The sequence below is a fragment of the Eublepharis macularius genome, chromosome 1, assembly GCF_028583425.1.
Source record: "Eublepharis macularius isolate TG4126 chromosome 1, MPM_Emac_v1.0, whole genome shotgun sequence".
In the NCBI taxonomy this organism is placed as follows: domain Eukaryota; kingdom Metazoa; phylum Chordata; class Lepidosauria; order Squamata; family Eublepharidae; genus Eublepharis; species Eublepharis macularius.
In genome coordinates this window covers 115,876,745-115,948,833 of record NC_072790.1, presented here as the reverse complement: position 1 = coordinate 115,948,833, position 72,089 = coordinate 115,876,745, and the positions used below count along the sequence as shown (strand labels likewise).

The 72,089-nt window shown below is 45.2% G+C and overlaps 1 pseudogene; it reads right to left on the bottom strand.

Annotated features, from left to right (window-relative positions):
- Nucleotides 1–36,360: 36,360 nt before the first annotated feature.
- Nucleotides 36,361–64,704, bottom strand: LOC129324541 (uncharacterized protein K02A2.6-like; annotated as a pseudogene).
- Between the last annotated feature and the right edge of the window lie 7,385 nt (nucleotides 64,705–72,089).

Genomic DNA, 72,089 nt, shown 5'->3' with positions numbered 1-72,089 from the left:
CAAAATGGTGACTGGGTAATTGGCAAATGACTGGGTTCATTTCAGTCCCCACCCCCCACCCCACCTTTAGTTTGTTGTGGTTCTAATTGCCAGTAGTTCTCGAGATCTGGGATGTTCCTGCTATGCAGGGAAAACATTGCCTATTAGATCAGGCTGTTCTAAAACAGAACAAGTTCAATGCACTTACTTGAAAGCCAAACTGGACAAGGATATTTGAAATCCATGACTGAATTATTGGAAAATCTTTAAAGTTTGCAAAGCAGTGACTAGATTGTGCTGTTGGGTGAGAGAGGTCAAACCTACCATGGCGGGTGTTTTTTTGTTTTGTTTTTGTTTTGCTTCCAAGTGCCATTTTCTTTGGGAAGGAAAGCACTCTGAGGCACGTCTTGCAGCTTTTTAGCAAGGTTTAAAAGAAGAAGAGAGATTATAATGGATAATACTTCTTGTCTAGCTGGCCTTGAAATATAGTATTTAGGAGTGTGTACTTTGGGTTTCTGATTTGGGTTTTTAACCTGATTCGGGCCTGATTTGGATAGATTTGGTATTCAGCCCCAGCATTGCTAAGCCAATTTGGAAATATCAAAGCAAAGCTTTCCAAAGTGCTTTACACTTTGGAAAACTTTGTGTACAGCGGCAGCAGCCACAGCACTTTTCTTGCCATTTGCAAATGGCGAGAAAAGTTCTGCTTTCAAAGCTTCCTGCCGCCTTTTTTCACCTAGTGGGAGGGGGGAGGAGGAGGTTCCCTCCTCCCCTCTCCCATCCGGTGAAAGAAGGCGATGTGGGAAGCTTAAAGCAGTGCTTTTCTTGCTGTTTGCATGGCAAGAAAAGTGCTGCTTTCAAAGCTTCCTGCTGCCTTTTTTCACCCAGTGGGAGAGGGGAGGGAGGGAGTTCCTTTCTCCCAGGGCTCATTTGGAGCCGTAACACACAGGAACGGCGTTCCAGTACCTCTAAAAAGAGGTCACGTGGGTTTTGGCCCTGCCCACGTGATTACTTTTTCTCAGTGTGCAAGCCAAGTGGTGCTGGGCTCCAAAGGAAGGCAAGCTGATTGCATTCATTCTGCTCTGCTCTTTTACTTTTGTTTGTGACTTGGGGGGGGGGAGAAAATAAGTGAATGGCGAGTGGTGCTGGGCTCCAAAGGAAGGCAAGCTAATTGCATTCATTCTGCTCTGCTCTTTTACTTTCATTTGTGACTTGGGGCGGTGGCGGGGGGGAGAAAATAAGTGAATGCCAAGCGGTGCTGGGCTCCAAGGAAAAGCAAGCTGCTTGCATTTATTCTGCTCTGCTCCTTTCATTTGTGAGGCGGGGAGAGGGAGAAAATGAGTGAATGCCGAGTGGCGCTGAGCTCCAAAGGAACGCAGGGTGCTTGGAATTCATGCTGCTTTATTTTCATTTGTGACTTGAGTGAGTGGCTGCAAGCAGGGCTGGCTCTCTAGAGGAGGGTAAGATGCTTTGAGTTCATTTTCCTTTAAAGAAATACCTGGAGACTTTTGTGGAAAGGGGCCTGGGGGTGGTGGTGGTGGAGGTTGCCTTCTGACACACTTCCGGTGATGTCATGGGGTGTGGCATATGCTAATGAGTTATGCTAATGAGTTCCTGCAGTTCTTTTTCTAGGAAATGACCCCTACTTTCTCCTCTCTTCCATCCAGTGAAAGAAGGTGGAGCAGGAAGCTCAAAGCAGTGCTTTTCTTGCCATTTGCATGGATTTGGGTTATTCCAGATTGTTTTCCCATTTGGGGTTTACCTGAATCTTTTTTGGGTGCACATCCCTCATAGTATTCCCTATCTACTATAATCTGCTGTGACTGTTTGGGAGAGTAAGCATCAGCATATCATTTCTTCCATTGAAATTAATAGAAATAATGATTAAAGACTAGGAAGGTACTGTAAATTCATACATTTCCTCTTTTAGTCTCATGTGTGGATTCTCCATTATCTTCTCCAGTTTGCAGTATCCAGAGTTAAGTGTTACAACCAAACTGGAATTAATCAGGCTAGCTTCAGTACCATGATTAAGCCCCATGGCAATAAGTTGGTTGTGGACTGTACTTTTGAGCTATCCCATTAGCTCTCACTACAGTGAGCTCTGAAATGGCCTCAACACTGGTTTCAATAAACCATGGATAAGAGCAGGCAGTCTCTGTGCTAGTGGAGAATTTGAGAGAAGCACATGTTCCCAGTATCTAAGTCATAACCTTGTTCCACATACTCAAGGAAAGTTCAGCATTATATTTTTCTGCCTCTGAACAACAAACCACCTTTGCAAGTAAGAGGAGTTATAAAAATCTGTGATATTGTTTTGGTAAATCTGCTGCCCAGAGATTAAAAAAATCAAAACAATCCCACAGAGCATGCACAAGCCTTTGGACCAAAGTGTAAAGTAGCTCCTGGTTTTAAATTGTAGCAAGATCAGGACCACCATCTTTTCCCCTTCTCATTTTTCTGGTCCATAGTATCATAGCATCTTGTGCACTTAGAGTCTCTGTACACGAGACGCTGGGGTATGTCCATCAATTGTCAGGAGATGCAATATTAGCCGGGAAGCATCGTTTTGAAAGACAGAGCTGGCAGAGATTGCTCCAGAGAGGACAGATTCCTTCACAGCCCTTCACCACCTCTGGCATGCCTGACTTTCTCCCCTTCTGGAGCTTTTGCTGCTTAAAACTGAATTAACCAAACCTTGGCAGGGCAAAGGCTCTGGAAGGGGAGGTGGTGGAGGGCTGTGAGAGAATCTGTCCCCTCTGAAGCAGCCTCCGCTGGCTCTGTCATTTAAAACTATGCTTCCCAGCTAACATTGCTTCTCTTGACACATGAAGAGCACATATCAAAAGTATTGTGTAGAGAGACTCTAAGATTTCAGTCTGCACTAAGAAAGACATAAAATAAACAGTTGGGTTATGGGGACCATCTAAGATTGGCTGTGATTCAGCTTGATTCCCTTTCACCTTTTCTCACTCTGCATTGCCATTATGTTCCCATGGACTGACAATGGGTTCCCATTAGAGTGATGCATGTCAAAGGTCATTTCAGCTCCTGCTCCACTCCACATTTTACTTACTGTACTTCCATATGCTGGCTCAGCTTGTTTATGTGGTCTGAACCTCAATTGTCACTTGGCAGCAGTGTTCATAAGAAGTAGTTAAAACCCTTGAAAGTATGGTTGTGGTTCACCATGTTTGAAAAAAAAAATCTGCTTGAATTTTATTATCTTTATCCCTTTCTTAACTCTCAGCTTGTCTGGTGAAACTTCTCCTTTCCCAGCTTCTATCTTATCCCTATAATTTTTCTTTTAATCTGGGACATGTGGTGGACGTATTAATCCTGCACAAGCAGAGAAAGAGCACCCAACAGAATCTGTTTTATAGTAAATATGTAACTCCTCATAACATTGTTGATGGGGAGATGTTTTGCTTTTAGCACAGACATCATTGGGAGGCTTACAGACATCATTTGTATGTGGAAATGAAAGGTATTTATTTAGTGTCATCTCTGTGGGTTTTTAAAAATAAAATTTCCATTCAGCTAGACATATTTGTGGGGGACTTGTGGGGCAGACTAGGGTGGGAAGAGGGTCATATGGGAAACAGGATGATTGTCCAGACAGAACTTTTGCAATTTTTAAATGCATATATCTTGTGGAAGTAGCTTATATTGTTGAAGCTGATGCCTGTGGATGGTTCTCTTCCACTTGTACGTAAATCTTGGCAGTATCTTTCATAGAGAGCTATGCTTTATGCCTTTAGAGGGAGATAAATATGGGGAATTCACTTATTATAACTGACGGGTGTGGCTGTGATAAATTATATATTAATATATTATATTTTGACGTAGAGTCACTTCTGGAAAATGATCACCAACCACCTATATTCTGTATTTGTACTTCTGAAACTTCAGGGGACTGTGGGACATCAATACTTCATTTTAATTATAGCTGATATCCATTTAAAATGGACCTGTACACTCCAAAATGAAATATAACAGATCCTTTCCAGGGCTAATGGGAACCTTTTTAAACCCCTGTTTACTTATATAGATAGGTTTGGTAGGTTTCTCCAGGAATGGACCTAGGGCCGGCGCCAGGGTTTCCGATGCCTGAGGCCGGGGATAGCTTCAGGTCTGCTCCTGCCCTCTCTCTCGTGCACACACACAAAGCGCGTGTGTGCACCTGGACTGTGGGGCAGCGGGTGGCTGGGTGGGAGGGCTGCCCGCTCAGACTGCCCCACACTGCCACCACTGGCATACACTCCCAGCCGGGCAAGGCAGGTGGCTGGGGAGGCACGCATGCTTCCTCCCAGCCCTCCTGCTCCATTGCTCCATGTGCCAATCCAGATGCTGGCCATGCCCGGCCCATGGCTGTTGCTGCCGGCTGGGGGCACGTGCTGGCAGCGGCGGCAGCACAGGAGGGCTGGGAGGCTGCAGTAGCTGTGGGCCAGGCATGGCAGGTGGCCGGGGTGGCGCGTGGGCAGCTTCCCATCCCTCCTACTCAGCCGCCCGCGTGCTGCTGCTGCCAGCTTGGCAGCATGCGCCCTTGCCCCTGGTGCCCTCTCTGGCGCCTCAGCGCTGGAGGCAGTTGCCAGACCTGCCTCAATGGAGGTGGCAGCCCTGAATGGACCTCTTCTATTGTCATGCCAGTTTGTTAGAAAGAAGAGTGTACTGATCTAGCTAACTATAGGCTAATAAGCCTGTAGAATATTATAGGAAAGTTTTATGAAAGGCATCTCCTATTGAAGCTAGAGGCATGGGTAATTGAAAATAACTTGTTAGCACCAGAGCAAATTGGATTTAGACAGAGGCATTTGACCCTGGACCTATGCCTTCCATTACAACGTCTTATTAATAAATATTCAAAGGGACCATCTAGGCATCTATATGTGGCATTTATTGATCTCAAGGCCATATTCAATTCCATCTTAAGATATCTGTGGAGAAAATTAATTAACATGTATATAATAGGTTGCTAGAGCCTATTATAAAGGCTTTTGCACAGACACCAGCTTAAAGATCAGATTAGGTGTCTATGGCCAGCTGTCTAGGTCAGTGAAAACCTTAAAAGGGGTACATCAAAGTTGCATTTTTGCCCCATTACTTTTTAATTTATACATAAATGATATGGTGGAATATCTGGTGGATCCCAATTTTTTCCAGTAAAAGTAGGTGGGAAGGCTATTTCAATTTTGCTTTATGCAAATGACATAACACTAATATCCATACTCAAATTGATCTTAGAAGGTTGCTGAGACAGTTCAGCTTCTACTGTAAAACTAACTTACTTAGTGTAGATTATGCCGAACCAAGATTATGGTTTTTAGTAGAACAGAACATCAAAATCAACAATGAATGAGCAACCACTAGAACAGGTGTCTAGCTTTGAATAATTAGGGGCGTTGATGCATCAGTCGGGCTCTTGGACACCAAATATTGATTATGCTAAGCATAACCTCAGAAAAGCTATCCTTGGTATCCTTAGATTTTATAGGAAGAGAGGAGGTTGCCTGATTGCTCCATCATGGAAATTTATAAAATGAAATTCCTGCCCCACCCTCTATATAGAGCAGCAATTTGGGGCTCTGGAAATCTTCCATCTTTAGAAGTTGCTTAAAACAAATTTGCCTACCTGTTGTTAGCTGTTTCTCCTTCAACATGTTCACCTATGGTTAGAGTAGAATTATCTCTACCCTCAATAATAATCTTAGTCTATAATGCAGCCATTAGCTGTTGGCAAAAAATCATCTTCTGCACATCTCTGAGCCTTTTGGCTTTAGCATATGGTGAAATGAAGGATAACTCACGGCTTTACACTTCAAATGCCAGCAGTTACTCTGATTCAGACATTGTGGCCTGTTTTCAGAAAAAGCTTCTATGCATAGGCTGACTCACTCACTTTAAAGGAGTAGGCAGTATGGAAACTCGGAAGTTCCATATACATGCATGAGTTCCCTTGCATGCCACAGAATGCTAGACTGGTGTATAATATGTTGGATATACCATGTCTTGTCTACAAAAAAGGCAGAAGACACAGAATACCTGCAAGGGGCAGTAAATCTGACAGTTAGATAGATAGCAAAATAAGGCCCTTCTTTCTGCCTCTCTTCTGTCCTTCTTGCATGTCTCCAGTCCAGATTGGTATTCTTAGGCTACTTCCTGCTTCTTTCCAGAAGTCCATCTGTCCCAGTTTAGTAAGGTAGTTAGTATTTATTCTGTTTCTCTGCGTTCTATCAAAGTTGTAGTTCATGAAAAAAACTCTCTTCATTCCCTCCTTAATTAAATTCAAGATCATTCCTAAGATATACCATTCCCTACATGGTAGCAGAGGATGGTTTGTGGATTGATCTCTGATTAAAGGACTAAGACTCACTAGAGGCTCCCTTCATGAACTGTATGTGAGAGAGAACAAAGGGACAAAATGGCCACCTATAGCATTCAGCAAATTGCAGTGATAGAAAGGCTGAACAAAAGAAACTATATAATCTGGAAAGCCCACATGCAGCCCCATCTTATGGAACAAGGAGTTTGGGACGCAATTAAAGATCCAAGACCAGCAAATGAGGAACCTGTAAAGCAACGAAAATGGGACGAATATAGTGACAAAGCCAAAGGGATCTTGTTTCAAGGTTTGGAGGACCAAGACATTTTGCAGGTGATTCATATTGATAAAGCTAAAAATATCTGGGAAGAAGTTCAAAGGCTTTAGGTAGATACTTAAGAGTAGAATTCAGCTCACCCGGCAGCAGTGTAGCTGCTTAAGCCGGGAGCCAGCCTTTGCAGCTCCACCTAGAGGGAGAGACAGGCTCCCTTACCGGGCATATGGGGCTTTGTCTGGGGGCAGAACCAAGAGACTTTTGCAGGCAGCTCTGCTTTCTCTGGCCGCAGTTGCTTCGCACGCTCAAAGAAGAAGGAGCTTTTTTCCCTCTCTCCCCTCCCGGGTGGCAAAGGGGAGCGCTGACTGCATTGTGTCAGCGGTGGCACTTTGGGAGTGGCGCAGAGGCCCTTCTCTGGTGTAGGGGAGCACCGGCTGCATTGTGTCAAGGGTGGCGCTTAGGTAGTCAGAGAGAGTAAACAAAAACATACAACCAGAAGACTTTCCTATCTGGCAAGGACAGAAGTTGTGCCTGAACTCTCCACATGGGAAGACATAACAAAAATGCCTGCCAAAGAAGTGGAGAAGGGCTGCAGAGAAAGAGATTGAATCTCTCATCAAAAATCATACATGGACCCTTGAAGAATTCCCTCCAGGGAAGAGAACAGTTGGATACAAGTGGATTTTCAAGACCAAACACATTACATAAGGCAAAATGCAAAGATACAAGATGAGATTGGTTGCCAAAGGCTACACTCAGAAATATGGTGAAAACTATGATGAGACCCTCGCACCAGTGGTGAGGCACACTTCAATAAGGGTGCTCCTGAGTATAGCTGTAGTGCAAAAGATGCACATGAAGCATCTAGACATAAAAACAGTTTTTGTGCATGGTGAAATAAAATAGGAGGTTTACATGGAAGAGCCGCCAGGTTTTGAATAATCCCAGGAAAGGCATCTTGTGTGTAAACTACAAAAGAGCTTATTTGGGTTCAAACAAGCTGGAAGGTGTTGGAATGAAAAATTACACCAAATGTTGACCAAAGAAGTTTTTAAGCAAGGCAAAGCTGAACAATGCCTTTATTCAAAGAACCAAGATAATAGACTTACATTCTGGTTTACATCAATGATCTGATTTTGTGTTTTGAAAAGAAGGACTATGATGAAATAGTCCAACATCTGAGTCTAGGGGTTGAAGTGAAAGAGTTTGGAGTTATCACCTACTACCTAGAAGTCCAAGTAGAAAGAGAAGATGGGAGCTATCTTCTCAGTCAAAAACAGGAAGTCCTAGATATATTGTCGAAGGCTTTCACGGCCAGAGAACAATGGTTGTTGTGGATTTTCTGGGCTGTATAGTCGTGGCCTTGGCATTGTAGTTCCTGACGTTTTGCCAGCAGCTGTGGCTGGCATCTTCAGAGGTGTAGCACCAAAAGACAGAGATCTCGCAGTGTCACAGTGTGGAGAAGATGTTGGCAGGTCATTTATATCTACTCAGGAGGGGTGGGGTTGGGCTGAGATTCTGTAAGAGTTTCCCAGGGTGTGGAATGCTAATGGAGGGAGGCTTCACTGTATCCTGAGGAGGTTCTTTTGCATATGGATTGGTGCTTGATGTGCTAATCTTCTCTGCAAGGCTATTGTCGGGTATGGAGTGTTTTGTTAGCCTGGTGTTTTTCAGGAAACCATGCTCTATTCATTTTTAAAGTCTCTTCTTTCCTGTTGAAATTGTGCTTATGGTTATGAATTTCAATGGCTTCCCTGTGTAGTCTGACAAAATCAGAAATGAAATCAGAAGAGCGAGTAAACCAAGGATAAATCAAACAACTAAGGAAAAACAGTCTCCCACAGGAAAAGTGTTTTTGCCATATATCAAAGGAATCACTGATCAGATGGGAAAGCTTATGAAAAAGCACGGCTTACAAACAGTATTCAGACCCACCAGAAAAATACAACAGATGCTACGTTCAGCAAAAGACAGTAGAGACCCCCTCACCTCTGCAGGAGTATACTGTATACCCTGGACAAGTTTACATCGAGACCACAAAGCGTAGCATCCGGACAAGAATAAAAGAACATGAAAGACACTGCAGACTTGGCCATCCTGAAAAATCAGCAGTGGCTGAACATAGCCTAACTCAAAGAGGGCACAGTATCCTATTCCAGGACACTAAAATACTTGACAACACTTCCAACTACTTTGACAGACTGCACAGGGAAGCCATTGAAATTCATAAGCATAAGCACAATTTCAACAGGAAAGAAGAGACTTTAAGAATGAATAGAGCATGGTTTCCAGTCCTGAAAAACACCAGGCTAACAAAACACTCTATACCCGACAATAGCCCTGCAGAGAAGATGAGCACATCAAGCACCAATCTATATGCAAAAGAACCTCCTCAGGATACAGTGAAGCCTCCCTCCATTAGCATTCCACACCCTGGGAAACTCTTACAGGATGACTCAGCCCAACCCCACCCCTCCTGAGTAGATATAAATGACCTGCCAACACCTTTTCCACACTGTGATACTGAAAGATCTCTGACACTGAAATTGACAAAATTGGTTATTTAGTCCCAGTTCTAACAAGGGTTTTAGTATAAATGGAGAGAATCTAGATATATTTGGTAGAATCTTATGTCTCACTTGATCCCAAACCTTTAGTATAGCATTTTTAAAAGATATTTTTTAACTTTAGGAGGTCAGTTACTAGGTGTTCCCCAAATTATTTCATGTAGAGATCTTCGGGCTAATAAAAGTTGAAAAATAGATGCCCAAGATGGAAGAATCCTGTTTGACATTAACTGAATAATATTTATTAGTCTTTTAGAAGTTTGATATATGGTTAAATCTGGGTAATTAAACCCACCATTCGAAGATTTATGTCTAATGGTTTCAAAAACAACTCTCGGTTTCTTATCCTGCCATAAACATTTATTTAATATATTTTGTCATTGAGATAAGTATGTTTTTGGTATGTAGATGGGTACCGCTTTGAATATATATAACATGGATTGGCATAATAAGATTTGGGATCATTTTATTTCAGAAAAATTAAGTGATAAAATATACCAAGCCGAGCACTTCCCTAAAAGCACTAATTTTCAAGAAAAATAGTTTCCATTCTTTGAATATTTGGAAAACAATAATATCTGAGCTATGTTGAAATATCATAAACCTATTATTGACTTGTTATAACATGATTTTTAGAAGTTTAATTCTTATCTCTGTTACCATATATTTGTATATAGTACTGTTATTTGGTTCTTGATTGTGTATTATCTGTTTGTTATTTGTTAAACTAAGTTATCGTATAATTTGTAAATTATCTGTTTTTTATTAATAAAAAATTATTATTAAAAAAACATAATGCATATGCTAACTTCATATTTTAGCTTCAAGAGCACAATATTGAAGGCTGCCATTCTGTTGGGATTTAGCAAGTGTTTCCATTTCAGTCATGAAAGAGTTAAACTGTTTGTGTTACTTAATTAGTAAACTTATTTGCATGTAATCACTTAGGCCTCAAATAAGGATCCCCACCAAGGAAAGGGGAGTCTCTAAGCATAATGAAGTAGAATTAGGACTTTCTATCAGGTAGCCTGTTTATGGGGGTGGGGGGCAGCAATTAAGTGATGCTATATACTGAAGTTTTATTGCTCTTTGTCTCAGTCAGTCTTGTGCTCTAAGTCTTAGGACTATCTTTTACTAGCAAAGATGTAGTCAGCTAGCAATTTCTTATTTTCATCCAATGTAAACCTATTTTTATCCTTTATGTTGTAAAGTATTCTTACACAGTTATATTGGAGTGCAAGTCTTATTAATTCCAATGTGCAATCTCTGTCTTAAACTCTGCTAATTTCCTACACATTCCACAAATCTAAGAATCAATACACCACTTACATGATCATGTATTTTAAAAGAGAATTAACAAAATAGCAAGTATATTAGCTAGAAGAGTTTGGCTACTTAAGTTTCAAATATTTACCAATTTCTTTGAAAAAGTAAACTTTTTGTGTTTTGGAGCACTTAGAAATTTTTGGCAGCTTAATTCGGTAGAGTCATGCTGCTGTTGAATTTCTGACAGCTGGTCCACATGCCAAGGTTGATATAACCCAACTGTCTTTGAGTTGTTTGCATGTCATACATGACTAACAGTTACTCTAACAAAAGTGGGTTTGAGGAGGCAGTTTCAGGAAGAACAGTTCACTGGGAATCGCAGCTCGCATCAGCTCAGAACCATCTAGATAATGTAGCTATAATCACCAGTAGACATGGGCATGAATTGAAACATGAAGCAAATTTCTTCATGAAACGGGCCATTTCGTGTGTCATGAAACTGTGTTTTGTGGGGCCATGGTTATCACAAAATTCATGACTTTTTGGCCTGTTTTGTTCACTTCATGAATGATTCATAATTTCAGACAGGCTGGCACCGATCCGTCGATTCCCAAGGCAAGAATGGGCCCAGACCTTTTGTTGCCATTGGAAACCCCAATCATAGCCCACTTACCCTTGATTGGCAGCTCTCTGAGCCATCTGTAGAGCTTCCATTCTGCCCTATACAGCCAGGAGCAGGGGGTTAATCCCCTAGGCAAGCAAGGAGGTGGGCCTTCTGTAGCCATGGGCACACCAATCTCAGCCCTCCAAACCCAGTTAGACAGTTCTGTCAGCCAACCACAGACCTCCTGTTCTGCTCTATGTCAACGTTTTTTATAAAAGGCACCTCTCTCTGCCTCATGTTTCAGTCCCAGTAGACAGAGGCAGAGGGAAGAGGACCTGTTACTGGGATTAGAAAGAGTGTGAATTTGGAATTGTGCTTTTGGCTGCTGCATCTTTAAAGAGACTGAAAGAAGCCTCTTATTTCCAGCTCTTGGACTTGCTGTGGGAAGGTCTTTGGGTGAGGGTGCCTTTTTTCCTCCACCCCACCCTAGTCTCAGGCGTTAGCCTGGCTTTGGGGCCTAGGCCTCCTCTTTTTTATTTGCTTGTCTTTGTTTCTTCTCAATTCTTTCTCCACTCTTTTAAGGGCTCACACTCTTGCTGTTTCCTTTGGTTTTGGTTTAGGGCCTCTCCCTCCAAGCCTAGTCTCAGGGCCACTGCCTGGCTCTGGGGCCCAGCTTGATGTGGGTTCCAGAGGGCCTCACTCTCTTCTGTTTCCTTTCTCTCTTGTTGTGCAGTTGTCTGGTGCAGCTCACTCTTGTTTTGTGCATCCACTGTGTGCATCTCATTTTTATTTTGAGCACTTCTCCCACCTGGGCAGGTGTCTCTGTGGTGTTTAGGGGCTCTCCCCCCCAGCCCAGTCTCAGGGCCACTGCCTGGCTGCGGGGCACAGCTTTGCGTAGGTTCCTCTCCCAACTCTCTTCTGTTTGTTTTCTCTCTCTTGCTTGCTGTGCACCTGTTTGGTGCAGCTTTTGTGCACCCGCTGTGTGACCTCATTTTTATTTTGAGCACCTCTCCGACCTGGGCAGGTGTCTCTGTGGTGTTCAGGGGCTCTCCCCCCAAGCCAAGTCCCAGAGCCACTGCCTTTCTCTGGGGCACAGCTTTGTGTGGCTTCATCGCCTGAGGGTGGAAACTCCTCAAAGTTATCTTGTTTCTTTTACTTCCAACTTATTTTTGTATGCAGCACTATGAGGTGTGGAATGAAGGGCAAGGGGGGTTGTGAGGGGAGGAAGTACACAGTTTGTCCTGGTTTCCTATTGGAGTCCAGCAATACTGTAGGGGGAGGTCTCTGAGGCACCAGAGACTCCAACTGCGGTAGATCTCCCTGCAGGGGCTGTGGAGGAGGCAGAACAGGTCTCACTGCTGGTGGGAGTGGAATTGGATATCCTCAAAAAAAAATTTTTTTTTTAAAATTTTTTTAAACTTTATTAACAAGAAGTCATAACAACATCAACTGTAAGGATATATCATATAACAATACACAAAATGATTTTTACATTACAACTGCAACATAAGAAGAGGTTTCCAATATATATACCATAGGTGACATACTTTGCCTAGTCTGTGAACATACAGAAAGCGATATTTGTTGGGTTATATCGCATGGGCAAGATAACATAACTACTCCAGTACCACAATGGCTTCTTGACCACTCACATTTCCAGGTTTATGAGTGCTTGAAAGGGCTGCTGAGATGATAGGAACTCATTTTTAGCTAGATGGTCCAAGAAAGGGAACCACTTGGCAGCAAAGTCAGAGGGTTTCAAGGGGTTTGTAGAAAGTTGCAATCTGTCAGATATTCTTTCCATTATAAGGTGGTCCCACACCATCCTGTACCACATGTGTAAATCTGGGGGGACAGGTGACTTCCATTTGATTGCTATCGCATTCTTGGTCCTCAAAATTTTTGAGGAAGATGACGAGGGGAAATCTCAGGAGGAATGGCAGGGTTTTGGAGAGACATCCAGCTCCCCAAATCCCAAACTCTTGGGACTGTCCCTGCCTGCAGTTCACCCCTCACTGTCTTCCCTGCCCCGCGCCACACTGCGGCCAGTAATCCTTTGTCCTCTCCTGACTCACCAACTCCTGGTCACCATTTTGGTCAGGCACTGTGGCAGCACTTTAAGACCCTTCCCAACGACCCCTGTGCAGTGCAGTGCTGTTCCTGAGATGCCCTGGTGCGTAGGGGCTGTGACCCTAAACACTTGTCATCAACTGCTCTCCACGTGCATCTGTAGAGGCACCACATGAGCCTGCTGCCTCTGGAGCAACACAAGTCATCTGGCGAGTGGAAGAGGTGGGCTCCTGATCAGAAAGAAGGGGGAAGGTCATGGGAGTCCATGGGAGAAAGAAGCCTTGCCCCAAGGATGATGCAAGTGGGAGTGGGAAATCCAGGCAGGCTACCTTGCAGGAGGTTGTCCCCTCGGGGTCTGGGATGGTGCCTATCAAGAGTCAGGAGGAGGACTCAGGAGGCGAGCACTCGTGTGCTGGCAGAGACGATTACCCTGGAAGGACTCCCTTTGTCTATCATGGATGGTTTGAGCTTTTGGAGGCTGCTGCATCATTTCACCTGGTTCATAATGCTGTCGCGGCAGACCATTGGCTGGCAAGTAGAGATGGGCATGATCCGCATTACGATCGAAAAACCCCCACAATAATGGCGATCGTGCGATCGTTACCCGGCGGATCGTGATCGTCCACAGCCAATGATCCAGCGATCGGGAGAGGCCTGGATCGTTGCGTTCGGGCTCGGATCGGGGATCCAGACACTCAGGTGCCGGCAATCTATTCCCTGGCAATGGAGCCAGGGGAAAGCCTGAGCTCTGTTTGCCCTCCTTCTGTCGCACTGGAAACCCGAATGGAAGCCCAGCTTTCCTTGATCAGCAGGGCTTCCTTCCAACCATGGAGCAGCAAAGCAGTCACAAGTTGGGAGAAGACACCCAGGGGAGGGAGGGGGAAGGGGGTGTTCTGTAGCCATGGGCACTCCAATCTCATCCCTGCAAACCCTGATAGGCAGCTCTGACAGCCAAACACAGACCTCCTGTGTTGCTGAATGGGACCTGAGGGGAGGCAGCTCATCGCCGCTTCCCCATGCCCGCCAGGCCCGGTGGCCGCCACCACCACCCACCTTCCCACATAGCTGGGAATAGCAGCATGCCCTGCTTTGGCCTCCATGATCCATGATCCAAGATCCACGGATCGGGAATGGGAGATGCTCGGTGTGGATTGTTAATTCGGGATCGTCGCCGGCGCCAATCCACGATCAGCTGGATTGTTAATTTTTTTTGGATTGTGCCCATCTCTACCGGCAAGTCACTCCCGCCCTCTACCACAGTGTGTGAGAGATGGTTGCTCAGGAGCTGGCGCATGACAAAGGTTGGACCATGCACTTCATGGCAGATATGTGGAGTAGCTGCCATCATGGCTACCTTGCCCTCACTGCCCCTTGGTGGCAACTGGAGGACCTCCGCTGCCCCAGAGAAACACCAGGGCCCCAGGGGGAAGGTGGTGTCCTTGCAGCTGGGGTACATAGTGGTTATGCTCTAGACATGGGGGATGGAAGATGATCACACGAGGAGGAACACTGCTGCTACGATCAAGTCTGGGCTGAGGGAGTGGGTGCCCGGGGGTGATTTTGTCCATGGCATTATAGTCACTGATGTGGGAAGCAAAATGCTAACAGCCCTGAGAGAGGCATCCCTCGATGGCCTCATCTGCCTGGCACATAAGTTGCACCTGATCATGGCAGATGCTCTTGGGCTAGGTAGCAAGGTCAAGGCCACATGGGACCAGGCAACGTTGTCCACGTGTGACTTGTTGGACAACTGCGGGTGTCTGGCTTTGCACTTCTCCCGCAATGTGAAGTCTTCGCATGAACTGCTCCAGAGGCAGGGGGAGGGGGGCGATCCCAAGCACTACCTCTACCAGGACATGCCCACCTGCTGGAACTCCACCTATGACGTGGTTAGTCATCTGGTGGAGCAAAGAACTTAGTCTAGGGCATCATGTCATCTGTGGCTATTATGCGGGAGAGAGAGGAGGTCAGCATCAGCTATGCGGACTGGTTGGCCCTCTCCCAGATGGTTCAAGTCCTTAAGCTCTTTAAGGACGCCACTGAGCCTCTATGCCTGTACCAGTCCAGCCTGGGACAGGTCATCCCCCTGATCTATGGGCTGGACCAGGTGCTGGTCGACAAGCTGGAGAATGAGGAAGATCTTTCCCCTAGGGTCTGAGACTTGATCAGGAGGTTGCAGGCGGGCATAGCTGCCCGCTTGCATCCTCTCTGCCAGGAGCAGCCATACAGACTGGTCTGCATATGTGACCCCCGGATAAAGGGCAGCATCACCATGCAGAATGGCCAGTTGCAGGACTGGAAGAAAGTCCTGCACAGAGGATGGCCAGTTGCAGGACTGGATGAAGGTCCTGCACAGAGTGGTGTGCAGGTATCGGGTGGGGGGCAATCCCAAGCACTACCTCTACCAGGACATGCCCACCTGCTGGAACTCCACTAGTATCAGGCACTAAAGGTGGAACAGAGGGTTGAGGGTGTGGTGGGGTAGTAGTGGTGGTGGTGGAGGAGGAGAAGAGGGAGACTGTAAATGAGCCAGGCATCCCCAGCCATGAGAGCCCTCCCAACAGAGACCTCTGGTCATATGCAGTGGGCTGTGTGGTTGAAGCCAGCAGGGTCGGTGCATCTGTCAGGGTGGAGGACTTGGTGGGGGCTCTGGTGTGAGAGTACCTTGCCAAGCCCCCTGAGCCTCCACACCAACCCCCTGAAGTATTGGGCATGAAAATCTGCCATCTGGCCGGACCACTCCATCGTGTCCACTAACGTCCTCTCATGCCTTCTCACCAGTTTCCAGAGTGAGCAGGTAGGAGAACTTCTCCGTCTCTGCTGCTCATGTCTGCACCCGGACCTGATGGATATGTTGTCCTTTATTAAGGTCAACCTCCCCCTACTTGATTACGTCTCCCTGGACCTGGACTTATCTGGGCCCTGAGCCACCCTGGATTGATGTGTGTCTGCCCGCCTACTGCTAGGCTCCAGGGAAAAGCTTCCTCCTGTGCTCCTGCTGCAAGGGCTCAGTCTCTCACTCTTCTTTTTACTCCTTCACTCTTGTTTTCTGCCATTTTCCCACATGGGAAGATGTCTGAGTGCTACTGCTGATTTGTTGGGTGGCTCTGGGTCAAAGCTGAGTGGGCACCTCTGCTGGGGAGATCACAGGACAACCATTTTGTTTATGTTCCTCCTTACTCTTGCTTTGAGCACCTGTCTCTGTGCTCTGTTTGGGTGCCAGTCTTGGGGCCACCACCTGGCTCTGGGGCAAAGCTGTTGTGGGCACCTCCCCTGGAGGCTGACACAGGACAACTTTTTGGTTTTGATCCTTCTTACTCTTTCTTTGATCACCTGTCTCAAACTGCAAGGTGTCTATGCACTCTTGGGTGCCAGTCTTAGGGCCACCGCCTGGCTCTGGGGCCCAGCTTAGTGGGATCCTCACCCGAGGGCTCACAGGACTGATATTCTTTCTTGGAGCACCTGTCCTGACTTGTAAGGGATCTGTGGGTTATGTCCCTCCTGCGCCAAAAGTAAAGCGGTACACTTTCAGCGTCTGTCTGGGCCACTCACACATTCTTGTGGGGGAAGGCCGTGTCAGTTGGTCTGTAGCACTGTCAAATATCTCCTCATGGGGGGGGGGGTGCTGTTTCAATTGTGTGCTGCGGTAGGCATCCGTCTGGCTGGTGGGTTTTAGCATCCGTCGGTACCACCATGTCCAGAAGGTGGGTTCTATGGGCACTGGCAGCCATGACTCCTCAGCATGGGGGACAGGCATAGCTCAGCTGTGTTGCCCTGCTGTCTCCATGCAGGGGACTGTTGGTCCCTGGCGGGGGATAAGGGCATAGCTAAGCTGTGCTGCCCTGCTGTCTCCATGCTGGGGACTGTCTCTTCCCCTCCCTGGCATGGGGCAGGGGTTCTGCCAGTGCAACCACGTCCAACACATGGGTTCTCTTGGTCCCTGGCAGGGAGGAAAGGCATAGTTCACCTGTGCTGCCCTGCAGTCTCCGTGCAGAGGCCTTATTTTGTGAAACTGTACTGCCTGGGAAGGTGCGGAGGTGACCAGAGGGCATGATTCTGTTGTGTTACACTTCTGTCCCAGGGTGAGGGAGACGCCCTCCGGGCATGTAGAATTTCCTCCCCTCAAGGGGGAGGCATCCGTCTGTCCTTCCCTCCCATGTACATCCCGGGGTGAGGGAGACCCCCCCCCCGGGCATTTAGAATTTCCTCCCCTGAAGGGGAGTGCAGCCATGTACAGGGAGTGGGTTATCTCGGAAGACGCTGGGCATGTGTGCTGGGGCATGTACTGCATGCGCTGCTCTATCCGGGGGACTGTTTCTTCCCCTCTAAGCCCTGGAGCAGGGGTTCTGTCGGTGCTGCTATGTTTGGCAGGTGGGTTTTGTCGGCGGCTGTTCCTTAACAGCGCCCCCCAGGGAGTTAAGAATAACCTCCTCCAAATGGGGGATACATCCGTCTGTCCATCCGATCTGTGCATGGGAAGGTTTCTGTATGGTGTTTGGGGACTCTGTCTCCTCCCTCCCCAGTCTCAGGGCCACTGCCTGACTATCGGGCACAGCTTGGTGGGTTCCTCTGCTGTGGTCTCACACTCACTTTTGTTTTCTTTTATTTACATCTGAGCACCTGTGCCGCTTGGCAAGGTGTCTGTGCGGTGGTTTAGGGCTCTCCTTCCCCAAATGTGGAAGGCATCCATCCGTCCATCCGTCTGTCCATCCGTTCAAGTATAGTACCATCCCCCCAACCTCTATCCATTCAGTGCTGCCATGTCTGGCAGGTGGGTTTTGTTGGCAGCTGTTCCGATCGCATCTCTCCATCCATCTGATCCATACACGTCCCGGGGTAGGGGAGGGGACCCTGGCATGTAGAATTTCCTCCCTTGAAGGGGGAGGCATCTGTCCGTCTTCCCTTCCCTCCCGTGCACATACTAGAGTAAAGGAGACACCCCCCGGGCATTTAGAATATCCTCCCCCGAAGGGAAGTCCCACCTATCCCGCAAGTGGGTTTTGTCAGCTGCCTCTGTACCTCAGCATGAGGGGAAAGCATTAATTCAGCCATGCTGCCCTGCTGTTTCTATAAAGAGGATGTAGTCTCTCCCTCCCCGACCTGGGGGAGGACATCCACAGGTGCTGCAATGTCCAGGAAGTGGGTTTTGCAGATGGGAGGTGCTCAGGGATCTTATTTTGTGCACCCTGTCCCGCCTGGATGGGTGCGGAGGGCATCTGCTGGCACCGCCATATCCATGGGTGGTTTTGTTGGCCACCATTGCTCCTCAGCACATGAGTGGTGGGCACCTATCCACTGCGTAATTCTGCTGTCCCCACTGGGTGTGTGTGTATTCTCTCCCTCCCTGACCTGGGGGAGAGCATCCATCCCTACCACCACATCTGGCTAGTGAGTTTTGTCAGTGGCCATCTCCAAGAGTGGGAATTAGTATATGACGGCAGCCATGTCCTCTCATCTCGGTTGGGGGGTGGGCTTACCATGTTTTGATTGTGTGCTGGGGCATGTACTGCATGCGCTGCTCCATCTGGAGGATTGTTTCTTCCTCTCCAAGGCCTGGGCGAGGGGTTCTCTAAGTGCCCCCATGTCCAGCAGGTGGGTTTTGTTGGTGGCCATTCAAAAACTTTCAGACCCTGTGGTGGGGAGACGGGCTCCCTGGGGAGTTAAGAATAACTTCCCCCAAACTGGGGAGACATCCATCCATCCATCTGTTCTGTACATGGGAAGGTTTCTGTGCGGTGTTTGGGGGCTTTTCTCCCTCCCCAGTCTCAGGGTGACGGCCTGGCTCTGGGGTACTGCTTGGTGGGTTCCTCTGCTGAGGTTTCACACTTGTTTTTGTTTTCCTTATCTGAGCTCCTGTGCTGCCTGGCCATGTGTCTGTGTGGTGGTTTGGTGCTTTCCTCCCCCAAACATGGGAGGGATCTATCCATCTGTCAGTTCCAGTAGAGTACCATCCCCCCAACCTCCATCCGTTCAGTACCACCATGTCCGGTAGGTGGGTTTTGTCGGTGGCTGTTCCATAACTTTCATGTCCCATGGTGGGGGAGACACCCCCCTGAGGAGTTAAGAATAACCTCCCCCAGATGGGGGAGGCATATGTCCATCCATCCGATACATTCACATACTGAGATGGGGGAGATCCCCCCCCTGAGAAGTTAAGAATAACCTCCCCCAGACGAGGGAGGCATCCATCAGTGCCGCCACACCTGGCAGGTAGGTTTCATCAGCAGCCATCCCCAAGAGTGGGACTTATAGTACCCTCCCACCAAAGAGGGGGAGGCATCCATCTGTGGCACAGGGGGACAGAAGGGAGGTGGTCTGGAGCATCGACTGCCTCCCAGGTCTGTAAGGAGGGGGTGTCCACTGACAAAACCCACATGCTGGATGTCGTGGGTGCCCCTTAGGGCCAAAGGGGGTGCTGCAGACCACCAAAAGCCCGTGGTATGGTGGGACAGAAAGGAGGTGGTTCGGAGCATTGACTGCCTTCCGGGCCTGCAAGGAGGGGGTGGCCACTGACAAAACCCACATTCTGGAAGTCGTGGGTGTCCCTTAGGTCCAAAGGGGTGCTGTGGGCCATGGCACAGGGGGGACAGAAGGGAGGTGGTCCAGAGCATTGACCAACTCCTGGGCCTGCAAGGACGGGGCAGCCACCGACAAAATCCATATGCCGGATGTTGTGGGTGCCCCTTAGGGACCAAGGGGGTGCTGTGGGCCACCCCTGAGCCTGTGGCATGGGGGGACAGAAGGGAGGCATTCTGATGGTTTCGATATAGGCAAATTAGGGATCTTTACAACTCGGACTGTCTAAAGGGAGGAATAAGACTAAAAAACTCGGAGTTAGAAGAAGCGATTCTACAAGAAGGCAAAAAAGATATTTCGAAAATATACAAAATACTTTTAAAATGGTATACGGAAGATGAGACAGTCAAAGTCCAGATGGTGAAATGGGCAATAAACCTTCATAAAGAAATAACAATGGAATCATGGGAATACTTGTGGAAAAATACTTTGAAGATTTCAACTTGTACCAACATTAAAGAGAATGTATACAAAATGATGTATAGGTGGTATTTAATGCCTAAGAAGATTGCGCATGGAAATGCAAATATGTCAGATAAATGCTGGAAATGTAAAAAGCATGAAGGATCATTTTATCATATGTGGTGGACTTGTGAGGTAGCTAAACAATACTGGGGAGATATAATAGAAATAATTAATGAGGTTTTGCAAACCCAATCAAATAAGAACCCAGAGTTGTTGCTACTGAACTTGGGAATGGAAGAAGTTCCAAGGCAGTACAGAACATTGCTATTTTACATGACGACAGCAGCAAGACTTTTATATGCGCAGAAATGGAAAGTGCAAGAAATACCAACTATAGAAGATTGGATTTACAAATTGCTGTACATGGCTGAGATGGACAAAATGACAAGAAAACTTAAAGATCTTGATCCAGGAGAATATTGCAGACTGGGAGAAATTGAAACAATATTTAGAAAAAAATGGGATGTGAAAGGAGGATTGTGGCAGTTTGAGAATTATTAATATGTGACTTTATAAAGGGGAGAGAGAAGTAACTTTACCATTAATGGGGAAACTTAGCTATTAATTAATCTAAGCTAATATTAGTAATAAGGAGATTGTATTAAAAAATAGATAGTTTAAACAGTGAAATGTAGATTGATATATTAGAAAATTGGAGATATAGAAGAATTTGAACATGCTTAGAATAAGTGATATAACATATAGGATTTAGAAAAATTATGGTTAAGAGTAATTTGAGTAATAAGAGGGGTTTGGGGTTGGAAAGCTGTTGGAAGTCAGTAAGGAGGGGGGGGAAGGGTGGGGGCTGATATAATTTAGATAAGACGGGGAATTTGTGTATTGAATAACATTGTATGTACTCACCAATAAAAATTAAAAAAAGGGAGGCATTCTGGAGCATCGACCACCTCCCAAGCCTGCAAGGAGAGGGCAGCCACTCACAAAACCCACATGCCGGAAGTCGTGGGTGCCCCTTATGGCACATCTCAGGATGAATGGCAAGGTTTTGGAGAAACATCCAGCTCCTTCAGTCCACATCCCAAACTCTTGGGACTGTCCCTGCCTGAGTCCACCCCTCACTCTGTCTTCATGGCCCAGCTCCACACTGCAGCCGGTAATCCTTCATCCTCCTCCTGACCCAACAAGTCCCAGTCCCCGTTTCAGTCAAGCACTCTGGCAGCACTTGCCTACTAGTCAACATATTGCAATCTTGGCCAAACTTGGAGGGTGGGTGGAGGAGAACCTGCTGAAATCTCCCTGCAAGTTTGGTATCTGTGGGTGGAGGGGGCCATTGAAATGCCCTTGGTTTTGACGAACCATGAAACTAACGAATCATTTTGTGAAACGGTTCAATTTTGTGGAAATTTGTGGTTCGCAATTCGTGAAACATGACGAAACACGAACCTCTGGTTTCATTTTTTCCCATTTCGTGCCCAGTATAATCAACAGAAAATTTTTTGGTATAATCACCAGAAAATCTGTTTTTATGCAACAATTATTTTTATCTGTCATGTTCCAAAGTTAGTACTCCTCATATCAATGTGAACCGTTACTGGCTCTACGAAAAATATGCAACTAACTAACAAAGGATAAGATAATAAGATACTTGTCCCACTCTAGAATTTTGAATTTCACTGTTCAGACTGAACCTTGACAAATTCAGACATTATTAGATATCTCACCTGCTTAGGTATTCCTGACCACAGAAATGGATCAGACAATCACAGTTACTGGCTTGCAATGTTTTCTGTGACTGCAGAGGCAGTTTTCCCATCTGTCACAGCCACTGAAGTTTGTGCAAGCCAATAAATATAGTGAACCAGTATAAACATTAGGTTTATATATATGAGTGCCTACTCAAAGGACAAGAAATACAGGCTCTGTCCTAGCTGTAATAAAACAAGTAGTTGCACGTAACAACTGATAACCCTGGATACAGCCAAATACTGGATACTGGGGTGCAGGTGAACATTTCAAAGTGGTTGCAAATGCATTTACAGCTTCATCAGCCATGTTCATACATGCCTGGTTTGTATACAGGTAGCCCTTGCTAAACTGAATCAGTAATCTTTGAACTCACACGTATTGCATACAATGTAGTAACAATATCTTATTAATGTTGAACACATCAATCCAATGTAATGAACAACAAGTTCTGTACACCTGTACACCTAAGTGTGCTTTGGACTTGTGACCCCAAACAGCAGAGAGAGAGAGAGAGAGAGAGAGAGAGAGAGAGAGAGAGAGAGAGAGAGAGTGCGCATGGATCTGCCCCAACCCAAACTTATGTAGGGATGTAATTAAGGCATTTTAAGCAGAAAGCACAAACAGGGAAATGAATTCTTGTCAACCAACTTTCTCCCCCAGTCATTTACTGGGATTCTTTTCAATACTAGGGCCTGACTGGGGAGAAAATACCCTTTGTGGATGGACTGCAGGCAGGAAAGCAATGAGTGATCAGAACTTTCAGTATCTCAGGGACAAGCTACAAGTGACAAATGACACTTGAAAGGCAAGTGAACAGACTCACATGTAGGGATGTGCATTTTGGCTTTCTGAAAGCCGAAAGAAAGCCGAAACAAAAGTGTTTCGGCTTCTTTCAGGTTAGCCGAAACGTTTCGGGCTAAGCCGAAACGTTTCGGCTAGCCGAAAGAAAAAAAGCCGAAACGTTTCGGCTTTAGGCTTTTTCAATGGGAAAATGCCTCTGGCGTCTTCCCGGACGTCTGGGGGAGGCATTTTCCCACCAAATCAGCCCAAAATTGGTGGAAACCTTCCTCTAACCCCTCTCTACAAATCCCCCAAGTTTCAGACAGATTGGACTTTGGGGGGCCATGTTATGGCCCCCCAAAGCAAGTCCCCCTATCCTCCCATAAGAAAGCGAAGGAGCAGCATATTGTTAGCATGCTGCTGCTCATCTTCATTATTTCCTATGGGGAAAAATGAAGAAGCAGGCTTCCTTTGCCAGGGGTGGCATTTTGCATGCAAAATGCCCCCTCACCCTCAGGGGCCCTTCTCCCACCCCTCCTCCCACCCCCCACCAAGGCTCAGCCTGCTCCCACTTGGGGGGGCCATTTCATGGCCTCCCCAAGTAGGTGCTCTAATCTCATTCTCTACCACTGACAGCTGGGGGAGGCTTGTCTTGCCAGGGGTGGCATTTTGCATGCAAAATGCCCCCCAACCCTCTGGGGCCCTTCTCCCACCCCCCACCAAGGCTCAGACTGATCCCACTTGGGGGGGGCCATTTCATGGCCTCCCCAAGTAGGTGCTCTAATCTCTACCACTGACAGCTGGGGGAGCCTTGTCTTGCCAGGGGTGGCATTTTGCATGCAAAATGCCCCCCAGCCCTCTGGGGCCCTTCTCCCACCCCCACCAAGGCTCAGACTGCTCCCACTTGGGGGGGCCATTTCATGGCCTCCCCAAGTAGGTACTCTCAGCCCCCAAAGTCCACCCCCTACAGCCCCACACAAACCCAATCCCCCCCCAGCTGCCACACACAGACCCAAATCCCCACATTAGCCCCTCACAGACCCAAATCCACCCCCAGCAGCCCCACACCCATAATCCCAGGAACAGGCTGGCAAAGGCCAGCCCTCTCCCTTTGTTCCCTATGCTGGGAACTTCTAAACTCTCTTTCCCTGGGCAATTCTGCACAGCCCAGGGGTGCCACAATGGTGGGCACACTTCTGAGTGCCAGCTGGTCCCTGTGAAAGAGCACCTGAACCACAGACACCCTCCCTCAAATTCCCCCACCACCTACAGAGATGGCTGGCCAGCCAGCCCCATTGTTCCCTATGATGGGAACCAACTGCACAACAAAGAATAAAACAAGAACAACACAAAATAAAGTTTTTAAAAAATTATTTTCTCCCTTCCAAAGTACAAGTAGGCAAAGCATAATGACACATTACACCAGCAGTCCCCCACACAGAAAAATAACACAACTCACTTAACATCAGAGAATCACAAAGCACGATTCCTGTCAAAAACACTTTATTTCTTGAACAGCTTTAGGTTACACAGCAGGGGGGAACACCAAAGGGCATGGCAGCACTATCGTACACAAAAATAACACAACTCACTTAACATCAGAGAATCACAAAAGCACGATTCCTGTCAAAAACACTTTATTTCTTGAACAGCTTTAGGTTACACAGCAGGGGGGAACACCAAAGGGCATGGCAGCACTATCTTACACAAAAATAACACAACTCACTTAACATCAGAGAATCACAAAAACACAATTCCTGGCAAAAACACTTTATTTCTTGAACAGCTTTAGGTTACACAGTAGGAGGGCACAACAGGGCATGATAGCAATGTACTACAAAAAATAATACAACCCACTTCACCGTTTTTGACAGCAATTGTGTTTGTGTGATTCTCTGATGTGAAGTGAGTTGTGTTATTTTTGTGTAGTACACTGCTTTCCTGCTCTGTTGTGCCTTCCTACTGTGTAACCTAAAGCAGTTACAGAAATAAAGTGCTTTTGACAGCAATTTTTTGGGGTGATTCTTTAATGTGAAGTGAGTTGTGTTATTTTTGTGTAAGATACTGCTTCCATGCCCTTTGGTGTTCCCCCCCTGCTGTGTAACCTAAAGCTGTTCAAGAAATAAAGTGTTTTTGACAGGAATCGTGCTTTTGTGATTCTCTGATGTTAAGTGAGTTGTGTTATTTTTGTGTACGATAGTGCTGCCATGCCCTTTGGTGTTCCCCCCTGCTGTGTAACCTAAAGCTGTTCAAGAAATAAAGTGTTTTTGACAGGAATCGTGCTTTGTGATTCTCTGATGTTAAGTGAGTTGTGTTATTTTTCTGTGTGGGGGACTGCTGGTGTAATGTGTCATTATGCTTTGCCTACTTGTACTTTGGAAGGGAGAAAATAATTTTTTAAAAACTTTATTTTGTGTTGTTCTTGTTTTATTCTTTGTTGTGCAGTTGGTTCCCATCATAGGGAACAATGGGGCTGGCTGGCCAGCCATCTCTGTAGGTGGTGGGGGAATTTGAGGGAGGGTGTCTGTGGTTCAGGTGCTCTTTCACAGGGACCAGCTGGCACTCAGAAGTGTGCCCACCATTGTGGCACCCCTGGGCTGTGCAGAATTGCCCAGGGAAAGAGAGTTTAGAAGTTCCCAGCATAGGGAACAAAGGGAGAGGGCTGGCCTTTGCCAGCCTGTTCCTGGGGTTATGGGTGTGGGGCTGCTGGGGGTGGATTTGGGTCTGTGAGGGGCTAATGTGGGGATTTGGGTCTGTGTGTGGCAGCTGGGGGGGAGGAATTGGGTTTGTGTGGGGATGTAGGGGGTGGACTTTGGGGGCTGAGAGCACTTACTTGGGGAGGCCATGAAATGCTCCCCCAAGTGGGAGCAGGCTGAGCCTTGGTGGGGGGTGGGAGTAGAGGTGGGAGAAGGGCCCCTGAGGGTTGGGGGGCATTTTGCATGCAAAATGCCACCCCTGGCAAGACAAGCCTCCCCCAGCTGTAAGTAGTAGAGAAAAGAGCACCTACTTGGGGAGGCCATGAAATGCCCCCCCAAGTGGGAGCAGGCTGTGCCTTGGTGGGGGGTGGGAGGAAAAGTGGGAGAAGGGCCCCTGAGGGTAGGGGGGCATTTTGCATGCAAAATGCTACCCCTGGCAAGACAAGCCTCCCCCAGCTGTAAGTAATAGAGAAAAGAGCACCTACTTGGGGAGACCATGAAATGCCCCCCCAAGTGAGAGCAGGCTGAGCCTTGGTGGGGGTGGGAGAAGGGCCCCAGAGGGTTGGGGGGCATTTTGCATGCAAAATGCCACCCCTGGCAAGACAAGCCTCCCCCAGCTGTCAGTGGTAGAGATGAGAGCAGAGCACCTACTTGGGGAGGCCATGAAATGCCCCCCCCAAGTGGGAGCAGGCTGAGCCTTGGTGGGGGGTGGGAGGAAGGGTGGGAGAAGGGCTCCTGAGGGTAAGGGGGCATTTTGCAAGCAAAATGCCACCCCTGGCAAAGGAAGCCTGCTTCTTCATTTTTCCCCATAGGAAATAATGAAGAAGATGAGCAGCAGCATGCTAACAATATGCTGCTCCTTCGCTTTCTTATGGGAGATAGGGGGACCTGCTTTGGGGGGCCATGACATGCCCCCCCAAAGTCCAATCGGTCTGAAACTTGGGGGGTTTGTAAAGAGGGGTTAGAGGAAGGTCCCCACCAATTTTGGGCTGATTCGGTGGGAAAATGCCTCCCCCAGATGTCCGGGAAGACGCCGGAGGCATTTTCCCATTGAAAAAGCCGAAAGCCGAAAGCCGAAAGTAAGCCGAAAGCCGAAAGCCGAAACGGCTGGCCGTTTCGGCTTTCGGCTTATATGAAAGAGAATCCTCTTTCGGCTTTCGGCTTTAGCTGAAAATTTTTGGCTTGCACACCCCTACTCACATGTATTCCTCCCTGTTCACTTGCGCTTCACTTGTGCTCTACTTGGTCACATGAGATCAAGTGGAGTGCAAGTGGAGCACAAGTGAACAGGGAGGAATACATGTGAGTCTGTTCACTTGCCTTTCAAGTGTCATTCATCACTTGTAGCTTGGCTTCAAGCTAGGGATTCCATGTGCCCACCAGTGGCAGGAAATCTCTTGGCAGTTTGTTTAGTTGTCCACTGTCTCTGGTGACCAGCTGGAGTTTTTGAGCCACCCACCGGTCTCTCACCACCGGCAGGCACCCTGGGAACACACTCAGTGTACACTCCTTGCAGACGCAACAACGTCACTTCCAGAAGCACTCCCACTGCCATCATGATGACGTCACTTTTGGAAGGATTGTCACAGTGAGTACCGGGTCCCCCCGCCTCTTTCTGGTAGGGGAATTTGGCAATTCTAATCCCATTTTAGGAACCTATTTGCACTTTATATCACATTCCCCACTTTCCATGTGATTGGAACAGAGCAGCATCTAAAGATACAGGTCTGCTCTCATCACATATAATTTGGCTGATATAATCTCTTGATTGCAGGATGATGGCTAGCCTGAGGCCACCTAATACGTTCATAGCTAAACTGAGTAAAGAAGCAGGGCTAATTCCCATTCTTTGGCTGCTCTCCAAATAACCAAACTTAATAATTCCATGCTTTGTGTAAGTGTTATCTAAAAGATTTCTTCTGCTTCACTGCCATCAGATGGGGCGCCAGCCCCCTTCACACAGCCCCTGGCACCCAACACTACTCAGCTGGTCAGAGGGGGAAGAAATGGAAGGACTTACTGATTCACAGGAGCTCTTCTGGGTAATGCCAGGACATTGGCAGCAGTGTGACAATGGTCACTTCACATATGCCCAGAAGTGATGTCATCACATTGCCGAGTAAAGCACTGATATTTGGGAAAAAAACGTAAGAGATTTTGTCCAAATACCAGAGCAGCTCTGGTGATTATATCGTTACTGGAAATGACATCATGTCACTGGAGCAACATAAGAATCCACCTGCCACTCACTGTCTCTCCTCCGCCCCCAGTTACCAAGGGCAGCCTGGCAACTCTGTCATCAGATCACTTATTATCTTTGGCTATAAATTAAAACAGAATTGCAAGCCATGTTCTAACTAAATTTATAGCTGTTATGAATTAAAGCTACTTTGGCCTCCCTTTGTCTTTATTGCATAATTAAATTACATTAAATTCCTTCAGAAGAATTTCTGTGTTTCTAACATGTAATCACTGCTGTTACCACACGAAGCATGCCTATACAATAAGCAAAAAATACATAGACTTTCTCTAAAATCACAAACAAATACTGGTATTCAATTGATTTCTTTTTGTTTAGTATTTTTTCCTCACGGAATCCAGCAGTACTGGCAAAAACCATCAAGGATACAAAATAAAGATTTGTTTTTGAAAGCAGTGGTTCCAGTTTAGCAAAAGGTCTACAAAATCTCTCCTGTTAAGTTAAGGATTCATTGGTTCAGGGAATTTCCCCATTATAGGACCTCTCAAGCTGGGCTGATTTCATACATGCATTTCCCTCATGACTTGCATATGTGAAACTGACATCAGGGGCTGCTGACCAAAGACCACAAAGAAAACTTCCATATTATCCCCACATCACCTTACAATGGAGCCAGTTTATACTAGTAGCGCTGGAATGTGGGAGTGCTTTTGTGAAACCGCCTTGGATCCCTTTGCAAACAGATTAAAAAGTGTTCATAAGGGGGATAGCAGTTCTATTGCTGAGGCTATTGGACCAACATTTCCTTAACCTGATCCAGTTATGTTTATTTTCTAACTAAGGCAGAATGTGAAAGAATACCCAGGCTTGAACACATTATTTGATTTTTGTCATGCTGCAAGAATGAGTACTGTTCCCTCCGTTTATTCTCACCACAATCCTGGGGCTGGATTTTTTTTTTTGGCTGAATTTCCACTCCCACTGCAGACCTCTGTTCCACACAATCCGTGGTTTGAATGTCCCTTAGCCAATTCAAAGAAGAGACAGACGCAGAGTCCTGTGAAAGAAGCAAGTCTGCTACGTTTAATAAACATGGAGGAGTGTCAGTTACACAGAGAATAAAGAAATCACTCGTGCCCAGCACTCATCAAAGCTGCAATAGCTGTGCAAAGCATTTTATATCGTTTGGTTTATTACAATATTGGGGTTCCCATTGGCTCAGACATAATTATGAACCCCATTGGTCTGTGTAGGTGACACCCTCCAATGATCCGGTGGTCCCTTATTGGAAGAGTAACTCTGATTAACAGCATAATTACAACATTTCCCAATTAGCATTGCTTATCACATTAGTACATTGTTTTATCTTTTCAAGGAACATCTCTCTTCCTCTCTAATACTTTCCCATTCATAGATCTCTTATTATTTCCTTCTTCCTGGGCAATGTAACATTTTGCCAAGGGCACCTTAGTGTCGCTTCAGCAACCTTGTATCTTTACAGGCAGAGACTGTCCCTTTGAGTACCGTGGGAGGGGAGTGCTTTCCCCTCCTCAGGAATATGATAGAGACTACATTGGGTACCCCTTTTCTGTTACTTGGGGCTTCCTGTAGCCTTGAAAAGTTCTGTTAATCTAATTAACTTGAAGTCAGCTCGGTTCTTTTGCTGAGTGGGTTTATTGCCCACTCCTTGTCCAGCACTTTCCTGTCTGAAAGCAGCCATTCAGATCTTCCCATTTGCAGTTGGCTTCCCATGTCTATCTTTGGCTATTCTATGGATACATTTAGCATGAATAGTTCAGAAAGAGATTTCCCTTATCAGCATATTGCATAGTGAATACAGGTGCATCTTCCTGGCAGTAAGCTTGCTTGATAAGCATATCTAGTGGTCACTGCAAAACAGCAGGTACTTCACAATGGTTGGTCTCAGCCTTCCCAGTGCCTAGTATACATTCATGTGTCTCCAGTGTTAATTCTTTTGCATAATGCATTAGTGTACTTCAATAGTACCTGAGAATAAAGCAAAGTTGCATAGAAATAGTAAAGGCACAAAATATTCTGGTCCATTAAATTCACTTCTATCACCTCTGACTCCCTCCTCATGCTGTTCCTCTGTGTCCCAGAAGCAGCATTTGGGAGATCATTTTGTGTGGCACCAGAAGGTGGTGAAAGGCTGTTCTGCTGCTGGAAACTCCCCCTGTCTGCAGAGGATGTGTTTTAGGTGATCTTTGCCAACAGAGGTGTGACAATCTGTCCCTTTTATCCTGTACCAGTCAATCCCCTTTTGCCCCTGTTGGTAGATGTAAGATACCCGTGTCCTTGAAAGTGTCAAAGAGGGATGGGAGGAGGAGTTGAAGAAGTAAAATGAGCGTGTTCATTTTCCTCAGATAAGGTCAGGGAGTTCTATAGAGAGGTTATTAATCTTGTCTTACCATAACTTCAGGGAGAAGCACACCAGGTTTGTGTGTTGGCCAGAAAGGCCCTACACCGATTTGTTAGCACTGAAACTTAATATTTCAAAGCAGAGGGAAGTTAGGAAGTAGACCTCAGTCTATGGAGCAAAAGCTCAAGTAATCTTCAGATAGGTTCAGAAAACTTGGAGAAAACTTGTCTTTTCTACCCTTATAAGGTAGTCTGTAAATTTCTGGTTGACTCTTTGCCCCTCCTCCTAGGCAGAATAAAGAGGCAGATACCAAGGTATGGAAACTAAAGGGCCAGTTTTATTTTGGAAACAGCATTAATTGCAAAGATGAATGCAGACATGGCAAGGGCCTAACTAGCAGTACAGGTCAGGCCCTGGGATCACCCTTGGACCTCTGCCTTGACCTGTCTGGGCGAGCCCCACTGCCCCAGGCATGAGCACTGCTGGTGCCAGGGTTTCTGGCGCCTGTGGCCACCCCCCATGTGCATGCGCGCACTGCACTCGTGCGCCACAGACTGTGTGATGGCATCATCATGCGATGATGTCATCATGCAGCGCAAGCCGGGGCATTGGCTGGTGGATGGCTGGGGTAGCGGGCGGAGGCTGCTCTGCGCTCCACATGCTGCCCTGGCAGCAGCTTGTGGCTGCTGCGCCCAGCTGGGTGTGTGTGGCAGCAGCAGCGGTGGCACGGGGCTGGCTGGCTGCAGCAGCTGCGGCCAAACCATGCCAGCTCTGCACTGTGTGCCTCCACCCCCGAGACCCCCTCTGGCGCCCCTCCGGTGCCCTCACGCCCTGAGGCAACTGCTACAATGGGGAGGTGCCAAAGGGTGCTCACCAGCCTGCTCCCTTCACCCAATCTCTATCCTACCACTAAGCAACCTATTTGGGGCTCTGCCGTAAGACAATTACCACAACCCATGTAAGCAGTGCAAAGTGGGTGAAAATCACCTCTCCCCATCAGCTGATATGGGAAAGAAGAAAAAATTCCTACCTGGCCCTCATAATCAGCAACCAGCTAAACCTGCACTACTAAAGGGTGTGTGGGTGGGCTGAGCATGATGTAAACTGCAGAGCTGAGAGGCCAGAGCTGCCTTATAAGGCACCTGACTCCGCCCCCACACTCAAGTCCTGGATGGAGAAGCAGCATCCTGCCACTTTCTCAGCTGAAGCGGCAGACGGTTCCCGACCTAAGTGGCTGCACCACAGGCCAGGAGGGGCTGGATTCTCATTCCCTATAACAAATAATTTAACAATGAAACTGTTAAATAATTTGTTACAGGGAATGAGAGTCAAGTCAAGACTCTCACACAGCTACATTTGTATAAATTTTATTCCTTATCACCTGAACCTGTCCTTTCCTTTAGTGTTTTTGTTTGCCACTAGTCTCCTTCTTGATATGCAAGTGGACAAGGTTATATTGGGTTAAACACCAAGGTAGGAGACAGAGCTAGAGGGTCTCTTCACAACCCATCTGAAGCAGGTATGTGTGCCAAAATAGATTCCCTATATACCTCACAGATTGCTTGCTAGCTAGCTAGCTAACTAAATAACTAACACACTTGGAACAGGGCTTAAGCAAATCTCTGTCCTCTCTGCTGTTTTAGTTGTGTTTGTGATGTGGTAGAGTGGCATGAGTGTCTGTCCCACTTAATAATATAGCACACTACCAAATAGAGAATAGGGGCAGTTTATTGTGGGAGTTTCCCAGCAAAATGGAAATGATCTCAGGGTTGCACTCACACACCTCTATAATTGTAACAGAGAAATTATAAGACCCATATAAATCGATAGCAACAAAATGCAGAACACCACAAGGGAATTTGAACACAGGTCTCTTTCATTACAACAATCTGCTATACCATATTTGTTCTTATGGGTGAATTTCCCCATCGTGATAAAAAATGTCCCCATGTCCACATTGTGCTCTTGGAAGATAGTTTTGAGGAAAGAGATGGAAAGATAACCAGAGAAGCTCAGAAGGAGCCCAAATTCACTTATGTGTTGGGCTGAAATTGAAAGTGTTACTGCTTCAGATTAGAGTACCTTCCATAAGGATAGTTTCAGGTAGGTAGCCATGTTTGTCTGCAGTAGAAGAGCAAGATTTGAGTCCTATAGCACCTTAAAGATCAACAAGATTTCCAGGGTATAAGCTTTCAAGAGTGTTAGATACTTCTGACTCTCAAAAGCTTATGCCCGGGAAATTTTGTTGGTCTTTAAGGTACTATTGAACTCAAATCTTGCCTCAGTAAAAAAAAGTTTTTATCTTTCAATTGATATCCTCATTTGGATGTATGTTATATATCTGCACTGCATTTAATTTCATGGAACACACTTTCAGATGTGCAGTTCCTTATTTTCATCCACATTTTGCCACAACTACACACAACAACTAGATCTTGATCAATATATAAGTCTTGCTTTGTACAGCTGCTGGGCAACTGCAGCAGCAGCACAGTATAGCTAGATAGTGAGCCAATTATGTTGGCAACAAGGATATTCTTCCCTCACCATTCAGAATGCTAGATGCTTCCTTGGCAGGTAGCCCATTGTGATTGGCTAGGTAGTACCATGATATTGTCATAATAACTATATGATCTCTGATTGGTTGGGACTATGCCGTTAAAAGAAAGAAAATTTCAAATTATGCTGAACAAACAGGATTTTCAAGGCTGCAAACAGACTCCCCTTAAAAACTCAACAAAAGACCGCATTAATATTAGCATCAACAAGAAACCATGATCATAGTGTGCAATACTGCGATATGATTCACCTCAACAATTCTAAAAGACTCATACCGTATACAGCTGGATGGCAATGAGCTGGAACATGCGAACACCTGAAATAATACAAGTCTTCATATTAGCAGTTTCAAATGCGGACTCAGTTCACACTTATGGACAGACATTTCAGTACAAAATACATGCACCTCTGATCAAGTCTGAAGGCTGCATGTACACAGAATTCAGTTCATCTTCATTTTAAATGCTTAGATATGGATATTCAATCCTATCCCAGTTGCTGCAGTTTTAAAGAGATATATAACTTTAAACATATGCACCTTTCAAACTTTATATGTGAAGTTTGAATTTTGTAAACTGCTATCCATACCAAGCTACAGTGATAATTGGCCATTGCTTTCCCTTTCAAATTGGGGAGTTTTAAAGATACCCATAGCAAACAGAATCAAGAATATTTGAATTTAAAGGCTGTGACTGTTTAAGAAATGTTCCATATATCCAGGTCTAGAAAAAAGGAAAGAAATATTCAGTAGTATCTCAGACAGGCTATGAAGTATATTGTAGCAGCATTGTAGGATTTGTTTAAATTGTTTTATAGCATAGTTCAGATTATTAAACAAAGATTATTAAACAAAGATAACTTTTTAAAGGAATATGGTTATAAGAAAAGCCACCAGGAGGTGGAGGAAGAAGGAAAGGAAAAGAGGTGCAGGAGAGAGGTGTAAAATGAATATATATATATATATATATATATATATATATATATATATATATATATATATATATATATATATATATAATCAAAGGCACTTATTGGAAAAAGTTTTACCCACAGCTGATACAGCTCTACTCCTCTGAAAGTGGCTGACATTTTGTTTTGGGGAAAGTAGAGTTTGGTTTGAATGCAGTTTATTTTAACTTTTGCTTTGCAAATATACACCTATTTGCATTGTTTGCAATCAGTGTGTCCTTCAGTTCTACCTTGCTTATAATAGGCCACAAAATGGTTGTTGTCCACAGGAAACCTGTGCATGAACCCTTGAACGGGTTGGCAAGGGGAAAGAGGCAAGGTATCAAATCCTGGATCTGGTTACGTTTCAGCCTTTGCTGAGTGTTCATAAGGTTCATGAAAGAAAGCCTTCGAGGAATACATGGAATCATTATCTGAGATGGCTCTTGGCACTGGCCTCTCCTGCAGCTTCTCTCAGGGAGGGAACCTAAGGTTTCACTATCATGAAAAGACAGGGTTAGTTGTTCTGTTGCCATTCAGTGACTAAAGGTTCTACAATTGCCCGAGCCAAATAACAAATGACTACTAGGGTCGGATGTCCTTTGAGTCTGATAGCAATTTTGTTCCTCACAGAATAAAGTGGCGTTAACAATAGACACAGAAAGAGATACACTGTACTGATAGACAAGCGAAGGAAACAGTTGTCCAGGGATGTCCCAGCAAAATGTTGGCACTCTATAAATTATTAATTGGTCAAAGGAAATAAAGATGTGTTTGCTGCAAAGCAATGTGGGAAAGGAGGTGAGGAGGTTGCTGATGCTGAGCTGTATCATCTTCAACACATAATCTTAAATTCACATGTGATAAATGCTACGCATGTTGAAAGAAAGTGATATGGCACACATACTTTTGTGATAGGCCTTCATTCAAATTACATGCTTAAATCGAAGGCATCACCCTAGCCTCCAAGAAAGAGTCTCTACAATAGGAGGTCAGTGTTGTGCCCTGGCACAATGCCGTTGGTTGACTTTCAAGTGCATAGCTAAGTGGGGGCATCCTATATAAACCCATGTTTGTTTGCCATTATGCCATGCGGACACAACTATTTGGTGAAAGGACGAAGGACAGTGTATGGAGGAAACCAGGAACAACTTTCTGGTAGATTAATAATATTTCAACCCTACCCTGCAACAATCTGATATATGTTCTGAATGTATGGTTGCCAACTGAGGCTTGAGAAATTCTTGGAGATTTGTAGGTGGTGCCTGAGCAGGGAGCTCAGCAGGGATGTGATGTCATAGAGTGCCACCTTCCAAAACTGCCATTTCCTCCAGGGGGCCTGATCTGTGTAGTCTGGACATGAGTTGTAAAGGCAGGAGAACCCCAGGCCGCAGCTAGAGGTTGGTAACCATACCTGCAAAGCAAGATATTAGTCTAGCAATAACATTTTCATAGGCTATTCAAACAGCTAATCAGATTCTCTCAGGTCATTTGTAGTCTCAGCAGGAGCAGCAGAACTGAGCTCTTTGCTGGGGCTTTTCTTTTCCCTTCCCTTCAGGGCTTTACCTCTGCTAGTTTACATGTACCTTTTTGTGTTGTATGACTTGTCTACCTCCTGTCTAGAACACTTGATTTATTTTCTTTTGCTAAGTGCGTTGTTCATGCTTGACAAATAAAGTATCACAGTAAATTTCCCTCAAGAATTCACCATTGAAAAGCTGCCTTTGTTACAAGTGCCAGTAGTGAACCTGCTGCAGTCTCCCCAGTCCCTGTAAATCAGAATGCACTGCTGATTTTATACATATACTTGAGGCTGTAATTTATGTGTCAGTTCATATTTAGCCCCTCATTTCACATTATCCTGCAAAACTAGAGGCAGATTTATATTCTTCTCCAGTGAGATTTTTAATTTAACAGAGATTGTCGTATTCTAGAATGAATTATTGCTGTGGTGTGTGATGCTTTGGCAAGAAGCAGCATGCTTGGGATCTTGTGCTGGGCCTTCATCTTTGAAAAGACCTTTGGATTTGGAAAGGTTTGAGCCTAGTTGTCCTGGCTTTTGGGGCTACCATCCCTGTTGCTCCAAGGTCTCCTTCCAGGAAACAAGAAGTTTGTGCTCCCAAAGGTCAGATGGTGTATATTTGATGACTTGTGAACTTCAGGCTTTTAAAAATCCTTTCCCCATTTTTTCAACAGGAGAAAGCTATTTTCACTTGGAATGGATTTATGAGCTTAACATATGCTTCTAAACATAGTGACTTGGAAGCAATCCCCAAGTAATATTTTTGTTTGTTTAACTATTTCTAGACTGCCTTTCCCCAAGGTTTTTCTTATGTAGTGGGTACAACAGTTCAAGTGATTTCGAATAACTCTTTTATTAACAGGAACATCACCACTCAAAGCACAAACATCAAAACAGCAGTTATAGAACACTCAACTCCGCTCCAGAACATGCCCACAATTAAACTCAACCAATAGCAAACAGCCGGTATCCAGAAACCCTATCTGCTAGTTCATTAGTCTGTAGGGGAATCCTGATTGGCCAGCTCAACAACATGACCAATCAGAATGTAGATGTACGGAACCTTGCTATGAAAGCCTTTTTGCTTGAAGCTCCCAGTACACTACACCCCTCTCCCCTAAGTCAGGGTTGAACCCGGTGACAAATACAGACCTTTAGATAGCGGGGTGGAGCCCGCTTCCTCTGAGAACACCACAGTCCATTTCCCTCCATAAGAGTGTGTGAATACGCAGCCGTAGATTGCTGTGGTGCTGGCACAGTGGCAAGGCCGGAACACAATCCCGGAGAACTCCCCATAGCATTGTTTGCCTCTGGATGCAGAGTCACTGTCAGATCTGGAATTGGCCATACAGGAGTCTCTTCTGCGCTGGGTGCTGCCATGAATTCTGGAGTGCTGGCTGCAGGGATGTCTCCATCTACCACTGCTCTTTCTGGCCATCTTTGTCTTAGCTGATCCAGATGGCGACACAACTCCTGGCCATCAGCCATGAGCACCCTATAAGACACTGGTCCAGTCGCTCTTTGCACTGATTCTGGCAACCAGGTTGGGCCATCGCCGTAGTTCCAGGTGTAAACCAAATCTCCTGGTTGGAACACTCTTCCTCTCCTGCGCATTGCTGTGGCTCTTCTGGTGACAGGTCCAGATGCAGTCTGTCGAGTGTGGTAGTGAGCCTTCTGTGCATCAGGAGTTCCACTGGGCTGCGCCCTGTGGCGGAGTGGGGCATCACGTGTTGCTGTAGTAAGAACGCAGCGAATCGAGCATGCCAGTCTCCCTTGGGGATCCTGCAGAGACTATCCTTTGTCATTCTCACCATTCGCTCTGCCTGCCCATTGGTCGAAGGGTGAAATGGAGCAGATGTGATGTGCCAGATGACGTTGTCAGCCAGGAACCGTTGGAACTCTGCTGCTGTGAACTGAGCCCCGTTGTCAGACATGATAGTGTCTGGAAGTCCGTGTGTGGTGAAGAGGCAACAGAGTGCCCGAATGACAATGGCGGTGGACATGGTGGATACTGGAACGACCTCTAACCACTTGTAGAAGGAGTCCACCACTATCAGGAACACTTGTCCTTGGAATGGCCCTGCAAAATTTATTTATTTATTTATTTATTTAATCACATTTCTAGACCGCCCTCCCCATCAGAGGGGCTCATCTACATGGAGGCGGGATCATGGCATGTGCACTGACTCCCATGGGTGAACTGGAGCTTGGGCTGGAGCTGGATGCAACTCTTGGCATGGGTGGCAGGTATGGACCCACCCTTCAATTGCTTTGTCCATGCCGGGCCACCAGACGTAGCTGCAGGCAAGTGCCTTCATGCGCACGATGCCCAGGTGGCCGATGTGCAGTGCTTCGAGGACTAGCTGCCGTAGCTTGGGCAGCATAACAACTTGGTTCCTCCACAGAGGCAGCCCTTAAGTATGGAACATTCATGCTGCCGGGAGCTGAACAGCTGGAACTCCTCAGCCAAGCGACCCTCTGGCCACCCCCTCCAAACCCAGTTGAGAACACGGGCCAGGGTACGGTCCTTGGCAGATTGCGTGGCAACATTGGAGGTGTGGATCAGCGGATGAAGCAGTTCTTCGAGCAGCAGAACATGGTGGGCTGGTGCTGGGTCAGTCGCGGTGTCTGGCAGTGGAAAGCAGCTGAGGGCATCTGCATGGCCTAATGCCTTGCCTGGGTGCTGCTGTAGGTCATAGGAGTAGGCGGACAGGAACACAGTCTAGCACAGCATCCATGGTGACAGGATCTGTGGTATCTGTTGGTCCGGAGTGAAGAGACCCAGCAGCGGCTTGTGATCTGTGATGATGACAAAGTTCTGGCTGTACAGGTAGTCATGGAACTTCTTGACTCCAGTGACGATGGCTAGTGCCTCTTTGTCGATCTGTGCGTAGTTGTGCTCTGCTGACGACAGTATCCTGAAGTAGGCGATAGGGGCCTCACACCCGCAGGGCATCTTGTGGCTGAGGATGGCTCCAATGCCATATGGCGAGGCATCACAAGTGAGGATGAGGGGCTTCTTCTAGTCGAAGTACATTAGGACACTCTCTGATGACAAGAAGTCCTTCACAGTGGTGAATGCTGTGGCTTCTTTTCGGCCCCAGGCCAAGGGTGTAGAGGACTCCAGGAGGATATGTAGAGGCTCAGCGACAGATGCCTTTTGTGGGAAGAAGGTGGGGTAGAAGTTCAGGAGCCCCAGGAAGGACTGCAGTTCCTTCTTAGACCCAGGTGCTGGCGAGCTGCAGATGGCGCGCACCTTGGCTAGGGTTGGGTGAATGCTGGCAGCATCTATAAGGGATCCCAGGAACTCAACTTGTGGAACTCCGAACTGACACTTCTCCCTCTTAACTTTCAGGTCTGTGTCCTGTAGCTTGCTGAGGACAGTCCATCGTTGCCCAGCCAGTTCAGTTTCAGAGCTTCGGGCAATCAAGACATCAGCAAAATATGGAATGATGCCTGGAATTCCATGGAGAAGACCATCCATGATGCTGTGGAAGATCCCAGGAGCGACGTTGACACTGAACTGCAGGCGCTTGACTTTGAACGCACCCCTGTGTGTCACGATCATCTGTGCCTCTGCTGTGGCATCATCGACTGGCAGTTGCTGGTAGGCCTGGGCAAGGTCAAGTTTAGTAAAGACCTTCCCACCATTCAGTGATGCCAGAAGGTAGCTCACGACTGGCACCGGATAAGCATGCTGCTGCAGTGCCTTGTTTACTGTGCATTTTTAGTCCACACAGATTCTAACTGCTCCGTTGGGCTTGAGTGGCGTGACAATCGGCATCTCCCGTGTTGTGTGTGGAACCAGCTCCAGGACTTCCTGCTGGATCAGCTGGTCCAGTTCCGCATCTATCTTTGTCTTCAGAGCAAAAGGAACTCGCCGAGGCTTCAGGTGAATAGGAGCCACTGCTGGGTTGAGGTCGAAGGATACTGGTGGGCTGGTGTACTTCCCCAAAGAACCATCGAACACTGCGGGGAACTCCCTACAGACAGCTGTGATGGCTGATCTGTTGTACACCCATCACTAAGATACCCAATGGTTGGAACCATTCTAGGCCACATAGGCTTGGTTGGTGGCCCTGGACAACCAGCAATTGAAGCGGGCCCTTAAAGTCCTTGTAGTTCTACCTAGAATTTACCGATGCCCTCGACTGGCACTCGACGGCCCTGGAAGTCTTTGAGGAGCAAATCGACTGATTCGAGGCAGCAGTTGGATGACTTGGAACAGATGCACTGGATTGTGCTGGAGGAGATGATGGACAGTGCAGACCCGGAGTCGACTTCCATCTCACAGGGCACATCTTGTATCCTCACTGTCACCTTGATCTTCGCATATGTCAGTGGTTGTAGCATTAAGACAGAATCACTGTTGGTTCCAGCCGGAGCATATATCTTTCTGGATGCCAGCAGTGACATGCGACTTGCCCATGGCGATGCATGGTGCCGAGCAGAGCAGCAGGCATGGGAGATGTGTCCAGTTTTCCCACAGTTCCTACATTGTGCATTCCGGAACCTACATGACCTTTTCTGGTGGGACCCCCCACAGCTGGCACAAGGGACCCCCTGGTATGACTGCAGTCCCTCTTGCTTCTGGCTGGTGACCTTTGTGTGCAAGACCTCCTCGTCATCCTCATCCATAGAGAAGTCCTCCATGCACCCCTGGTGGACTGCTTTGGTCTTGCAGGAAGGAGGGGGGCTGTGCGCTTGTTGGACCTCCTTTGTCAACTGCTCTGCAGCTTCCGTGGTGATGGCCTCCTCGTAGGCTGACTTGAAGTCCAGGTATCTCTTTGTGAAAAGTCGCCTCTGGAGCTTCTCATCCCGGAGGCCACACACCAAGCGATCGCAGAGGGCCTCCTTGAGGTTGGAAAATTCATACAGGCCTGCAGCCTTTCTCAGTGCTGTGACAAAGGTGGCAACTGTCTCACCTGGGGCCTGGTCTCACTTATAGAAAGCGTGGCAACATGCAATTCTGGAAGGGTGTGGTGAGAAGTGCTCTTGTAACTTGGCCTTGATCACTGAATGACACTGCCTCCAGTTCTTCTGGTGCCACGAGAGCATGAGCAATCTCGAAGGTGGATTGCCCACAGACGCTGAGGAATGTGGCCTTGGCACACTCAGCATTGGTGATGTCATTTGCCGTAAGGTAAAACTGGAATCGGGAGATATGAGTCCCAGTCCTTGGCAGCAGCGTCAAATTGTTCGAAAAGGCCCTTGGCATCTGTATTGAAAGCTACCCCAAGTGAATGTATACTGGTTGTCCGAGGCGACAATTTCTCGCCAGTAAATGATTCAGCTCTAGTCTTAAGACTTCCTACCTAAACAGAATCCCATCCTTGTTGCCAGTCTTATGTAGTGGGTACAACAGTTCAAATGATTTCCAATAACTCTTTTATTAACAGGAACATCACCACTCAAAGCACAAACATCAAAACAGCAGTTATAGAACACTCAACTCCCCTCCAGAACATGCCCACAATTAAACTCAACCAATAGCAAACAGCCAGTATCCAGAAACCCTGTTTTCTAGTTCATTAGTCTGTAGGGGAATCCTGATTGGCCAGCTCAACAACATGGCCAATCGGAATGCAGCTGTATGGAACCTTGCTACAAAAGCCTTTTTGCTTGAAGCTCCCAGTACACTACAATTTTGTACAAGAGGATGCTTAAACGTATACAAGAATGAAAACTATAAAATAGTATAATGTTTCTGTCAGAAGCAGCAATCCACAACCCAGTCCATAATCCATAAAGAGAGCAATAAAACCCTTTTGAAATAGCACCATTTTACATGCTCTTCTGAAATCACATATTGTCTATAACTTTTTAATATATTCTACTCTGAAATTCCCTGATTCTTTTTGAACTATAGAACCAGCACAGTGGATTCAGTATTAGTTGAGGAACTGGGAGACCCAACTTGTCACAATACTTCTGGGTGTCCTTGGGCCAGTTACAAACTCTTGGCAGCAGTTGAGAGATGCTGCTTCAGTATGCCAAACATCAGACTATTCTTGACACAGTAGTCTATCCTCTATGCTTTCTTACTCTCAGTCAGTGCCTCTTTGGGTTGACTACTACAATGGACTTTGAGATTTCAAGTTCCCTAAGGGCAAACCCCTTCAGGGTTTGCGATAAGTCAGTAACAACATAATGGCATATTCAGGACTTTTTTTCTGGGAAGAGAGGTGGTGGAACTCAGTGGGTTGCCAGCACAGGGGGTAACTCCTGGTGGGAGGTGGCGCCCCTGGTACCACATGCGCATGCACAAAGTGCGTGCACGAGCAAAGTGCACGCATGCACAAAGTGCGCGCACGCTTCAAGGACTGCACAATGATGTCACTTTGGGTCAGCTGGAACAAGGGGAGGAGTTTTTAAAAATTTAAATCGCTCTCAGCGAAAATGCTGTGCGCCAAGGGTGACCTAAACTCCTCTGTCTGGAGATCAGGGGTGGGGCCACCCAGCCATGTGACCATTTTCAAGAGGTGCTGGAACTCCGTTCCACTGCGTTCCTGCTGAAAAAATCCCTGGGCATATTATTGTTGTTATTGTTGTTATAGGAAATGATGTAACTGCGAGATAAGGAGGAACACCATAGACTCCTGTGACTATCTTTATAACCTCTGAGGACTGAACAACTTGAGCATATGGCCTAATTTAGGCCACAGAACAAAATTGTTTCCCCATCATACCTGCCTTAATGTTCTTGCCCAATGATAAGCAACATCCACACTTGACGGGTTTCATACAAGCAAATATTCATAATTATCACCATAAAGATTTTTTTTTAAAAAAAATAGCTTTCATTCTAATAGTATCCTGGGTTGAAAATAGGAGGGCTTCTGAAAATATGTTTTGGGGCAATGTAATTTTCAGAAGCTCTGAGAAAGGTATATGTAGTATACTCCATTTCTCCTCAGAGCTCTTTACTCATGTAGTTACTTCCCTTATTTGATGTTCTGAAGCATTTCTCACCTAGCCACAACCAAACCTGCCTAAGAAGCCTCCAGACCTTTCTGTGAACTCCTCAGGGCTAGTTAACCCACTGCTTTCCCCTTTCTGCTGATATGGTATCATGTGAACCATAGATACAGCCACATCAGCCAACTTCCAGAATCAGAAGCAACATTTATTTCTGTTGCTGTAATTGAAGGAATTGCTCTTATATTGGGAGTTATATCAAACAAGTTCACATACAAGTTTCTTCATAGGTTTCTGAATTGGAGGGAAGAAAATCAGAGAAACAAGCATCAAGCTGGTATTTGTGAACTAGTCTCATGGTATTCTGGAAATCAATGGCCCTTATCCAGTTAAATTTAGTTATGAATAATCCAGAAAAAGAAATGAAAATTAAGTGAATCACAAATAATTTATTCCATCCAATAGGGCCTGACTCACTTCTGCTAGATCTGGGCCAGTGAATGTAAGTGCACTGCCTTGTTCTCCCAGGGTTAAAACTGTTTAAATTTAGGCAGGAATGCTTTGGGAAATACATTCACCAATTTAATTTCACCTGCCTTTAAGATTAACTATTACATTGTGTTTTTATTTAAACATCATCACTGAGCAGTCACTCTCTAAATATTTTTAAAGAAACACCAAAAATTGAGTTAAGGTCACAAGAAGGATGTTAGTAGGTCAATATTACTAAGCATTATAAAGCCTGGAAGATTTCATTTTAAGGAACTGTAATAACTCTGCTATTTGGCATATGTAACTCAATATTTTATATTTATGAAGATAGACATTTCTGAAGAGGTTTAATGAGTAGCAATGTAGTTTCCCCATTAAAAGCCAAAGTCCTCTACAATTTTTAATAAACAGTAAGTAATTCACTGCCATATGTGTCTGTGGCTTTCTAGCGGAGAGTGTAGCAAGTTACTTTGAAAGCTGCCTCAACATTCTGCACATGAGCCAAAACCACCAATGTCGTCCTGCTGTACTGTATGTCTTACCAACCAGAACACTTTTTAGAAAGGTCTTTTAGAGAAGTCTACAAAAACTGCTTAATCCTTCAAAGAAGTATTGTTTTAGATGTTTAATAAGTTTGAGAAAATTTCAGTTACTTAATATCATATGGTTTGAAAGCATTTTTTAAAAGGATTAGAAGTCCATTGCTGCCCATGGAAAGTTTTCTTTGTTAGAACCTTCCTGTCCATTGCATTTCCCTGATCAAGAAGTATAGTTCTTTCACCCAGAGGAGTACCCTGCCACATGGCTTTGACAGTGTTTCCATTCTTAATTTAAAATATTTCAGGATTTAATGACATGTTATGGGGAATGTGTGGCAGCCGTCCACCAACCTCTTCTCTCACCTACTGCATTTAGGCTCTGGTCCTTGCCATGCACTTTTGCAGGATGGTTCTGGATGAGAGATTACCATATGCCACATGATACATGCATCCAATCCCCACTTGGAGCACAAAAGTGCCAAAGAAAAAGATGCTTGCTTTTTCCTGGCACACAACTTTTGCTCCGAGTTGTGATGACATAGTTTCCCAAGTCATGTTGCAATTCAGCCTAAGTATCATCTCTGGCTCCTCTTGATCCTTGTAGTGCCTTTGTTATTCCTTAGGGAAAGGACTGTACACCATGACAGATTAAAGTACAATCTTTGTATTTCTAAATTTGTTCATAGTCCTTTATCTCTTCTTGCTTACTTCTCTGTAGTTTATTTTTTCCTTGAGTAATCAACAGAATCAGCTTCCAGAAAGAGGCAAACTTCCAAGTACCTGCAGCTGAAGGACAGTAGGATTTGAGTCCAATGGCATCTTAGAGACCAACAAGATTTTCAGGGTGTAAGCTTTAAAGGGTCAGAGCTCCCTTCTTCAGTAGCTCTGACTCTCGAAATCTTACACACTAAAAATCTTGTAGGTCTCTTTCTAAGGCGCCTCTGGACTCAAATCCTGCTGTTCTACGGGAGACCAACATGGCTACCCACCTAACTTTTTCTGTAGCTGAAGGAAAGAACCTTCCAAGAAGGTCTCATGAGAAATGTCAGCCAAGAAGCTCTCAGCCCTTTCCTAGCAAAATGTTCTAGTTTGTTTATGAAGGAATGGATTTGCAAGCCGTATTCCTTCTGGTCCTGGGTGATCAGGAAAGCCCCACTGCCATCCCAGGTCTCTGCTCAGCAAAGCAACCCTTCCCCTTATCATACTCCTTCTTGGGTAGTAATGCTGCCTCCAACAAATCTAAAACAGTATGTCTAGCTGGATGGATTCATACATTTTATTTATTTATTTAAAACGTGTAAGCTGCCTTTCCATCCAAATAGGGTCCCCAAGGTGGCAAATATTTTAAAATGTAAAACAATATTTTAAACAATTAAAATTTAAAGCAACATGTAAATTAGTATAAAAATAATCGAATAAAAACACCCAAATATAGTATACCAAGAACAAGGAGCAGGGCCAATAATAATTATTGGGGATATGGCAAATAAAACAAACAAACAAAGGCTTCACTTGCTGGTGGAGGACAACAATAGAGAGGGACAGATAAATCTCCCTGGGGGAGAGAGGTTCAAGATTTTAGAGCCACAACTGACCGCTCTGTATTTGTGTAGTCCCTTAGAGGCTCTGCCTAGTTGCTGCATCTCCTGCTTTGTTGGTACTACCACACTTTCACACTTGAGCTTTCATGATGGTGTGCTTAACTGCTTCCCCTCCCCTTTACTGTTTTTAGAAAGAAAGACCATGAGGATCAGGCTTTGAGCATTTAAAATAGAATAAAATTTAATAAGCAAAAATAAAGAGTGGTCTGTTTCACGTGGTCTGTTCAAGCATCATGCTGAGCAAGGATACAAAGAAAAGACAAAAACATACAATCTTGTAAACCCTAAACTCTATAATCCTAAATGATATTTAATTGGGATTGGATAGCTATTGAAAGGGCTCGGTGGATGGCCAACAGAGCCCTATTTAAAATAATGATGGGTGGGTTGGGGATTTATTTGCCCCATCCGCAGATCCGGGCCGAGTCTGTTGCCCTCTACAGAGCGGATGGTGTGCACCTCTCTTACAGAGGTAATAGCATTTTTCTTGATGACCTATGGCAGGGGCTCAGGTTGGCTTTAAGCCATTTGTGGGGCTCTAAGGCCTAAGCAGAGGCTTGGCCTCTGCAGTGGCAGGAGTTAGCTAGGGATATATCTGTGGCGGGCCAGTGAGCACCCTTGGCACCTCCCCATTGGTGGGGAACTGGGGTCTTTCAGGAGCAGCAGGCTGCCGCACTGCCCAGCTGCGAGGTTAGACGCCCTGGGTGGGGAACCCCTGGATAAGCCGGTCTCCCCCCACTGCTGTTCGGCCGGGTGGGGGAGCTTTTCAGGGGTGAACCACTCCACCTGGCCTGGCCGGCTCCCAGCCATTTGAGGGATGGCTCGCACCCGGGGCAGCGGGTGCTCGTCCAGACAGGTCGGGGTGGGGTCCAATGAATGACCTCAGGGCCTGACCTGTACCGCTAGTTAGGCCCCTTGCTGTAATTATTGTTTTGCTGTTTCATTTAATAAAGTGGCCCATTTTACCCAAGCCTTTGTGTCTGACTCTCATTCTAACTAGGGGGGCAAATGACAAGTTAGCAAGGTATAAAATGGTAAACCTTTTGTTTTTACTCTGGCCAGAAATGCTGGAATGCTCTGGGCTTTGGAGAGAGAGGATTCATTTCCTGTAGTTTTCCCCTTCGCCAGCCACGAGTTTCCAGCATGGTCCCAGCTCATGGATAGAGTACAGTCTCAAAGGATGGATTATTGGGATAAATTCTAGGGTGGAGGGCATTTCTCCACAATCTTTCTAAATGTCTGGTGTCAGTGAATGGGCTTCAGCCATGAAGTTATGGTAAAACTCTTGAGTGTTTAATGATAACACCCATTTATTGTCTCACCATCTGGAATTCCTACACTTGTATAGGTAAGTGTCCATTACATATTTAAATCTGATGACCCCCACCCCCCACCCCAGGTGTCACTATAAGCATCATTTGAGAGTTGCCTGCTCCAGAGCCACATTAAGTCTAGAATATATCAGAGCTTTCCTGATGATTCTAGGGCCTTAATTCTTAGTTCAACTGACTTGCTGAAGTGTGAAAAAGATTTCCTAGCTAGATGAATACAAGAAATATGTCAGTTGTTCTCTCTTGTTTTGAAATAGATGCTGAGCTGAAGCTTCTAAGTTTGACTTCTTTAAGGTGAGCCCTAAAAAATGAACAAAAATCACCAGGAAAATATAATTGTTAGAATGTGTAAAAGCTTACACAGATAGTAGATTTCCCTATCAATTTTAGTGTGAGTCTAATAGCATGGAGAAAAGGAGAAAATGGAAATGAAAGTGAAGTAAATTCAATACAGATGTTTTCAGATATCTCCCAACAGAGCAGAGGTGATGTGCTGAAAAACTAGTACTTGGACAGTATGGAGACAGACAATAAAGGTACATCTATCAAGAAACAGTCATATGCCAGAGGAAGGAGGAAGATAAGAAGAAGAAGAAAGTGTGATACTAAGAGTGGAATTCTCCCAACACATACATAAAAACGATTTAGCTGAATGACATGTCTGTATGTTTTCCAAAAACTGAAGCAGTTCTGTTTCAAATTAAGCAAAGCCATTTCTGAATATGAAGAATATTTTTTAAAATCAAGGCAGACAAAAGGGATAGGCACAGACTGAAAAACTACATAGAATAATTCTAGACGTATGTATAGATAATGTACATTAAACATCCTCATATGCAGCCTTCTGCTGATTTATAGGTACAAGGCTTATGAAGGACCTGGTACTAATTCTACTTGTGGGTGGACATCAACCACATTCTTTGCACAATGGATTAGTATTATTGTACCCATTAAGGGATAGAAAAATGACAGTAGTATGTGAGTGGAAACCAGTGTCCCATGCAGCATTTGTTCATGGATCAGGTGGTTTTAGAATGCATTAGCTGTGAAGAAAAATGTGTCACGTGAATGGCTCCATTGCCATTCAGCCTTTAAAATAAAGCATATATTTTGCTTTGAACTCAACCTGAGCAAAGTAGAGTATGTAAGCAGTAGCACTCTTACATATGCAGATAAACCCTAACTGTATATTTCTGTATCTGAATCCTTTGATGATGCAATAGAAGTCTTACATTACAGTGTTACAGCTGTGGTCAAATAACTGAAAGTGAACAAATTGATACTGAACTCAGACAAGACAGAAATGATGCTGATTGGGAAGGCGGAGATCTTGAAGGACATTGTGCTTCCCAGTTTCGATGGGGTTCAGTTGACTCTTGCTGACTCTGTTAACAGCCTAGAGGTTATAGTGGATCCAGTATTACTCTTGAAAAAACAAGTTAATACAGTTGCAAAAGCCACTTTCTACCAACTCAGTCTAGCCTGGAAGATGGCCACCTCCATTGACACAGCTGATCTGGCCACGTGGATCCGTGCCACAGAAACACTGAGACTAAACTACTGCAATGCACTCTATATTGGTCTCCCTGCAGAGACAGCTTGGAGTCTCCAGTTGGTGCAGAATGCTACAGCTTGGTTATTATCAAGAGCTAGGTGAAGCATGTATATTACTCCCATTCTGCAGTCATTCTGTTGGCTAGAAACCAGTTACTGGGCTCAATTGAAGGTGTTGTCTCTCACATACAAAGCCCTTTGTGGCTTTGGCCTCTCATATTTGCAGGACTACCTCTCTCCCTATGGTCCACCATGACAGCTTTCCTCATTTGAGCATGGCCTTCTACAGGTGCCACCCTCCAAATGGGCAAAATCAGTGATTGCCCATACATACACATTATCTGTTGTGACCTCCACCTTGTGGACTAGCCTGCCTGATGAGGTTAGAGGGCTCCCACTCTCCTGGCTTTCTGCAAACTATGCAAACCAAATTTTTCAGGAGGGCATTTTTACACAGGTAAGAAGGTTGTACTGTAAGGAAATGGTTCAAAAAGATTCAGGATTCCTGAATTGGCCCCAGCATTGCTGAGCCAATTTGGGAATCCCAAAGCAAAGCTTTTTGAAATGATTTGTATCACTATGGGAACCTTTGGGCAAAGCAGCAGCAGCCGCACCAGCAGCATTTTCCTAGGTGTTTGCATTGCGAACAAGAAAAGTGCTACTCACTTTCAAACTTCCCGCCCAGCTGCTCCGCCCCCCTCCTGGATGGAAAGGGGAGGAGGCTCCCCCTCCCATTGGATGAAGGAAGCAGCAGTGCTTGAAACTGACAACCACCCTTTTTATGCCACTTGCAAGCAGTATGAAAAGAAGGGCTTTCCAACGCTCCTTCCTTCACCCGATGAGAGGAGGAGGAGGCTCCCCTTCCCATTGGGTGAAGAAAACAGCGGGGCATTCCTGAATCTTTACAGAACATACTGAAGCGATTTAAACACCCATATCCCAAAGCTCTTGCTGCTTCAGGATTCAGGTTATTCCAAATTGTTTTTCCACTTCCAGTAAACCTGAAGCAGGAAACCTAAATCTTTTTCTGTTGCACACCCCTAGTTATAACTCTGCCTAAGATGGCAATGATAAACTATGCAGAGGAGTAGGCTGCCTTACTCTATTAATGTCAATATGGGTTTTTAAAAATCATTTAAAGGGGTTTGTGAAAGCACATTATATTAGTTTGCTGTTGCAATACTAGTTTGATGCCTTTGGTCACGAGTGGAACTGAAATTAGGAGAATATTATATTTAGAATATTTTACTCAGAAAGCAAAATACATTTTAAAAAATTCAGTATGAATGATTTTGAATAACTGAACATGGGAAGGAACAGTAAAAATGCTTCAGAGGGGCATATATAAGTCAGTGGACTTAGAAGGGTGACATTAGTACAGCTCTGAATGGTAGGCTGAAAACATAAATTTAACAATTTGCTAACAATCCCCTAGGATTTGTAAACACGTGATCAAGCTTTACTTAATCAGTTATAGATCCAGCCAAATCTAAGCAATTTTAAGGTTACTTGACTGTAATTAAAGAAAGTTAAACACATCTTTTAAATTAGTTTTTAAAAAGTAAATTTAAAATGTGACTGACTAAAAGGATTAACTAGTAACAAAGCCTGTTACGTTTGACAATAGAATGGGCTTTAGCAGGGCCTTGTGAGGTCATGCACTGCCCTAACTGTGTTCCTACACTCTGCAGTGGGCTGATTTTGGCCTCACATGGGCAGAAATTGGGCTGTTGTGGAGCACAGGAGCACTCCAGGGCCCATTGCACTACTCAAACAGTGTTCCTGCACCCCACACCATCCTGATTTGGCCTCAAACAGGTGGAAATTGGACCAGTGCGTATCGCAGGAGCACTCCAGGGCCCATTTCACTTCTCTGTGCTTTGGAGGGGAGGCACAGGCAAGCCACGCCCCTCCTGCCCTTCACCCCAGATCAAGGCTTAGGGAAGCACAGGAAAGCCACACTGCCCCTCCCCCCATACCCTCCCCCCAGATCAGGGCTTGGGGTGAATTGCAGGCAAGCTGGGCGGGCCCCATGCTGCCCCAGCCCAATTGGGGCTGGAGAGGGAGGAGCCAACCTGTGGGCCCTTCTGAGGCTGCAGAGGCTTGCACAGACTGCACCAGCTCCAGATAAAAGGGTGAGTCGTCTGGAACACGGCTCCCCTTTTATGTAATAAGATGATCACTGCAATCATGTGGTGTGCAAACAACCATATAATGATATCTTCAGTGGACTGGACCTCAGTTAAATTCAGAGTAGAGTTTTGGACAGAGTAGAACCAAGTTTAACAGTGTACTCATAAGCAGAGTTACTCAACTCTAAGCCCATTGAAAGTAACTAGTTCTTAGGATTGCATTGAAAGACTGCTTACTCCCTTATGAATCTATCCAACCACTACAATTATCTTCTGATTCCCTGCTTCTGGTGCCCCTGTCTTCTGAGATTAGGAAGGTGGCAAACCAGGAGAGCATCTTCTCAGTTGTGGCACTAAAACTCTGATACTCTTTCCTTGGGGGGACTCATCCGTCTCCTTCTGTTGCTGTCTTGCACTAGGTGGTGAAGACTTTTTTCTTTGCCATTCTCTCAGTGATCCCATTTTCCCTACCTTTGTTTTATTTGCTGTTTTTATGTTTTTGTATGTGTATTTTAGCTTTGATTTTAATTGTTTTAATGATATGTTTGTGTTTGGTTTTAATGGTTTTTAAGACCCTGTGGCAACAGCACAGCCCCGTTCACTTGGATCTGAGGATGGTATTGAATTTTGCAAGCTTGTTGGTTCAGTTGCTTTTGTTTGTCCCTTGTTCAGATTAAACCCATGAGTGCTTATTTTCAAATCATTTTCTGATTCATTGCAGTGATTTTTTTCACATTGAATGTACATATTTTCAGTCTTATTTGTATGTGAATGACTAAGCATTATTCACGTAAAACTGCATTCCAATTGCATTAAAATGCGCAAAAATTCCTAGAAGAAACAAATGAATCATTAATATTAGCAATAAAAATGGGCACCAAGACACCCAGATGCAAAAGAAAAGGGCATATTTATCCATCTCTACCAAAATCTCTAAATGAATGGGGAGGAACTGTTCATACAACAGAGAGGCCAGAGGGCCCTATTGAAAATAGCCAGGAGGTAGTAGAATTTCTGATTTTACCACCATGATTTATTTCATGTATTATTTATTTAAAATATTTATATCCTACCTCTCCACAAAGTGCTTGCAGCAGTTTATAATAAGATCAAACAGTAAAAAAATCAGCAATAAAAATATATCAATCAACATAAAAGCTAGTCAGCAGCAAACAGTCATTACAGCATTCACAAATCTAAAATTAAACTATTTATTTAAACAAATAATTACACACACATTCAGAAGAAATGTTCATCATAAAAATAGCAGGAAAAAGTCTCTTTAGAGTGGCCCTTGTCATCACCAATGGCCCTCTCCTCAAGAGTTTACACAATTAGTGGAAGTAGAGAATTATCACTTGATTATCTGCCAGGTTTTACTGCAGACTTAAAATTGCCATTTTCAGCAATCAAGCCAGTGGCTGAGATTTACTGTTTCCTGCAATAAAAGTGGTTGCATAACCCTAAGTCCCTCACTCAGTACATCTGCGTAACTGGGAAAACCATTAGTAAATAAACATGCTCATTAATTAAGCAAACACCACTCTCCTAGCAAGAGTCTAATTTCTAGCGCAGTTTTGACCATATGCTCATTCTCTCCAGCTTTGCCTCCACACTACCACATTACACGTTCTAGTCATGCCAAGACTCCAAGGAATCAGGGAAGCTGGAGTCAGCCTGGCATACGCAATCATTCTTCAAATGCTCCAGTATGTGACATGAAGGATCGTTCCAGAATCTTGGCTTTGCCTTCAAGACTTTGTTTAACAGGTGCAACAGATGAACTTCTCACACAGCCTGCTGTGCATGTATGAGGCCAAGCTGCCGCCAGTCCTGGATGCCAAACTTTTTAACTTCCCCCATATAATCCGGTCATCAAATAGTCATATGAGTAAGCAGTGGCAGAATAGGTGTCATGATCCAATGGTACTACATATAGTTATGCCTACACAGTCCCATCATCTTTTTGTCCAGCAAGTATTCAAGGCAAGGATAGAGTTCAATCATCTAACTAAACATTAAGACTGAAAGGAAATGTAAAATATATTGTTAATATTTATTATACAAATAATCACAGGACTAAAGAATAAAAATGGAAAAAGCAGTCTCCAAAATGTTACCCAAGTACAGAACTGTTCTTCATTGTGATACTAAAGCAATTCAGCATTTTTCAAATCCTGATTAACCATCTTCTAATCATTCTTCTTAAATTATAACAGTAAATGGCACAGATTAGAGTTGTGATAAGCTTTGTGTAAATGTAATTCTTTACCAGTTGATGACAAAAATGGGAATGCAGTTTGGTCATTTATCAGAGCCACACAGTTGTCTTTCAGATTTAATTGTAAGTGATTAAATTTTCTAACATTTGCCACTGGCACTCTAAAATCTCGCATGACCAGCCAAAGCCAGTGTTCAATGAGTTTCTGGTATTTCCTGTGACAGACATGGAAAGATGTGGTGTGGGAAAAAAACTGTTTAGTGAGGTTAGAAGAAAACATTTCAATGGACTTAGACTGGAATAACTTTTCTTAGGATTGCAGTGAAACAAAATGTTATATATTCTCCAGTCAGAACCAGGTGTGGCCAATCTAAAAACACAAAACATGGATATCCCAGTTCCCAGGCAAACTTAGTTCATTCTACATGGTGCTTATTCACCTTGTAGGATGTGATAGCCTTTTCATGTTGAATAAGGCCACTTTAAAAAACAACAACTAACATTGTCTTACTACTTATTTGGTCTTTCTGTCTATGTGCACATTGTTCGCATGAATATGATTTATATCAACAGGTTTTCATGCTTCTTTCCCTAAATTCTCTCTTAAATAAAACAATGACTAGCTATTTAGACAGAGGAACATTCCTGAAAAGCTCCTTCCTAGCTTTAGCTCATGCATTAATGATGAAAATGAACAGCTGGCCAAGTGAAATCACCCAAGAGACACATGGGAAGTTCCGCTCACTAGTATAATTTGTTTATATTATAGCTGTTAGATGTTGACTGACATTTTTCTTTTCCTTTATCTCCTAAATTTATTTCAGGCCCCATCTCCTGAAGTAAAAATTAAAAATAAAACAAACTAGATGTAAAATTTATTTCAAAAGTTTGCCTACTGTAGAAGAGAAATGTCTCGGAAGGCAAACAGGACACTAGCCAGGAAGGCAGCCAATGCAACCATCTTCTTTATTTATCTTAAGGAACAACGGCTGAAGAACAAAAGGAAACTCTCAGTTCCATTACAATTACAAAAATTAATGGCAGTGCCACCTAGTTCTTGAACCAGTGATTCTATGCTAGGAAGGAACATTAGGAAAAGGGTTGACAATAAAACAATCAGTATTGTAGTTTCCTTGTATAGACCTATGGCATGCATTTCTGCAGACTCCAAAATTAAATTGGAAATACAAGAACAATGCAATTTCTACCAAGCTCAGCAATCAAGCTCTGTGCATGCACCAGCAATGACTATGGGCTGGTTGCCTGTGTAACAATGAGTGTTGCCATGAACTTGCCAGGTTCAAATATCTTCCATCTTTTTTTTTCTTTTTAAACTGCTAGCAGATCATCATACTGGATGCTCAACAAAAAGAGAAGGTGACAGTTATGAGTAAAGTATTTTCAGTTTTCAAACCCACTATTTGTAAAGATCAAAGCTGGAAGTGATGCTGTAGAGCACTTCCCTACTCTTTCCATGTCCTTAACTCATGGCAAATATCTGCAGCCAGAAGCTGCTCTTTTAATGCTGGTATTGCCAATCTTCACATGCTTTAAGAGTGTTACATTGCGCATACCCACTATTTCAGACAACCACCTTTCTTTCTCATAAACCATCCAGTTATTAGGTAGAAAGTCTGGATGAACAGCTTAAGTGAAATTACCATCATACAGATCCATTTCAGCAGCAGCATTAGCTAGTCATCCACACCTCTGATTATCATGATGCTTGAGTGCTCCCCTGGTGAAATGTTGATGGTTGCATTATATGCTTAGTAGATAAGTCTGAAAAAGGAATGGTATAATACAATGGCTGATCTTTTCATAAATAGTCACAAACACTGAGGTGCACCAGTGGCTTTAAAAAAAAACCCCAAACCCCAAGATGCTTAAATTTATCACTAGTTTTCATTTTAAAACTCTAACTGGGATAGATCTCTTCCTTTTATGAGACAAGAAAATAAGACATCACAGTGAAGGGAGAAAAGGAAAGAAAGGAAAGGATTTGTTGAGCTCACTGCCTGATTCCCGGAGGAGATCTTAGCTTCAACTGGAAAGTTTCACAAGCTGCCCATGAAGATCAGAGAGCTGGGCCTCACTTGGGCTGCAGCTTTGGTGAGTCAATCTGCTCACACTTCATCAGGATAGCCTTGGGATCCTGATAAAATGATAATGATATTGTGGGCAGGCAAGAAATGCACATAAATAAGCTACCTAAGTCAATTTTCTGAACTGTATTTTTTCTCTTTTCCATCTGTTCCAATCATTGGACACCAGACCCTGTCTTCTCAATCAAAGAGATGGGATTAATTCTTGAAATGATTTTATATATGTTGTACACTTTCAAATATATGGTGAACAATCATAACCTGTTGCCTATATCCCTTCTTCCCTGCATCAGTCACTTTGGTCTAAGACTAATCTCTAGGAATTTATTGCATGCAAAAAGATTTAATGTATGTATCTCCAAACTTTAAAAACAGGATTAAAGGGGATGAACTGATTTTTTAAAAAATATATATCTTGAAACACCTGTTAGGTATCAATGTTTACCAAGTGACAACATTAAATCCAAGCACAAAGATGCTACTTTTACTTACTAGATATGACAAGCTGGGGCCCCATGAATAATCACATGAGAGTGGGCAATTTAAAAATCTTATTCCCCCCCCCACGCTTTTCCAGGAATCTCTAACTCTTGAGCTGACTGATCTCTCCCCTTTTCCTTTAACTGACACTCTGTTCTCAATATTCTTCCCTTAGAGCATTTTCAGCCTTCAGCAATCAAGTTGTTATGGGACTTTTTTTCTTTTTTCTATTGGTCAGTTTTTCTTCATACCTTGCTCTCCCATAGGAGATACACTGCTTTTTCTGTGGGTGACTTAGTTTTGCTGCTTTAGCTATCTATATAGAGACCAGACAGTTTTTCTCTACAAATGAAAACATGGGGAAATGTTTTCCTTAGAACTGAAGGACAAGTAATTTCCATCAAGTTTTTGGCATATAAACACTTTACAATCCTCCACTCCCATCCAGTGGCTCTGGAGCATACATAAATTTCCATGGTGTATGCATGAATTTAGAAAGTATTTTCCCTCCTGTCAGATATGACACTGAATGGCCTTAATCTAGAGATGATCCCCCCGTTTTAATCTGAAAATTCATATTTTTATTACACTTGCTTGTATGAAGCAAATATTTACTTTCACACCATTGTGTTTCCTTAAAGGAAGGTTTCAAGAAATTGGCAATATACATATATTATAGTGTTGCCACCCCCCTCAGGAGGGGGGGGGGATGATGAATTTCTCATGGAATTACCAGTGATCTATAGTAAACAGTTCCCCTGGAGAAAATAGCATTTTCCAAGGGTAGACTCTATGGAATTACATCCCCACTGAGCTCCTTCCTCTCCCAAACTCTGTTCTTCCCAGGTTCTGCACTCAGTCTCCAGGAATTTCTCAAGCCAGAGTTGGCAGGCCTAGCCTATTCTATACATAAGCCTTCTCAGACATTTAATTTTGGTGCACTAAAATCAGGTGTAACATGAGCATGTGATAACTTCGATCCTCCAAATACGTACTGTTGCCATTTTGTTGAGAATAGGGCAATGTGGATATTTTCTGACCCTGATATCCAAGAATAGATCAATGAATCTTTGAGGGTAAGCATTTGCCCCCTCAGTTGGAATGAAGAGGCAGACACAAGTATCGAGAACTAAAGGGCCACTTTATTAATATTACAACAACATATCTGTCTCTAGCACTCTGGACCCTTTCCAGTCAGGTTTCAGACCAGGACATGGGACAGAGACAGCACTAGTGGCATTAGTGGATGATCTCCGTCTGAATATAGACAAAGGCCATGCCTCCGTATTGCTTCTATCTGCAGCCTTTGACACAGTAGACCATGCCATCCTGTTGAGGCATTTAGAAACAGAAGTGGGCATCAAAGGATGTGCCCTCCTGGACTGGTTTAAATCGTTTCTCTTGGAGTGGATGCAAAGGGTGGCCATTGGAGATCAACTATCTCTAGAATGGGAACTATCTTGCGGGGTTCTGCAGGGCGCAATCTTATCTCCCATGTTATTCAACTCTACGTAAAGCCTTTAGGAGAACTCATTTGCAGCTGGAAGTCTGGAGCTGGAAGTCATCAATATGCAGATGACACCCAACTCTATATCTTGCTATCCAGGTCCCCACAGAATGCAGTAGAAATCGTAGATCACTGCCTGATGGCTGTGGTGAAATGGTTAAAAAACAACAAATTGAATTGAACCCAGACAAGACTGAAGTGATGCTTGCTGGGAAGGCAGAGATCTTGAAGGACATTGTACTCCCCACTTTCCATGGAGTTTGTCTGATCCTTGCAGACTCAGTTAAGAGCCTAGGGGTTATACTGGATCCAGCGTTATTACTAGAAAAACAAGTTAAGGCAGCAGCAAAAAATGCTTTCTACAACCTCATTCTAGCCTGGAAGATGGCTTCTTATCTTGACACAGCTGACCTGGCCTCTTGGATCCATGCTATGGTAACATCAAGGCTTGACTATTGTAATGCTCTATACATAGGTCTCCCATCTAAGTTAACCAGGAGGCTCCAATTAGTGCAAAATGCTGCAGCTCGACTGTTATCAGGAGTGAGTAGAAGCATGAAAACCACTCCCATCCTACAGTTGCTCCATTGGCTACCCATCAGTTATCGTGCTCAGTTTAAGGTATTAGTTATTCATAGCTTTGGTCCGGCATACCTACGGGACTGACTCCCTCCCTATGTTCCTCCATGGCAGCTTCACTCATTTAAACAGGGTCTCCTGCAGGTGCCAGGCTGCACACAGGTGAAGTCAGCAGCAGCCTGTACACGGGCTTTCTCTGTGGTGGCCCCTATCCTGTGGAATGACCTGCCTGAGGAGGTCAGAAGAGCCCCACTCTCCTGGCTTTTTGTAAATGATGCAAAACCAAACTATTCAAAAAGGCTTTTTACTCAAATGGGAGGGCTGTAGGGATGGGGTCTCGGATGCTTTGCTAATGAGTTACAGACTGTAGACTTCATCACTATATTGCCTTACATATTATCTGTTGCTTTAAATATGTACTCCTATGTACCACCAGTGCTCCACATTGTCTAATGTTAGTCCTAGAACTGATTATGTTCTGCTTCAGTATTTTTTCTACTCTGTATTGGATTCTTGCTAATACTTGTATCTACTATTTACCCTATGGAATTGTTTATGGAAATGTCCTTGATACTGTATTGAAATGTACTTGATACTGATGGTACTAATCTCATACTGTGTAATCCGCCTTGAATCTCAGTGAGAAAGGTGGACTATAAATGACATAAATAAATTAAATAAGTAAACACGGCAAGGGTCTAACTAGCGGTACTAGCAGAAACGGCACCAGAGGCGTTTTTAAAATTCAAATTTAACAAATGTGTTTCTTTATTTTAGAGGGAAAAGGTCAAGTGAAATCAGGGGGTGAACATTTCTGAGGTAATTCAACACATACATCTATAGATATATCTGGGGTACAATTGGAATATACAAAAACTTTAGTTCTTATGCTCTTCGCAGATACTTAGTGGCTTATGCTTTGAGATTTTGGTTTCCTTGTTTTTTTCCAAGCACTCTAGTAAACTTTCTTTTAGTATTCTCTTTCTCTTTTGGAGTTAGGAATGCTAGTACCCATTTTTAATACCCCAATCCTCTTCTTTCCACAGACCAGTGGTTTCCCTTAGTCATTAACTGAATCTGAAGGTCTCCACAGGCAGTTTCCAATCACACCCAACCAGGTATCTCTTTACTCTCCACAGCTACCTCCCTGTTTGACTGGGTAGGGAAAATTTCCTCTTCCTCTTAGAAGATCTATCCCCTTTCTTTGGCCCATTTGAGAGTCTGCAGCTACTTCTAAACTTTCTTGCTAACTTTTTTCCAGTTCTCCTGTCAGTGATTAAATTGCTTTCAATTAGGACTCCATCTCCCAACTCTTCTCACTGGATTCCGCTCTGCTAGGACTGAAAAAAGACTTTTCAGCTCATGCTATCCAATCAGATCCCTTGGAGTCTAATTCTGTGAGAGATTAACACTTAACAGTTGCCCAGCTGTGTGTTTACAGCCATTTCAGGCTTTAAAAATGTGCAGTCTGTCACACCTACCTCAAGAAAAATTATATAAAATACTGAGTAATATTATTGAGTGTTTTTATTATGTTTGTTTTTAATTTGTTAGCTGCGTTGGTGGCCCTGATCAAGGCAAAAAGGTGGAGTATAAATTTTGTAAATAAATATAAATAATAAATTAATATTATTACACAATACACCCAGAGTTAAGTACTGGTCTCAGTTCATCAACTGTAACTGTCCTGGCACTCAGATTTTTCATACTGGCTCATGAACAGAACCGGTGCTACCATTAGGCCAACTAGGCAGCCACCTAGGGTGCAGACCTCAGAGAGGCGCAGAACTGACCTGAGGGGCACAGTTTTATACAGATCAGTGTCTTTTAAAAATGCAATTGACAATTTATAATTTTTATTTTAAGATAAATACTACAACAGCACTATGAAATATAATTGATTATAAAGTCTTATAAAAGTTTTCTATATACTGCACCCCTTATCACTTGCAAAAGTCCCATTGGCACCAGCTAATGAGGTCTGCCTCCAGGGAAAACAGGGCTAATGGGCAGGTAGCAGTGCGGGAGAATACTTATTGAGCACTCCCAACAGGGTAGGGGGAATGGTCCTCTCTACAGACAATCAAGCAGCTCAAAAGCTCACCTTAACATTTCAACAAGACATTTCCCGGTAGGTAAAACAAATATCAGAAAACTCTACTATAAATGGACTAGTTGATGTAAATTGTTAAGGTGAAAAAGATATTAGCAATTTGTATATATTGTTCTTTGAATAACAGCAGTAGGCAATATGAGATCATTAACTCTCAAAAAAGGCAAACCTTATGAATTATATCATCCTGCTTTGAAATAATGTTGCCAGTTATTTCTGCATCTCAAAATAATCTAGGAGACTCAACGTTATCCCAGAAGCTTCAATCAACTTGAGAGGAACAAGCCTCACTGAAATTACCCCTTTTTAGCTCCCCAAAGAGCTGGCTAAAAGAAGAAAGCAAACAAAATAAGTAATGGCAGAGAAAAAGTATGTCCTCATCAAGTACAACATAATTCTCCTTCCCATTGTCTCACAAGCATGAGAAGGGGGTTGGGGGAGAAGTAGAAGCCTCTCTGTTTTGCCATCCAGGAAAAAAGGCAGGAAAATAGCTTCCAATGCTGCAAAAAGAAACTTTTTAGCAACCTGAAGTAGCAAAGCAAGAAGGGAAAGGGGAAACAAAGGGGGGAAAGGCAAGAAACTGCCTCCAGTTAAGAAACCACTTCATAGAGCAAACTGTACCCCAACAACACCAAGAGGAGAGCCAGAGTGGAAAACACTAACATCTCCACAGCTGTTTTGCTGTGTCTGGAAAGAAAAGGGTGGAAAGAGTTTCATGGCTGCAAGAAAGGGGAGGAAAGTAGGGAAATTCTGCTGTAGCAACGCGCAGAGCATACTTGCTGCAGAGGAGCAAATGCAGGGGAAAATACCTCTACACTAAGAACTTTTCAATTACTCTCATACCTTTCCCTAAAGCTATATGAATGCCTTACTTACAAGTCAGCAGTAACAACCCCTGGGACTCAGCAACTATGGCTGCAGTAGATGATCTCAACCACAGCGCTGGTTGAGATGGCAAGCTAAATTAATAAATGGTGGAGGGACAGCAGAAGGCGGATTAATACTCTGGATACAATTCTTGTAAAGTTTTCAAGGATCCTCCAATCCACTAGCTGACCTGTTTCACCAGCAGCAAAGCCTAGAATGGTCACATGACATGGGTTGACATACTACTCTAACCTCACTGTTGCTCACCCCATGATTGGCTAGCTTCATTCTCATGCAACATGCTCCATCTAAACCCAATTGTCTCCTGGTTTTGCTTGGCTTGGACTAACAGGGTTTGTGGTTTTATGATAATTAACTACTGTCCTGGCTTATCCCTGGACAGATCTTAAACTTATTTAGAAAATATAGTCATTTTTCTAGGGAGCCATGGCAGAAAAAAATGATCATCTGGAGCTCACTTCTGCAAACAAAAGGCAGAAAGAGCTAAGGAGTGAACAAAGCAAGAGGGGTTCTTCCGGACACTTCCAGTGACAATGGCAAGTAGTGAATGCAGTTTCTCAAAGCTCAAACTTATAAAAACATACATATGCTCAACAATGCTGCAAAAGAGACTAGTTGTTTTGGCAACTATATCAATTGAACATGCCCAAGTATCAGCACTGGACTTGAAGGAATTGGTGACAAAATTTGCAAAGGAAAAGGCATGAAAAATGAGATTTTGATGTACCTGAAATGGAAACATAAATTTTAATATAACAATTCACAGGTTTATTCAAAATGATTTGTGATTTGTGTTCTAAAATTGTTTTGTATTTGAGAAAGAAAATCAAATATTGTATTTACTTACTCTTGCATTTTTTAATAGTGATTTCAAGTGTTGTGATTTTCTTTTTCCTACAGTTAATCTGTTTTTGAAAACTGATTAGCAGTAAGATGTGTGTGTGTGTGTGTGTGCAAGTAGTTAGCCTTGCCTAGGGTGCAAAAAAGCCTGGCACCGGCCCTGCCATTGGTACATTTCGCACTCGGTTTTTAGAGCGTGTTTGTACCTGTTCCACATCCCATGTTTGCAAGGTTTTCACACTTAAAAGCAGTCATGGGATGCAGTCCCGCTTTTTGTCTGCTGTATCCCCGATTTTCCCCCCTGCGGACATACCCCGATGTTTTTTTAAGTTCGCTGCCGACTGGCAGCTGGCCCGCATTTTGCTAATGTGAACACTTTTGTCCCCTTTTTGCTTCTCTCCCCCCCTCTCCTTTTCCCTGGGAGCTGATTGGTTTGTGCAGAATTAACCACTCCCACCTTCCTCAGCTCTCTGAACTCCTTGTCCACCATTTTTTTTAGTAAAGCGAGCTGAGGGTCATAAGGCTGCTTCTTCGTTGGTTTCCTTCCTCCCGGTATGCATGCTCTTTTATTTTTTTTCAAAGCCAGGAATGATTCCTAAGCTTACTGCTAATTCCCTGCTAGCTTTAAAAGCAAGGAAAGTGTTAAATAGCTGCTTTCTCCTTCCTCCCTTAGGGTATGCACACACATTCTTTTTTTTTTAAAGACAAGAATGGGTTGCAACGTTGTAATGTTCCTGCACTTTCTTCCTGGCTTTAAAAGCCAGGAAAGGATTAAATTGCTGCTTTTCCCTCCCTCCCAGGCATGTTTCAGACTTTGCCAAAGAGGGGGGGGGGAAACCCAAGCATTTTGCACAGCCCTTTGGAAACAAGCCTCTGCTTCCTGGGAGGAGATGAATCGGCAGCATTTTAACCCTTTCCTGGCTTCATTTAAAAAAATGAGAGTGGTGCATGTTTTACCCCAGAACTCTGCCACCAATTGCCTCTCCAGTGGGCAGGGGACAGCCCAATCAGCAAAAAGGGGGGAAGGGTTCCAACATTGCAACGTTACTATGCATGCTCAATTTTTTTTAAAAAAGTGTGATGTGAATTGCAAGGCCCCAAAAGCCCAAAATTGCACCGAGGTTTTGAAATGAAGCACAGACACCAAATCGAAATTGCAGTGGACAGTGTGAAATGAACAGGTGCAATGCCGAAGCCACTGCAATCGGGGCGAATGCTCATAAATGGCAGTTTAAACCGTAAGTGCAAAAAGGGCCATTGAAGGTTTTACATTCTCATTACAAAGAAGTGATGCAACAATGGTTTTGTGTGGAAAACCTTAGACTTCAGCCCCTGAAGTATTCTTACTCTGTATATCAACAGTGAAATACTAAGCAGAAATATACCCTCTTAAGCCCACTGATTTCTGCTTAGGATTGCATTGAAAAATATAAATTGAGGCTGTCTGCCTTAGCATGTGCAAAACACATGAATTGGAAAGCAATTTTTTTAAAAAAAATGTGTGCAATCATTGGGATGAAATAAGCAGTGATTCACTGTTGAACCAATTAACAAAACCAATTAACGAGTTCCTTGCTGGGAGTTTTCTTCTCAAAACATACTATACCACTTCCTTTGTCTTTCTAGAAGGTTATTGGCTATGATTAAGTGGCTTTGACCTGTAGGACATTTGCTTTCTCCTTGTTACCTTAAGCAAGGGTTTTTTTTATCAGTGTTGAATGTAGAAATTTTCCTGGGTAGATTTTCCCCATCATCCTGACCTGTTTGCAACAGTTTGCAATAGAAGTACAAGATAACACTGCTATGGATTATAAAAAACAACACAAAATGTATTTGTTGTATTGTAATTGATTGACAATAGTCTGCAAAGCAGAACATCTACAGGGACCTAATACTGGTGAGGCCTGACAAATGACCACAGGCTCCAAAGCTCCACCTTAACTTTAAAAAATGTATGCATGCATATGAACTGCTAAAGTTACAAAGAAATTATTGGGGTCCCATTGATAACTATTGCCGCTCCCCCCCCCCCCAGTCAAAATAAAAGGCAGAGAAAAGGTTGAGGTATAAACAAGGGCCACTTTATTAATTACAACATAACATAACCTGACATTGTGGCAAGGGATCTAACTGCGGTACAGGTCAAGACCTGGGGTATACCTGGACCTCCGCCTTGACCTGTCTGGATGAACCCACGCTGACCCAGGGGTGTTCCATCCAAAGAATGGCTGGGACCTGGTGGCCAGGCAGGATCAGGCCCATTTTGGCCTGGATAGGTGCCACTGTGGAGTGCGGGAGCACTCCTGCACTCTGCAGCGCTCAAAACAGGCCCAATCCACAGCAAACCAGGCCCATTTTCAGCAGCTGCAGAGCACAGGACTGCTCCTGTGCTCCACAGCACCCCAAAACAGGCCTGTTTTGGCACAGATTGGGCCCATTTCGAGGCGCTGCGGAGTGCAGGAACACTCCGCACTCCACAGTGCCCAAAACAGGCCTGTTTTGGCATGGATTGGGCCTGTTTTTGAGCCGCTATGGAGCACAGGAACACCCCTGTGCTCTGCAGCACCCAAAACAGGCCCATTCTGCCACAGATTGGGCCCGATCCGTGGCAGAAAGGCCCGTTTCTGGTGCTGCGGAGTGCCCGAAAACGGGTCTGCCCAGGGGCCGTGCAATGATGTCACTCCTGCAGTGACATCATCATGCCTGTGGGGGCATGCACACACGTGCGCTCCATAAGCGCTCACCCCCATCTCCCCAAAGATAAGTGCCAGGTCCCAGGCCCCCGCCGGGAGGTTGAGGGGGCCTGGCAACCCTAAACTCCCTCCAGCTGTGGAGCCTGGGGGAGGCCTTGTCCAGGAGTCCCACCAGGCAGTCTGCCCTCGCAGCTCGCAGCCATACAGCCTCACCAGCTTCTCCTGACAGATCCCAAATTCCCAACTAATGGGAATGTGCCAAGGGTGTCACCAGCCCACTCATTTTATCATCTTATCCTCATGTTATCCTATCCTGCCACATCTACGGCCAAGCCTCTGCTTAGGCCCTTGCACCCTGAAGGTGGCTTATGGCCAACCTGAGCCCTTGCTGCAAATCATCCAGGAAAATGTTATTACCTGTCACCAACAGGTGCACCCCATCGCTGCAATAGAGGTCAACCACCTCGGCCCTTATATTGGGATGGGGCAGATAAATTCCCAAATCATCCCTCAATGCCTTTTCCAGGGCTCTGTTGGCCTTATGCCTTGCCCTTTCAATCTCTGCTGGGTCCAAGACTTCCCACCACACTCGGCACGGAAGCATAGCAGACCAAATTATCAGGGTGCCATGCCACCATTTGGCGATAAACTGTAAGTCAGCCACTGCCTGCATAGACAGGGCCTTGCCCTTTACCATGCCGAGATCATTACCACCGAGGTGGATAACCAGGATGTTCAGCTGTGGACCAGTCCTCCCTTCGAAGAGCAGCAGCAGGAGGCCTGGCCACCTCAGGCCCCGCTGGCCCTGCCATTCCATAGTGGCCCATAGGCTGAGGCCAAGCTGATCCGTGTCTTCTTCGCCTAGTGGGATGCTGTGGCTGCATATAATGACACTCATTCTCCTGCTGCAAGCCACAACACCTGAAAAGAAATTAAAATCAAAAGGAGCCTGCAAAACTGTCCAAGGGACTTACATATGACCGGAAGGCAGCAGACCGCCAATGCCCTATTTTCTGTATGACCAGCCCCCAGTTACCAATTGCTGTCACCGTAGAGGAAGCTCTGATTCTAAAAGAATGGGTTCCAGATTTTACGCCGGCCAATCCCAACTCACAAGCACCTTTCCTGTAATTTCCCCAAATTGATACTTCATCAGTGCTGATCTGTCCACATGACGGAAAAGCAGCCCATCACCCTCCCCCCACATGGCTACATAGTGCCTCAGGGCACTAACCGGGCACAAGCCTGGTTCTGCACATGGACCCCACTGAATCACAGTCCCTATGCCACTCTGATCAGTCTTTGACCACCGCACCTTGAGGGTAACCTTATCACCAACAAATTTGAGATCCTGCACTATTAAGGCACGACCAGACCTATCAGAAAGGGATAGCGCGACTAACTCACTGACTTTTAACAACCCAAAGAAGGTGGTGAGGGCTACTGTGTGAAACAGGGTAGACTTGAACTTCAAGCAACACACCCTCTTCCACGTAGACCCACGTAGACCCAAGACCCCGGAGAACTGCTGGGGAAATGGGTTGCCTATCGTCCCGCCATATAACCCCTTCCTGGGACCAACCCTCTAGCATCTTCCTCAGCCGAAAATCACCCATGGCCTCAACCAGTCCCCTAGCTTTACAGGCAAATTCCAAGGCACCCAGCTGTCCCTGAATAGACTTCACCCCCAAGCCCTTACCTTTCTGTGCCACGCGGAAATGCATAAGGTGCTCTACCGGGATAGTCCATACCTGTTGTAGTCCTGCATCCCTTCTAAAGCCCGCAAACTGTCGCATTGCCTGATCATAAGACCTCTGTGTGCTGAGAGCAACTGCTAATTTTATGGCCCTTTCTGCCTTTAGCTTCCAAGCCTCCACAGCTCATGGAGCATCATGGCCTGCAAGGCATTGGCCTTGGGAGCAAGCTGCTGAATCCGTCCCATCTGAAAGCGAGACAGAGCATCTGCCACACTATTTTCACCCCTGGAACATGCCTAGCCATTAACAGCATGTTTAATGATAAACACTAGAGCACTAGAGCCCAGACCAGTCTCATGACCCTTGTGGATCTGGATGAAAGGGCATGAAGGACATGCACCACTGCTTGGTTGTCACACCAAAAGTGGACCAAGTGGTTCGCCACTTCACTCCCCCACAAACATACCACTACCAGGGTCAGAAACAACTCCAGAAAAGTAAGATCCTTAGTCAGACCTCTTCTGGCCCAATGAGCTGGCCAGTGCTCAGCGTACCAGTGCCCCCGAAAATAAACCCCAAATCCAAGGGATCCAGAGGCATTTGAGGACACCTGCATGTCAGCTTCCAGCAACAGGTCCTCCCTCCAAAAGAAGACCCCATTGTAATCCTGGAGAAAATTCTCCTGTACTTCCAGGTCAGCCCTAATACCTGCACTGATCTTCAGTCTATGATGGGGCAACCTAAGGCCCCCATTGCATCACAAAGGTACTGGAGAAACATTTTACCAGGCACTACAACCCAGGCAAAATTCAAATACCCGACAAGCTGCTGAAGCTCCCGTAAAGTAGCCTTACGTTTTACCCTGAAGGAGGCCAGCCAGGCATGGAGTTCATCCTACTTTCCTACTGGCAGACGCGAAGTCTGCCACACCATGTCAAGCTCCATGCCCAAAAAGGTGAGCACAGATGCCAGGCCCTCCATCATCTCATGTGCTAGCGAGACCCTCAGTTCATCAGCCAAATCAATGAATCCATTCAACAGTCGGGCACATTGCCCACCTCCAGCTGGCCCCACGAAAAAGAAATCATCCAGGTAATGGGCTGTGTCCCGGCACCGAAGCCAGGACCACAAGGCCTATTCAAGGAATGAGCTGAAATGCTTGAAGGCCACACACGAAATAGAGCACCTCATGAGAACAGCGCTATCCATGTAGTATTGGCCCTCAAAAGAGAAACTGAGCAGCTCAAAGACCTCCAGATGAACTGGCAAAAGGCGAAATGCAGACTTGATATCGTATTTGGCCATTTGTGCAATAAACCCACAGCGTCTCACAATCCTGACCACCTGGTCAAAGGATGTGTACTGTACAGAGCATAAATGCTCCAGGATGGCATCATTCACCGATCCCCCTTTGGGGTGGGACAGATGATGGATGAGACTGAATTCACCCGCAGCTTTTTTTCAGCACTACACCTGAAGGGGAAACTCTCAAACAGGGAACAGGAGGCACAGGAAAAGGGCTTAGCACTCGCACTTTGCTACAAACCACCTCCTCCATGCCCACAACCAAAAGTAAATTGGCAGACATAAAGGGAACCTGGGGGCCTTGGAATGGGATTCTGAAACCTAACTGGAAGCCATTCAACAAAAAACGTGCATCATGGTGCTTGGGACAGGCCAACAAAAGATGCTCAAGAACCCTCAGGTACAGGGGCTGGGTCCCTTTTCCAGTAGAAAACTGGGATCCCCTGCCCCCATCCCCACCTGCCTCCCTTCCTCAATTGCTGAGAGCAGGTTGTGCGTGGCTGTGGGCCGCCACAGATGGGACATCGGTGCCTTTCTGGAGCAAACCCCCAGGGATTGAAAAGGATGACCCATGGATGCACAGGTGCCCTGCACATTCCAGTTCTTCTGCACCAAGTGGCCACTATCAGAGCGGTCACTCAGGTTTGGTTTGGCTGGGGACATAAGTTACAACCAAAGTTGCTGGTGAATCTTGTCCCATTGCAGTGTTCACATACAGAATTTCTCATCGTATTGGAGCCATGATCCATCGATGAAGTCCGTAAAGCCCCTGTATATAATATCTATATACTGAAACAATGGGGCAGGGCTGAGCTCTAGCAATCACTCCGGCATAAATTAACATGCTGGGGAGCCAATTGTACCAGTTACAGTCAACCTTTCTCTTCTTTTTTAAAAAAAAATTTAAACAAAATTTTATTAATAAAATGCATACAATAAATTAGAAGATAGCACAAATTAACAAGTAACAATTGGTAACTAAAACACAACCAATAACCAAATAACAATACTATATACAATGTAAAGTAACAACGATAAGGCTTAGATTCTAATAACTACATTACAGCAATTCAAAAACAGATTTGTGAAACTTTGATACCTCCCAGATATTATTGTTTTCCAGATATTCATAGAATAATCATTCTTTGTCCCTATCGTCGATATCTTCCTTTTCCTTCTTCTCCAGCTCCCTGAAGAGGAGATTGAAGATGTTGACGTATTCCCCCTGGAGAATCTTTTCCCTGGTAGCAGGGGTTAAGTGATCCCCCAACGGCATCACTGTGTCCTTGAAAGGCAGTGCCTCCAATGGGACCGACCCACAGTTAGGAGCCTCCGGAATGGAAAACTTCAGGGGTAGGAACCCCAAGGAGAGAACTGGCCCAATGGAGGTTGAACCTCTCCCCCATACTACGAAACCAGCATGGTTGAGGTACCTGGCATGCCATCCATGGTGACCAAGCAGAAGTGGTGCCCTAACTAAATGGAGTGCTAACTGGCACCTGTGCTGAATGGACTAAAGGTGAGGAAGTTGGTGCAGAGGTATGTCCCTGCTGCCCCCAAAGCCAAGAACCTATTGGCAAAGGCGTGGTTGACTTACCATCCCCCTCCACTGGTTGCACTACCAAAGCCATCTGGCCAGGCTCCACCGACCAGCCTTGCTCTGCCGGGCCATCGGACTCTGCCACTGCACTCTGCCTCTGGCATCACGTTGCTCAGTTCTCCACCATCCAAACTGCACATCCCTTCAAGAGCAGAAAGTCTTTTAAGAACCTCCCTTTGAAATGTTGCAATAGAGGTGGACCTAACAGACCGTGGGTGCTTAGCCCTGCTTGAGGCAGCAAAAGCACCCCCTTTTGCCTGCTTGAAAGCTGCTAAATGGTCCAGGATCTCCTGCCTACTTTGTGCTTCATCCTCATCCTCTGATGAGGACAGAACAGGGCAGAGGGAACCTTTTAGGCAGAGGGTGCTTAGTTGGCTGTTTTCTCTTAGAGGGCCCTTTACCTTTGCCAGACATGGTGCCCACTAATAACAACTATGCAAAATGTCTGCCCAATATTAGTATCCCACTCAGAGCAGTGAACAGAGTGGCTTATCCAATGCCACCAACTGGGCTCACAAATTAGTGGGAACCGAACCAGCAGAGTGCTGAATTGTAGCACAACCACTTAACCACTATGCTGCAGCACCTCTGCTAAATTCACAAACTGGCTGCCCCCTAGCAGGAGATTGATCCTGTATATCACCCTTGAGTCCCAAAGGCCTGTACCTCCCACAATGGCCGCTAGAGGGAGTATGAAAAACAACTTGAAAGGGGGGGGGTCAACAATAAATTGCGATTGATGGGGGGAAATTCTCCTATTCCTCTCATAAGAGGAAAGCCAGTTTGGTGTAGTGGTTAAGAGCATGGGACTCTAATCTGGAGAGCCAGGTTTGATTCCCCACTCCTCCAATTGAAGCCAGCTGGGTGACCTTGGTCTAGTTACAGCTCTCTGGAGCTCTCTCAGCCCCACCCACCTCACAGGGTGTTTGCTGTTGTGGGAATAATAATAACATACTTCGTAAACCACTCTGTGGGCATTAAGTTGTCCTGAAGGGCAGTATATAAATCGAATGTTGTTGTTGTTGTTGTTGTTATAAACCCCAAATAAGTCAAGACTCCACAAGGCCCAAACCTTACTAGGGGGCAAGGGGTAAGTCCAAGTTCAACCTCCTCCTTAGGCCTAAGGCCATGTTCCCAGCCTCGGCAAAAGGACACAGGAGCAGCCACACTCCTTTATTCCAGTAGGCCTTGTCACCCCCGCCCTGCCTGAACCCTGCCTCTACAGAGGCACGGGAGAAAGAGGGACGCTACTGCAGTCCCGAGGAGCCCTAACCACCTGTTCCTGCCGCTGCTACTGCAGCGTGGGCAATCACTACCCCTGTAAACCTGGGGCCTAATAAGCCCAAGGCCCAACAGGGTGTGCTTGCATGGGGCTGGGGGGGCAGCAATATGGCCCACCTGCTTCAAGAGTGGAGTGGTGCAGCCACGGCCTATGCTTCGAGGCCCAACAGAGTGTGCTTCTGTGGAGCCAAGGGGGGGGGGGGGACACAGCAGGAATACCAAACTGAGGCTACACAGAGCCAGGCTGAAGCACTTCAGACCCACAAGCCAAAAATGGCGTGGCGTGGCGTGGCCACGGCCTGTGCTCCCTGTTGCTGCCGCTTTCTGCCATCACTGCCTACCAGTCACAGAGTCGCCACCAACACTCCCTAAGCTGACACTCCTCCAGGAGCCGCAAGTGCCGCCTCCATGCACTCTCCCGAGAGGGGTGACTAACCAGCACTCCTCTCACGCCAAGCATGTGGTGACAACTGAAGGCCGGAGGAGCGGAGCCAGTTTATAAGCCCTCGGCTCTGCCCCCCAGCTGATGCCTTGATGCCCAGGAAGAGGCTGGCTGCCTTTCCCCTTCTGGGGCAGCAAACCCGTCCCCCCACCTCAGCAGCCTAGTCTGCCATCCAGGAGGGCCACATTCTCCTCTACCTCCAGAAGCACAAGTATGGAATTGGCTGTCATATTTCTCAGCAACCAGCAAACATATTCTCTTTAGTCCTCCATCCTGTTTATGCCTTCAGGGATGTCAATGGGTCTGAAGTGTGCCTCACAACTTGTTCTTTCTCTTTCTCTGCCATTTTGTTGGACTGTATGCTTGAGTTAAGATGGATTGTCACTGTTTAACCAAGACGAGGCAAAAAACAAGGACAAGTGCAAGTTACAATGAGAGCAGCAATAATGGCGATCTTTCAGTCAGTATGGCAGGGGGGAACCCTTCTCTAGACTGGCAAACAGATCATTTTTAAAAAATAGTTTGGGCAGGCAGGCTCAGAGCCAAGAAAGCCAGCCGGCAACAGCCAAAATACTGAAGTGGAAGTTGGAGAAGTCTAAGCTCCGAGCTTGCTCTTCTCACTACTATCTCCATGTTTCTGATGGTGTGGATAGCACAGGCATAAGAGGCTTAGGAATGTGCTCCTAAGTCCTAACCTCCCCAGCAGTTCTGCATCTGCTGGCCGATGGGCCCATTGCAGAAGGAACACATTGATGGAAGAGCAGTCATACCACAAACCCGTTCTCTCCCTGTGTGTGTTTGTGTGTGAGAGACAGTATGTTTAACGTGTTTTTGTGTATGTACTGCCACTTCCAGCCCATTGGTCAGGACCCATAAAACTTTAAGCCAGTCTTGCAAGGACCAAATATATCTTCCTGATAATTACTTTCCAGTCTGCTGTTATAATTGAACTTGAGCTTACTGCAAAAACAAATAAACAAACAGCACTTATATCTGTCCTACCCCGCCCCCCCCAGACCTATCTCCAGTGTCAGAGGGGCTATTTAAACTGTGGAAGTCACATGGAAAGAAAGGGTTACAACGTTCCCAGTGGTGAGTGGGCTTTTTTAAAAAAACAAACCAGCCAACAAACAGACTTCAAGAGCTTCTAATCACATGTAGTTGGGCCCAATTTGGAAGAGAGATTCCAGCAGTCAATCTAGCAGCAAGTATGGAAAGGCTGTGAAAGGAGGTAAGAGCCTAATTGCCTGAATAATTGAGCTTTGATTCAGGTGTGATGTGCCTCCTGAAAGCCCTTAGGATGCTGCGTGCATCATTATGTTGTCTGATCTGAAATGGACAGGTTTGTCTGTGTCAAGTCCTGGCTCTAACTGATTTGTCTTCCCAAATGATTAGGCTGGAATTTAAACAAGCCCAAGTCTTTGAGAAAGCCTTAAGGACAATAAAATGCCAGTGAGTTGGCTTTAACTTATTATTTGTATTGAAACTTCTTCAAAGGGGAGACAAGCATAGGATGTGACCGCATGATAAACCAGAGACAGGAACGGAAAGACTCAGAGGTAGCCCACCTACTAGGGGGACCCAGGCAATTGCCTAGAGAGCCAGAAGGCAGAGGGTACCAAGAGTACAAAAAGCAGGTGGCTGCCACCAGCTGGCCAGCCACTTGGGGCTCATCTGGGCAGATTAACAGGCCTGCAGCTTGGGCTTGTCTGGTCAGGCTGGTGGGCCAGCAGCTTAGGACTTATCCTGGTGGGGTGACCAATCACAGTGTGATTGGACTGGCTGGTGGGGGGGGGAGGCTGGTCTGGCTAGTGGCTTACTAGCCTAGGACACCAAAAGCTCTGGGACCATCCCGGGAAACACTGTAGATGCCATTCAGGAGAAATTATTCATGCCCCAAACCAACTGATCACTTACAGTGAGATGGAAACAAGTCTAATTACCTCTGATGTTTTACCTCTTCTTTTCAATGTACAACTCTGTTTAGAAGTGGAATAAATAAAACCTCGAGAAAAGGAGGAAAAATATACTCCCTAGATGTCTTTCAAGAGAGGGAAACAGAGTTAGAAAGAAATACCACAGGCAAGAAATCCATTGCTTCCCCCAAATGTCCCAAATGTTCCTGCTTCACTTTGTCTATTTACTCTCTGCAGTACTAGGCAAAATTTAGCTCTGGTGTATCCCTAGCATGCAAGCTGAGGTTTCAAATTACTGATGAGGTCTACTTCTTTAAACATGGTATTAAGAGTACCTTGGAGTTCTGAGCAATATCATCCATCCCTTTTTAGATCTGCCTGTTCATCACAATATTGTGCCAGAGTTTGTTCGGTAAACATGATTGACAGATACCCATCTTTATCCTTTTCGCTGCTGGAGGTCAGTACTGGAGAAAGGTAATGCCTTTTTAATTAGCTGTTAAGAGGATTGAATGTCCTTTGTGTAGCCTTGCATGTTGCTTTCCTGTGAGGCAGCATCTAAATAAACCAAGGAGCATTTTCAGATGTGACACCAAAAAGTGCCCTCATACTGTTTGTGCCCTCTGTGGGACTGAATGCAGCAGAGAAATCAAAGGTACCTTCGAGCCTAAGCGTACTGCATACTTGATTCACATCAGTTTATTTAAGCACAAATTGATTTAAGCCTCATGTGTGAAAAGACCTATTGGCATTGTACTCATTCTTGGCATCATGTATTAAAATAAAGAAAAAAATCTTGAGTAATCCTACTGACCATGAAATATCTCTTATTTCCCAAACAAAACTTACTCGGTTCTTTAGTGATGATATAACAATGCTGAAAGAACATAAAGGTTGCAGAAGCCAGCTGAACATATTCCTGAATACACATTTGGCTGCA